This window comes from Sebastes fasciatus, chromosome 3 (genome assembly GCF_043250625.1).
Source record: "Sebastes fasciatus isolate fSebFas1 chromosome 3, fSebFas1.pri, whole genome shotgun sequence".
Taxonomy (NCBI): domain Eukaryota; kingdom Metazoa; phylum Chordata; class Actinopteri; order Perciformes; family Sebastidae; genus Sebastes; species Sebastes fasciatus.
The window spans coordinates 26,874,144-26,924,911 of NC_133797.1; the positions used below are offsets into that span (position 1 = coordinate 26,874,144).

Genomic DNA, 50,768 nt, shown 5'->3' on the forward strand with positions numbered 1-50,768 from the left:
TCAGGCCTCTAAAATCCTTCAAGTGAAACAATCTGAGAAGGAAAACTGCTCATGTCCACACCGAGGTCACGACCCGTGATGACACATATCTTCATTTTAAAGGAATAATTTGGACATTATGAGGAATACGCTTATTTGTTTTCTTGTCAAGACTTAGATGAGAAGATCACTCTCTATCCATTAAATATGAAGCTACAGCCAGCAACTGATTAGCTTAGCTTAGCACAAAGACTGGAAGCAGAGGGGACAGCTAGCCTGGCTCTATCCAACAGTCACAAGATCTGCCTACCAGCACCTCTAAGGTGCTAGGTTGGCTAGTCCGAAACAGAGTGAAATTTATACTTTTGGTTTATTTTATATTTAGTCTGGTTCGTTTTCACAGAGCACAAATTAAAGTGGACCAAAAAGAAAATAATTTATTGAGGGTCGTGTACTGCGTTCACAACGGGCTCAACAAACCGCACCAGAGTTCGATTAAAAAGGACTAAATGTTGGCTTATGAAAGCTCCCAACTCACAATCTAATATGTTATATCGTGTTTGTTTAATCTGTACAAAAACGACAAAAAAAGTGATAATTTGCAGGATGTTATGTGTCTGTCTGTTACTTGGCTGGGAATAGCAACTTAAATAGTCTGACACAAACCCCCCCCCATAAAACAATTATGATTTTTACACATTGTTTTTTGTAAATAAGTGAGATATAAAGATTTATTAATGGCCATTAAAGGTGCTGGTAGGCAGTTTTTGTTACCTTCGGACAGAGCTAGCTGTTGCCCCCTGCTTCCAGTCTTTATGCTAAGCGTCTACAACTGTATAGCCTACTGACTATCAATCCTCTCATCCATCTGTCGTGAATTAAAAGTATTTCCCAAAATGTCGAACTGTTACCTTTAAGGGGTCACAAGTGCAAACGGTTGGCTGCTGTCTCCCAAAGAGGGACCCACCCATTAAGTGTCTGAGAGCTCCTGTTTTGATCTTTGCACCCGTATGAGCACCAAAGTCAGGCTTAGACGGTTAGCTAAGCTTCTGAGAGTGCAACAGCAAATCTCTTTCCTTTACCCCGGTGTAGTGTGTTTGTGTTGCCCGTGTGTGTGTGAAGGAGGGGTACGGTCGAGCTTTGGGAGCGAAGCCAAAGAAGACGCTGTGAGAAACCCAACAGTCAGGGCTGGTTGGTAATCAAAGTCCTCCATCGGATCTCTGCCGGCTCACCTCAGGACGGTCGTCTGATCTCCAGCATGAAAAGACGGAGACACAGAGCAGAGGAGGGGAGGGAGGGAGGGGGAGACAGAAGAAGAGAGGGAGAGAAACAGTGAGAGATAGAGGGAGTGTTTGGAAAAGGGGGGAAAGGGATGAAGATCATTCCCACAACAGATAGCACTATCTCACAGGGTTTAAAGGGCCCCCTTTCTGTACACCTCCCCCTCCTCCTCCCTCCTCTCTCCTCCCTCCTCTCCCCCCCTCCTCTTACCAATAATGCCAAAACTTGGCAGCCAACCCAGAGCACATGAGCAACAGTTTCCCATCAGAGAGAGGCAGCCATCCTACTGCCTTGGCACCAGCGATGTCTGAAGAAAGACGGGCACTGTAAGGAGAGAGACAGACATGAATGGAGTCTGTTAGGAGAAAAGAAAACAGCACACATATCAATGCCTTTGGATTGTCTGGGAGTGAGAGCACATCACTGAAACTGACACAAAAAAAGACAATATTTGGTCTGATGAGGAGCAGAAAGGAAATATTTTCTAGACGTTTTTTTGTATTTTGCCCAGGCAGGCGAAAAAAAGTGACGTTACACTGAAAATATCAGATATGAAATTGGCTTTTTCACAGTCTTCTCTGCCCCCTGCTAAGGGATGAGGGCTTCACCTTTTTGCACTTGGCACAACCCTCCATGTGCTCACCAGCAATGCCATCAGATTATGCAAATCCATGGCGATGTCCCATTCAACACTACCTCCATTTAGAACTGAGATATTTGAGCCAAAAATGAATAGAGTGATAAAAGAAGCAGTGTTTTTAAAGGAGCGAGAGCAGGGTCAAAGACATCTCCGACAATAAATGAAAACATAATGAATACTGTACAGAATATCCCACTGTGGACCATCATTTCAGTCACTTGCTCTTTGTCTTCTTCTGTTGTTTTGTTAAGTTTTTCTCGTGTTAGAGCACGTCGGCCGCCGCAGCCGCAGACAATTTGAGAAATATGGAGGCAGCATGGGAACAGTCCAACAAGCGTGCAACAACACACTATAGAAAAAGAGTTAAAGAAACAAAAAAATTAACAAACAAAAAGAAACAAACTGGGACCAAACTCTTTGTTATTCATGGGAAAAAAAGAGCAAGCTTGTTAACTTGCACAATTAAGGCATCATTTGCCAAGAGAAAGTGCAGCTCTTTGTTTTTCGGGGGACAAAAGGTTGAGAGAGCGTGTTTTAAATGTGGCGCTGTGAGCTGCGTGAGGGTGGGTTTGGTTATCATGGTGTGCCACAACAAGGGGCACTTTTGTCACGAGCACAGACAGTGTGACATCGGAAAGTGCTCGAGATAAATCAGGTAATTTTGCATGGTAGTTAGACAAAGAGCGCCATACATTCCAGTTCCTGTGTGTGTTTATAAAGGGAGTAAAAAGGAGACTAATATAACAACAACACTGTGTGAGTAATTTCACAAGACGTCTCCAATAGAGTGGCATAATTTATGATTTAAGGCCTTTTTGTTAAAGACTAATGGCATTAAGTCGGAGAACATCAATAAATTATTCATATTTTGAAGAATATGTTAAATTAAAGAACCTTAATAAAGATATTTACCTAATTGTGCGTACATTTAGAAAAATCAACATCAGAAATTCAATTTCAAAATTGTTCTTGCAACATTTATGCTTTTGTTTTCAAGACTCTGACTCTCTTGTTTCTGGTTTCCTTATATACTGTAGCTACAGACCATTATCAGTCATGTGACTTATAGATATAAAACATTACATCATCTTTTTCAATATCAGTATCAGAATGAGACTTTATTCACCAAGTACAAGGGATTTGTTTTGTTGCAGGTGTCGATACGATAATAAAATATAAAAAAAAATAAGATAAAATAAAATAGCTAAAGAAGAAAGAGGAGAGATAAACAAAATACAACATTAACTGGGGGCACAAAGATTTTCAAAACAAATATATGATAAATATAAATCAAACATTATTACAACTAACTTTTCAAAATATTCTCTACCACATTCTTATAGTGGGGTCCGGGGATCCCCAGGGGTCAGTGGCACTCTGTCAGGGGGTCGGGGAAATAATTTGCAATAAATTATAAAATTGTGCTGGATCATTAAAAAGTGCATACTGTATCTACAGATGGGGACCATTTACACCAATAAAACCAGCACATTGTGTCCATTACTCCTACCCACGTTAGCTCTGGGCCAATAAAAACTCTGATATGATTGTGACACACAGCAATAAATTACTTTTAAGTTGAAGCACTTACTGAAAGTCAGCTTTAAATAAGTTAGCTTAAACGTCTGGATTTATTAGGACTATATGCTTGTTTTACTACTGTTCATTTCTGAGCACTTTTGAGATCAATTACTTGAAATGCAATTTGAATAAAATCACCCTCTGTTATTAACATTCCCCGCTGTGAGACTAATAAAGGATTATCTCATCTCATCTCATCTCATCTCATCTCAACATTCAAATTGAAATGTGTTTCTGTTTATCAATATCAAACAGGTCTGAAGTATTTAGAAAACAAATAGTTTCAATGGCATCTAAGTAGAACTGTAGATTTGGGTTTTTTCCACACTAAACTCGGTGCAATTACAGTTGAGTTCAACCAAAGGACACTTGGTGATTGTTGGAAAGAGTGACGACGACGGTTTAGGTGAGTTTTATTTTGTTTCTGTCCAGTTTGAATGAAGTGTTTTACGATGCTCCGCTATGTACAGCTGATCTCAACATAAACAAAAATACACGTGGATGATGGCGCAAGCTGCACAGAGAGGGGGGGGGGAATCGTACTCGAGCACCTTGGCGGAGGTCTGCGCTCTCCAAGTGCCATTCTAGTTCTATACTCTAATGCTTTTAGTTACACAATTAAACCTCTCTGGCTTAAACTGCCAAAATACAAACCCAGAACGTCTCCATCTTAACTTCAACCGTTTCATTGGAACTACTTTTTACCCAAGAAATAGTCCCGATGAAAATGGTTGACAGCATAATCTGTGAATAGTTCAGAATAACACAAACATTTCCACTGGAAAGAGATGCTTTTCAATTTAAAAAAAAAAAAAAAAAGACAATCAGCATTTCATTCACCTCCATTGAATCGGGACAGAAGCAGAAATCCTCAATGCTGGAAAATAACTAAATATATTTGCTCTAGTATAGTACTTTAAGTACAGTTTTGAGGTACTTAAATTTGATGCTACTTCGACTAGAGGGAAATATTGTACTTTTTACTCCGCTAGATTTCTTTGTCAGATGTGGAGGCAATTTCTGTAAAGAAGGACTCGAAAATCAAGAGAAAGTCTTTTAAAGGTTTAATAAACACTTGCAAGTGGGCAAACAACCATCAACATAAATGTTCAAGGCTAAGAGCCCAGAGGCTCTCCGTTTCGTGACATTTATACCCTTGCGTGCAGGCTCACAGTCGTATATCTCTCATTGTCTGTCTGACTGACACTTCCGTCCTTTTTAGGGTTACTTGTCCTCAAATAGGCTCTACAAGTTCGTTGACTAGGTGACCGACACCGAAACAGAAATAGGCCTTAAGGGCAATGAGTGTCACCTGTCATGACCTTAGGAATGTGCGCATGTTTGTATTTTTCCAACACATCAGATTAATACTTTTCACACAAAACATTTGATGATCTTATAAAATATGATGTCTTACTAAAGATGAAACCCACGCAACAGAGTGCAAAGCTGTTAGGCTTCACGTTGATGACATGAACTACAACACTGCTACTTTTAGTTTTACTTTAGTAAAGTAGTAAAAGCATAGAGCAGATTAAACCAAAACTTTCAGCATGGCTGGATACCATCAGAGTAATTGAAAAACAATGTGCTCTTTTGTAATTTGGGTGAACCTGTCCTTTAAATTATACAACAAGTGTTCATCAAAACAGTCTCTATGTTCCTGGTCAATCATAGTTTGAGTGAAATCCTGCAGGACGTTACTAGAAGCAGAGCAAAATGGAAATAAATCAATTATCCCATCGAGTAGTGAACTGCTCTCGTGTCTGTCGTCACTTCACTTTCTATTTCCCGGCATCACACACTTTACTCGCCTCTGGAGTGGAGCTCAAGATCTCCAGCAGCACTGGAATTCCCATCTTGGGATTCAATGAGGAGAGACATCCTTTCAGCTTCAATCACTCTCGTGCTTGTGAGGCTGCATTCACGTGTGAAGGTTTTCTTTGAGAAATCCTTTAGGTTGTACTGAGGCTGGTTTTATTCCTGCCAGGAATCTTTCTCAAACATAACGCTTCAGTGGCGAACGGAGAATATGAAAACCGACAACGTGAATCGGGAGAATGCAACATGAAGCTCTTTGGGGATGTGAAAGGCCGTGTGTGTGTGATGTGGTCAGACGGTCACAGCTGAGGCACCTGACAAACTTGACGCCCCGGTCGACTCTTTGCAGGGCGATAAAGAAAGGGTAAATAAAACCCAGAGGTCCTAATGTGCTCCCTGTGCGCTTGGCTGGACTCATGAGGGGCGAGCATGGTATGTTTGCCCTTTTGTCCGGCGAGATGACGGACGCTCCTCCGTATTTAGCTGTGTCCGGGGCCAGCGTAGGGCCAGCGAGGGGGGACCCCGGGGCACCACAGGTCACCCTCTGAGGTCACCATCTGAGTAACCAATCCAGAAAAATAAATAAAAGAGAAATGAGATTGGCAGCCAGTGAGGGTCGTAGACTTCATTTCAAGTGACTGCATGCGATCAAACTGAATGAGATCCAGCATATATATTTTCTCGTGTGAATGTTGATAGTGTGACTGAATGCTTTTAATTGAGCTGAAAGAGCTCCTTTTTTTAAAGGATAAATGACGATGAAGCAGAACCAAAGAAAGACGTCCACACACCAAGAGCACAGACACTGACAGACAATGGCAGCGATTTTCAAAATAAGAAACAATATTGTAAATTTGAAGAGTGTTTCTTTTTGGTTTCACAGTGTTTTAACAGTCTGATTGGTGATATGTCAGTGGTCATCGTGGTGGTGGGCGAAGCGGTCATACCCTCAGTGACCTCACCGTGACCTTCACAGCAGGGCACCCATGTCCGACACCAAGAACATGATGCAGCACAACACAGACTATGGAACAACAACCACATAAGGCAGTAAATCAGTTTGAAAAAAAGCAAGTCAGTCATCAAATGAGACGGACTGAGCTGCCTGAAAACCAGCGATTTTATGAAGTTTTAACATCAGCTGTTGGTAAATTGTGTTTAGTTATGTGTCTAGTTAGAAAAAAAGGCAACCAAAATAAGTGTAGTAGTTTTAAATTGGTGTTGAAAAGAAACTTTATTTTAGGTGTAGAAGAATTATAAAAGGCCTTATTTCAACCTACAAACAAAGAACCTCTAACAGTACATTGGATCCCTGTACACAGTAAAACAATACAAACTACAGAAATGTTCCCACATATATGTAGATAAACAGCACATCAGACTGGGGACATTGTGTTGACATGGACAGTATTAAAGGCCACCTGTGTATATTCTGAATTCTGATAATAATGAAAAGAGACATTATTTATTCTAATGTACACCCTGTTTTCTATCCCTGGTCACAGCATGTGGATCTAAGAGCAGTTTTTAGTTAAAGTTCAAGTGTCTTGGTGCGGTTTACCAAATTAAACAAGCTGCTTTTAACCTTTGCTTCATTCAAATGACCGGACTGCAAACATTGCAAGTGTCTGAACCTGTTAGACTGGTGTTGAACAAATAGAAAAGAGTTATCATTTCTATTACATAGTCTTTATCGGTTTTGTATATTGCTCCACCCCTTCTTCAAATAAAGTATTTTTTAAGTTAATTTTTTCGATACATAAAATTAAATAAAGTTTCTTTTCAAAAGCAATTTAAAACTACTACATTAATTCTGGTTGCCCCTTTTTCCAACTAGACACATAACAAAACACAATTTGCCAAGAGCTGATGTTAAAACTTCATAATGACAGTACTGACATTGTAGTATCCATCACAAAACCTAATGCAGATTAGATTAATTCATCCTCTGGTTTCAGTTGTCATAAATTTGAATTGACTGACTACTTTACAAAAGGTGATTGAGTTGTTTATGCTTATATTGTTCCCAGCAGTGATCACTTAAAACTATCTTCAGGTAAATGTATGAATTCATTCAAATAATTTTTTTTTTTTTCATATTTGAGTGGGGAAGTTCATTCATAACATTGGGAACGTTATGAGTAGTAGTATGACAAAATAATCTTAATATAACGTCTGCTTAATAGCTTTTTACCCAATCCCATGCTTTATTAGCAAACAATATATTATAATTGTAATATCCGTTCACTGAGACCGTGAGATGCAGATGAAAACTGTACAAAAAAATATATTAAGTGGAGTTAAGATTATTTTGACCCACTATTTTTCATATTGTTTCTATGACTTAGCTGCAGAATATTAGCCCAGCTGCCCCCTCTGAACTCCCGCTATCAGCACAGAGCCAACATACACACAAAGGAGTGGTTTTTTTATACTCAACATTAACACCCATTAGGAAAACAAACAAGGGCTCAAGAGTGCATTATTCAGACGTATCTGCTGCACTCAGAGTTGGCAGCTCTGCCCTACCAACATGCCAACATCGGGGGTGACTCTCAGGGTTCCCGAGGCGGGGCTGGGATCCATTCAAACTGCGATCAGACAAACTGTGAATATCTCAACAGACAGATACAATTTTACGTTGTTTGGTATCATACATTAATCTAGAAAATGCCTTCAATGTCACAAAAGTACATGATTTGTTTAGTAAAGACAATATAGCAAATTTCTGAATAATGGGGTAAAAATACTGTATATAAAGATAAATATATTATCATGTCACTATTTGCAGATACTCTCCCTCTGCTCTGTGTAATACATAAGACATTTAAACCATTACGTTATCAGTCTGACAGAGATAACAACATATGCTTGATTGCACAAACATATTATTACAGCTATCTGTGGACAAAACCCATTAATGAAGTAAATCCTAAAAAAAATCTGTATCATGATGAGTGGCTTGCTACGAGAATTACATTTTTGTTATCTCAACTCATGAAATCATCATAAAGTAAGAACAATTTCAAAACGTTTAAGTTAACGAGAGAGTGCCAAGAAGTTTTATGTTTTCATTCCAAAGTAGTGTTGGTAAAAAATGCACTACATGCATAAAGATGCACCCGTTTAAAATGTTATACCAACTGAACGCTGAGCTGAAATGCCTATGGAAACCCTGGTCTATAGGGTTTCGGTTGTGGAGTTTCAGACTGAGAAATAGGAGGATTAAAAACAGCCGCAGAACAAGCCAGCGTTTGTGAGGAGAAGACACCCACAGATAACTTTCTGAATGGCCGCTTACGCTTCTCCTTTTCTCTCCCCATCATAAGATAGGAGAGGAGGAGAAAAAGGACTAACAAGATGCACATTTTACATTGAAAACTGTTATTGTTCCCCTCCTAATCTGGCCCACCATCTGAGAGGAGGGCTGCGCTAAAGAGCGGGGGGCTTTAACGGGAGGACGAGAGCCAACTCTGCAGGGACAGGGGAGGAGAAGGGGAGAGAAAGGGGGGAGGCAGGGGGTTGGTCTTTGGCTTTAAGGAGGGGATCAGTTGGGAAGTGTAGAATGGATGTTTCTTTTTCTCTATGGGGGGAACTTTGTATTTGACTGTTGTTTGTATCTGTCTTTCAGGGGCCTGATCCCCGTGGGCCTGGACAGAGAGATGCCTCTATATGTGTTAGCATGTGTGGAGCAGTGAGTGTGTCTATATATGTGTGTGTGTGAGGCAGAGAGAGAGAGACTGATGGTGGGATCTACCCCTCTTCTTTCCTACAGCTGCAGCTCAGCGGATTAGCCGTCATCCACAAGGCAACATTACACAAGTAGCCTTTGAACAAAAGTCATGGATACTATTAATGATATGGTAATCCGTAATGGAGCTACCTCCCAGTAGTGATTATACTGACATGGGAAGAATGTCCAAGAGTCCTGGACGCAACTACCCAAACAACACTGTGGCTATTGTTGGCAGGCCTGGTCTGAGGCCTGCACCTACATCCACTGGCATCAGCCGACCAACAATCCCTTCCTCCTACACACACACACACACACACACACACACACAAACTGCCCCCTGCTTTCTTGACACCCTTCCCTCCACCCCGATCACCCTATGAATAAAAATGAAAACCCAAAAATGGATGGAGAGAAAGAGAGGGAGGGAAGGGGTGGGAGCGGAGGGGAGAAAAACAAAGTGTCTTGGCCAGGATCAGCCAGGGATTTCTCCCTATGTGGTTCCCACACACTGACTCGAGCTGGATCCCTCCTCTCTCCCTCTCTCTCTCTCTACGCAGTCCATCCTTTCTCCTCTCAGCCAGGGAAGACCACACAAACACTAAATGATTTCATGATTTAATCTGGGACAGTGGTGGAGAGGATGAGAGTTGAGTCAGTGCTCCGCTTTTCATTCCTGGGGGTGCTACGAGGCGCTGCGGTGGGTGTGTTGGGGTGGAGGTGGAGGGTGGAGGGTGGAGGGTGGAGGGGAGGCCACTGTTTGCCTGGGTAAATGCTCTCCGTTGGACAGGCTGGGTCACAGCGGGGGTGTTTAACTCTAAAAACTTGTCCCTTTTAAATACAATTACCAATTTCTCTGTTCACTGCAGCCACTAATCCACTCTGATGTTAGTCCAGTTACTGAGGTGAACACACAACTCAGGGCTCAACAATAAGAATTGGCAAGTAAAATGCCAGGTCGGGCTCGTAAATCTAGTCCTATTGGGCAAGTGGTAAAAAGAATTAAAAAGATAGTTTTTTCTGGAGTTGATGATAGAAGTAGCTAAGGACTGGAGTGAGCCATCTCGCTTCATTCTCGTCTCTATTGAGAGTTGCACATGCGCGGTATTGATCAGGAACTTGCGAGAAAATGACGGCAGGTAAAAACAAAGTTTATGAGCCGAAGAAAAAGCGAGAATTTCAATTATAAACAGGAGTTTAGTTGGGTGACATTATGATGTGGGCGAAACCAGATTAATTTACTTATTTAAAGAGTAAACATGACAATTAACTTTGGTCTTTGTCGTTATTTGATAACTACTTATAAATAAAACTATTTGTATAGGGCAAGTCAAAAATTAGTGGTGCAGTGGTTAGCACTGGCGCCTCACAGCAAAAGGGTTGAATCCGGCGTCTGTGTGGAGTTTGCATGTTCTCCCTGTGTTAGAGTGGGTTTTCACCGGGTTCTCCGGTTTCCCTCCCACAGTCCAAAGACATGCAGGTTAGGTTAATTGTTGACTCTAAATTGCCCGTAGGTGTGAATGTGAGTGTGAATGATTGTCTGTCTCTATGTGTCAGCCCTGCGATGGACTGGCAACCAGTCCAGGGTGTACCCCGCCTTCGCCCAATGTCAGCTGGGATCGGCTCCAGCCCCCTGACGGGATAACCGGTTCACAGATGGATATTTCTGACCCATTTGCACGACTGGGCAAGTGAAAAATATCATTAACATTGAACCTTCCCTGCAACTGTGCACAATGTGTGTATGAATTAATAATATAATGTAAAGAAATGATGTGCATAGCATTTTTGTGCAAAACCAACAGATTAGATTGTATGTAGCAACTCATACAGTCATGTTCCTCTTTAACTGCTCAAAGAACATACGTAACATAGTTTTAACAGCTCAATAATTCATGACTTTTTCTGACTTCATTAGAAATGCTTATAAACAGGATTTTGAAGTGATGACATGTTTCAGAATAAATTGCTGCTCAAGATCCCTAGCTGTAAAATATGGTGAAATACAATGAATATTTATATGCTTTATATCTGTGATTGGTTTGGTTACTTTTTACGCAGCACTACACCCCCCAAATCCCAAATAAATCTATTAGGAGTTTTTACAGTTCATAAGAGGTGGAGCAGCGAGTTAGGCCTTGAAATACAGGAACGTCCCTGTGTAAGTCTGTGACATGACATGTTGGCAAAGAAACTGTATGTATTTTTGGTCATGCATTGCCCACATGACATAGTTACATAAGAAGCTCAGTTTATGGTAAATCTATACTTTTCTACATATTGTGTTTTAGTAAGATCAGAAGTAAAGAAAGAAATATTTGAAGGTAAAAAAAGGTTGATATTGCAATTACTATTATTTTTTACCTCAAGCAACAGGTAGATAAGCCGGAGCTAACGAAACACAAAAGGTTAATGTAAAATGTAATCATTATGTATATTGCTATCATGCACAGAGTAATTAGGCATTAGTTTGTCGTACTGTAACTATGGTAACTATGGTGTCTGTACTGCATGTGTTTTATGTACTGATAAACACCTTTTACATTACATTTCTTTATGTGATTCATTTATGAATCTGTGCATTTATCATTTATTCGCTGTCTTTACCTCATTGTTCCTAAAAGAGGCTCAGAGAATATCCCAGCATGCATTAGGGGAAATAAGGTAAACACTGAGCTCAGGTCACTTGTCCACCACAGAGCTAACTCCTTATAACTAAGTATATTGTTAGTATGGGGAAGATTGTTCAGTTTAAAAAAAAAGTATCAAGAATAAGCAGGGTTAAAAGGTAAATACTGTATCTATGCCTAGATGGTGTTGACTGTTAAGGAGTTGAATGCAAGCAATTTAACGTTGCACTTCATTATGTTGGGTCAAGATCCAAAAACGTATAGTTTCACATTTCCCAAAATGCAAACAATAACATATTATTTAAGGCTTTGTCAGTCCCCTTGCGTCACTTTACAGTTACAGTAAACACGTGCTTAACGTTGTCAATTCAAACAAAAACACTTGCTTAGGTTTAGGCAACAAAACCACTTAGTCAGGTTCATGAAAAGACATCATGGTTGGGCTTAAAATGACTACGTTTGTGAAGTGAAAATGAAACCGCACGGAACACAAAAAGCGGCGTCCTGAATGAAATCTTTGTGTTTGTTGGACCCATTACTAATAAACTGACCTATGTGTGTAAAACTGGCAGAGTGACCCTTTGAATAAGATTTGTACAAACTGTTTCATGCTCTATGGGGGGACCCAGAGACTGAGTTAAAGTTAAATTAAACTTTGCAAAGGTGTTGACTCTAACATGCAGCAAAAATCATTTTGAATGAGACAAGATGCAAGTGTTGATAGCAGAGAGGCAGACAGGTCCAGTGTGAAGACATTCAGCAGCAAAAAGGTCACCATAACATGTGAGCCCCGCCCACTGAGATTAATCTGGCAGATATTATGCCTCCTAGATACCACACACACACACACACACACACACACACACACACACACACACACACACACAGACCAGACCAGACAAGATAAGACAAGACAGACAGACTTTCAAAATTAAAACCACAGTTCCCATAAACTGCAGGTTAAACTAAAGTGATTGATATTTGAGTTAATTGAAAAACCAATATTGAGAAATGCTGCTATAAATTCTGGCAGGATTTTTGTAAGTGTTGTGAATGAAGTGTGTTAATGTGTGTGTTTGTTTATGTGTGAAGGCGGTTATGCCTTCAACATTTTATAATAAAACGTTTCACCAGAAAAGGTTAAATTTTCTTGAGAAAATTCAAGTGTGGCCGCTTACGCTGAAAACTGTGCTTGCAAACACCACAAACAAATGTCTTAAATATGAATTGTTTGCCTGTGAGTTGCAGTGTGAGAGATGTAGTTAAAGTTGAAGCGCTTAAAGCAGTTGAAGTGTCTGTTGAATTTGAAGCACTGAAAGGGTTTCATGTGTCTGTTGAAGTGTCAAAGATGAAAGCAGTTTGATTATCAGTTAGCAATGACATTGAAATTGAAATATCAGAGTTAACTGACACGTCAGCTATCTCTGATATTTCAATGTCAAACTGAAGTGTTTAACCAGTGGGAAACCTCCGGGTCTAAGAAGTGAAGCCAATGCAGAAGTGCCTTAAACTTGCATTCTTTCTAATAGCCAGCAGGGGGCGACTCCTCTGGTTGCAAAAAGTCTGATTGTATAGAAGTCTATGAGAAAATGAGCCTACTTCTCACTTGATTTATTACCTCAGTAAACATTGTAAACATGAGTTTATGACCTCAATCGCTAGTTTCAAGTCTTCTTCAATACAGCATGGTGATCATTTAGTAAATTATGGTCCCACTTAGAGTCACATAGACCATAAAGCAGGGTATGCTTTGAACGGGAGCCCATCTACAACGCTGTATCCAGTTCTCTTCATACATCCATGATGCTAACGGTACCTGGTCCCGCCGGAGCTCTCTCCACCACCTCGTCCAGATATGGACACTTCTGGCTCCAAACAACCGAGATGTTGACCGCCAAAATGCCAAACGCAAGGCTTCAAAACAAGTCCACAACCGATGGGCGAGGTCACGGTGGCTACGTCCACTTCTTATATACAATCTATGGTTTAAAGAAGCGATTTGAAGCGGTTTGTTTCGAGAGGGCCTGTTAATTTATGCAAATTTAAAAACAACATTTAAAATACCACTTCTTAACCATTAGGCTGCCTCTGGATCAGTACTCTTTGTAACAGCTCTGTCCTTGCTTGACTGATATGTCAAAGTTGAGGACACGGAGGAAAGAAGAGAATGAAAATACCACACAGGCACTGACACAGGGATCAATCCGATTGGAATGATTTTGCATTTCTACGTTTTGAATAAAAATGAGTGCGCTAGACGGTGGAGCAGTTTGATTAGTGGGATCCTTAAGTCCCTCGAAGCCTTCACGGCCCATTCTCTCTTCCGTCACTGCGAAGAAGAAAAGTCCTCTTTCTCTCTTTTCAGAAGTCCCTTGGTACCCCGGCTTTTTCCTCACTGTTGGTATTACAAAATCCCCATTCAAAACAACCCTTGTCACCTGTCAACTAAGCCAGGCTGGTTTGCTAGGTCTTTATCCTCAGCACATACACTCACACGTACACAGAGGCTGACTCCCTGCCCCCACCTCCATTTATGCACATATCCCCTACATTCATAGAAAATACATAGACACAGACACAACCGCAAATCCCAACCGCACACACACACACACACACACACACACACGCCCACCCACTCACACATGCTCACACACTAAAACCACATGTCTGAGAGCTGTTACTATAGCAGTTTAAAATTCATTACCCTGTTCACTTTAACAAACGTCCACACTGGGATGGGCTGCTTTCAGCTGCGGCCCGAGACTTCACGTGCTGCAAGAAACGAGCCTGTTGCATCGCGGGCCAAATCTGCTGACAGAATAAGACAAATTCATACAATCAGGAAACGTTTAGACGTATATGGGGATTACAAGTAAAAGGTAAAATTAAAGTTTGAACTTGTATTGCAGTAGGTGCAGAACAGTTTGCATACTGACAATCTGTAAACTCCTCATAAACTTCCTGATGACCCAACAGCTCCAATACTTATGCAATATACAATACAATAAGACAAATACAATGTACAAAATGAGATGCCTGTTTTTTTTTTAAAGGGTTGAAGCAGCGGCCTTACTGGAATTATTAAGAAATATAAGTATAATACTGGTGTACATAATAGTTCGTAATAGTTTTTTTCTGTTATCTTATTAATCTTCTTGATTATACTTTTAAGATTTTATCTTATTCATATAATGTCATTTTAACCCCTATGTTTTATATGGTGATGCTATTATTCAGCTATGACACTCTAATCTCAGTGAGGCCCTAATAAAGTGATATAAACTATATTGTACGTTATTTACATTTTGCATTGAATAAAATACAGGACATATAGATTTTTTTAAAAACTTTAAAAAACTGCAAAATTAGGTGCCACTTCCTAATAAGCAATACTTTATAAAGTGTTGTTTTTGATGGTCAATTAATCACATATACATTTTTATTTACAGATCAGAAATAAGCCATTTATGACAATTTATTAACATGTACTCTTGCAGAATTGATGGTTTATTATGAGTAATGTAATTAGTAATAATTAATTCACTTTCTAATAAGCCTTCAAGTCTGCAGTTATAAATGCTACATCTTTAATTAAAGGTTATTATAACAGCTTACAGCTACATTATAGAGTGTTATAAACCATACATAAGGTGTTTATATACTGCTTGTAAATGTATATATGGGGGTAAAATGAATGGTTATGCCAACATTTGATAATTACCTTCATGTACAAAAACACAGATAATGACTTTGCATTACAGTTTGTTTGCAGAGATTGTAGTGGTTGATGATGTTTGCATTTTTACTCAAATAAGATAAAGTGGCATCTGTGTGTGCGCCTGTGTTGGGAGGAGCATTGCTGCATCCCAAACTGCCATGACGATGGGGCAGTGAACATTTCCGTTGTCGACCAGTGAAAGCTTGTGCAGCAGCTGTACAAACCTGAGCTTAAGTCCTGAGTTGCAGCTTCACTCTGGGGAGGGGGGAGAGGAAGGACGAGGGAGGAGAAACACGGTGGTGGAGGGGAGAGGGGGTGTTTAACTGATGGCCGTAGAGAAGCGTGAGGGTCACAGCAGAGGGTGGTCATCCGGCCCGGTCACTTAGCCAAGGCCCAGCGTGCCCCGAGCAGCCGTCGCTCATTAACCCGCTGACAGGAGCTCCGGACATCGAGGAGCTTCGCCCCACACAGAAAGGTCACGGGGTCAATCAGCCCTCTCTCCGGCCATCAAATCAAGATGGACGCACAAGCAGCGACTTATCCCCAAATCAAAGGGTCAGTGATGCATTGTCAGGCACACTAACAACACACACACACACACACACACACACACACACTGAGAAACACACATCAAAACAAATTGATTTATCAAAGGTGTTAAGGCTTTTTTAGACTAATCTACTTTAAGGTTTTCAGATCATCTTAAACCGTGTTTCAACAGAGACAAGAGGAGCATAAAGACATTACATTGGGCTCAGCGTGTGTGACATTGAGAAGATATTTGTGCTTTTAATTTATTTATTAGCAGAGGGTGTAAATGTGAAGGGTAGAATAGAATAGAAATGTATCCACTCACCTTTGGTGAAGTAAAAACAAAATGCTTTAATAAGCATTTTATCAGTGATGGTCAAATTATACAAACGGTAAATATTAAAAGTCTGTTTTGTATCTAACTTGGGAAACAGTAATGTGGGGCTGCAATATTAATTATTTTCATTAGCGAGTAATCACTTGATTTTTTTTTATTATTATTTAATAAATAGATGAATAAAGTTCCCTTCACTTCAAATTGCTGAACACACAATTCAAAACCCAAAGAACAATAATATTAAATAGAGAAAAGCAGCAGATCTTCACGTTTAAGAAAAATGTTTGATGTTTTTTGCTTGATAGATGATTTAAAAGATACAAAATGATTGTTGATTCCTTTCAGGCTTTCCTGTTGTAATTTGTAGCAGAGGCAGGCCATCTCGCCTGAAGCACCTCCACTAATCATAAATATTAATACACCTTTATGAAATAGCTGTTTCAAACAGCAAACGCAACATATATTTAATGTGAGCAGCTATTGTTTAAGCTGTTTAGGGCTGTCAAGATATCAGATTTTCACGATTATCGTAGCCAAAATAATTCACAATAACAATATTATTGCTATATCTATAGAAAATTTAAAAAAACAAAACTAAATAATGCTATCAGTCAGATTCATCTTTGTTCATTTTGCATCTTGTCTCTTTTTTGGCAAATTAATTACACTCATATTACGAGTGTAAGGAGGTGGAGAGAGTCTGTAACCATAACTGTATATATTAAATGATTTAAGAGGTGCTGGATTATTTTCATGACATCACCACATGTGTATTATTAACACAAAATCAATATTTAATTTTTAAATATCACGGTTGTCGTCAACACCGTTATAGATCATTTCACAGTTGTAAACATTTCGAATGTGTCCCAGTTTATTTCCTGTTACAGTGTATGTGAATGACATCAGCTGACAGGAAGTAAACATGGACCCAAGTGATCGCGACACCCCCTGAAGCCGTCATTCACTAAACTGATCCCATTAAGATCTGGTGGGTTTACCTCCTCGGCTGAACTATTTTCCTGGAGAACTCTGAATTTTCTGATGATCAACTGATCAATTAACTGACAAATTGTTTTCAGCTATGCATTATCATAAATCATCCTTGAAATAAATCATAATATTAAGGGCACACATTTTGGTTTTTGAGTGGAGTTTTATCACTTGAAGTAAGTTTCTTTCACATTGCACATTTTAAAATCCTTTATATCGATCACATAATCTATGTTAGCATCAGGCTTTTCTGTTTTGCTCCATATAGCTGCCAGTCTGGAGTAGGTTTCCTGTTTCACACCCACCTGGCACACCGGTCTGCAGGGGTGACCAAAACAACACAAACACCTCGCAATACATTGTTATCCGGAACAATTGTGCTGTAATAAATGTAACCAAAGCTTAGAATGATCAGTGATTGTTACGGCTGCCCTCTCTTAGTCGACTTATCTGTCGTTTTGGTCTTAGTCGACTAATATTTCTTTGGTTGATTAGTCATTTTGTATGTTTTTTTTTCATGCTGAATGACTTATTTCCAAGAATTCTATGAGCACATCTCTAGTAAACACAAGATTTAAAGCTTTTGTGTGAATCTTTGTGGAGAAACTCCGATTTACAGATATGTCTATTAAATCAACTAATTGATTAGTCGACTAAGAGGACAGCCCTAGTGTTTGTTGATAGTGTGTCAGAGAGGTATATTTATAATTCTATTCAAAAGATTTGTGAAGTACCATTACACCTTAATGATAACAGACATGAATTATATTTTTTGGGTGTTATAAAGACATGAATAAACTGCAAAACAGTGGGCCTATTTACAGCTCATAGAGCGTTCCTGTGTATAAGTGGGTGATGTCATCCTTATTTCTTCCTGTTTGAAAGTGTTTTACTCTGAATACAAGATGAACATAAAAGATGTTCTCTCCCCAAAGAGGAACAACCTCTCTACAACATAATGTGCATGATAAAACCAATACATTTACATACTAGCACTATTACACAATAGAGACACTATACGGGTTAAACTCTTGACAAGCTGTGTGACAAAGTCTTCCTCATTACCCACTCTAATTCCAGATGAGATTATTTCACAGCTAAAATGACCCCACTAATTTGGGACTAAGGGCTGTTAGGAGGGTTTGAAATCCGTTTTAAATGGACTTGAGGTTTGAAGAGGTTGTTGTCTTTCCGAGCAGAAGGAAGAATGGATGAATGAAGTCCACACACTTACGTGAGAGGGACCATCGTCTTGAGGGTGCTACAAATATATAACTCCTCTGAATTGATCAGCTCGTCTTGAGCGACCGCCGGTCCAAGTGGAATTCTTTTTATTGTGAGCGAGAGACGAGTGCTGCTATTTAAAGTTTTCTACACTTTGGTGTAAAGAAGACAAGGCAGAGGAAGGTAAAAGGGTGACTGAAACGTCACAGCAGAGAAATGAGAGTTTTTGTTCGGGCTTCACGTTGTGATGTGGGGGTTGTTACAAAATCCCATTTACATTTGTGCACCTGGTGCTAATACTTAGGATATATAGGATGTATTATGGAGCAATTATTATCACCTAATTTTGGATCATGGCTTCTTAAAACATCGTCATATTCAGAGCAGTGAACAATTTAAGCAAAGATTAATGTTCCCTCAACAGGCTGATTGATTTGATTAATTAAAAGAGAAGGCCAAAAACTAAACTAAAAAATGAGGGGGAAACTACAAATAAGAGTGGGAAGGTGAAATAACACTATGCAGAAATAATTAATGGAGATTTATCTGCATTTATCTTATCACACACACATACACAATCTCTCTGTCCTCTATTTGGACTAATCCTGGTCATACTCATCCTACAAGCCTTCCTAAACCCTGAAAATGGACTGTGAGCAAAGTTTACTTTGTGTAATTTATCCAATTTAGGGAAGTTAATCTGTGACGGGGCTGCGTGCACTGCTGCTTCTCAGTCCCAACATCACAGCCGAAGAATAAATAGAGTGACACTTCTGAACCCGGGAAACTACCAAACCGTAACAACAAAAGCAAAGGCAACACTTTAACTCTTTGCTATTGTATGTTGTAGTACATTATTTTCATACAAATAGTGTCCTAAATGAGATGTAATGCTGTGTTGACTGTTATTAAAAAGTAAAGTATACAAAAGGTTTAATAAGGGAAACAAAGTGTCTTTAATGTAAAGATATATAAGGTATATTTACCCTCTATATATTCTGAGGTGTTGGGCGTGGGTATGACCTCAAACTGGCTGAAGCAGGATTTGTCAGGGGATGATCTGTACAGAAACAGAATTGCACCAAAGATATATGAATTAGTAAAGAAACCCAAAAGTATTAGCTGTCAAATTCCCCCATATGTAGTACAACCCGGTAACTAATATAGTAAACACTCACAAAGAGTCTAAAAGAGTCAAATACATCAAAGTTAGACCAACAGTAAATTAACAGTTACTTCGGCCTCAGTCACTCCTGTGTTCACTACTCCCTACAAAATAGACACACACATAGTCTAATCTATAAAATGCAACGCATTGCATTGCGGGATTGTTAGCAGAAGGTAGTATACATGAACTGTGAACACTACTTTTTCGTTCCATAGTGGAATTTTTGAGAGCACTACATGGAGAATAAATCTCACACTCAGTCTCCCCTTTACAGACATGCCCACTTTATGATAACTTTATAATCACATGCAATTTTTTGAATGCAGTATAAATGTGTTATTTTTTTGCCTATTCTAAAATGATATGTTTGAATATTTCTGCGTACTGGAGTCACTAAACAGTCTTGAATTACATAAATTGTGTATCACTGTAAAGCTGAGACTCTTGTGGAGCCAATGAAAACAATTATATTCACATGTGTGTTGATGTTAATCCCCATAAAAGCCACTTCACTGTAGTGAGACCATGTTTTTTAAATTTGACCTCACTGCATAAAATGACCTGTGGTGACCTCTAGGATAATCACAGCCTCATGAAACTTTACAGCCACAAACGAGAGACCTAGAGCATTCAGAGGATGGATGGCTTTCCTGGGTAGATTGATGATAAAGGGGTTTCTGAGCAGTTTCCAGAAAAGAAGTGCTCGCCATCCAATCACAGAAAAACGCAATTCTTGCAGAAATCTCAAAATATCAAAAGCTTTTGATACCAAATCACAGCATGGCTTTTTCTGTGGTGTCTGAATGTGGTGTTTTGGAGAATTTTATTGATCATTTTTATCAATTCACGAGTCCAAATCTGTGTAACAAATGGTATCAACCCAAAAATGTATGGAGGTTTATGGTTTTTTACTTATGAGACATAATAGAGCATGGGGATGGACATGACATATTTCGATCATAATGTTCTAAACCCTTATACACTTTTACAATTAATTGCATCTCAAATTAATCTCCAGGTTCCCAGCTTTCACATGATGTAGACCACTTCTATGTGACATCTACTGTTGACCTGCTATCTCCCCTTAAAAAAAACCTGTACCCCCCTAAAAATGTCGAAAACGGGTCTATTGTAGGTCTCAGAGCGTTAAGACAGTGGTTTCCAAGGTGGAGTCTGGGGGCTCCCAGGGGTCCTTGAGGTGGTTCCAGGGGGTCCCCAGCAAAAAGGGATAATAATTAATTTTCACTACAATTCCATCCATAAGCAACACAATGACAGAACGTATTGGTCATGGATTTCATACACTTTCTGTTATAAAACATACAAGTCAAAATCCTATTGATCGGGGGCCCTAAAACAAAATCTTATCAAATGGTCCTCGATGTGAAAAAGTTTGGAAACCCCTTATTTAAGACAGCCTCTGAATGAGAGTGTAGTGTAGTTTATGTACACTACAACTAACATGTCTATCCATAAAATAAGTGAATTAAAATAAGTTCTTTGTTGCTTGTATGAATATGTATTCTCAAAGTCGTTGTTTGGTGTGCTGAAACCATGGCGGTACCACGGTGACCAATTTTGTTGTAAAGAAATATTCAGTAAAGTCATAAAACGGCCTATGATTTCAGATTTTCCAGTCATACTGGAGACTTACTGGTATGTTTAGATCAGCATACTCCCCTCTGTGCCCTGCCTGACTGTGCACATTTTTACTAGATATTTTCAGATGATAACCATACAAGGACATCTGTTGGTGAGTTGTCGTGTCACTCAGACGTGATCATAGTCAAACAGCAATAACTCCTCTCTCCAACCTCAGACTTCCTGCTCTTCAAACTCCTCTTTCCACCTCAGCACCAGATCTGCTCTCATATTCCTCCCAGTCCCATGCACCCCTCTTTCTCATGAACCCCGCTCCCTCAGCTTCTGTGTCTCTCACCCTCCACCCCCACTCCCGCCATGTCCATCCCTTCGTCCCCCACTGACTGTGTGTCTCCAGGTCTTCCTGATTGGTCATGGGGATTTCTCCCTGTTCTCCACAGCAGTGTGTTTATGTGTGTGTGTGATTGTCCACCTTGGCTGCTCTGCCATGGGCACTGCCCTGACTGCGGGTGAGAAACTTCAGCTGCATGATGCTGTTTTTTACTCACAGACTCACACACACATGTGCTTTTCACTCAGCCTCTTTCACGTGAATGAAAACAGGCCAACAGCCAATAATGGCACCAAATAGAAGAGGGGAAACACTTAAATAATCTCCTTCCCCCTGGAGAGCTCCGTCTCTAAGTCTGCTCGGGGATACTCAGTGTGCATCCCAGCCTGTTGGATTTGAGGCGAGAGGATGGTATTAACGTTTTGACTTTAAACAGGAGACTCATGGGACCGAGCATTGTGAGGGAATAAACAGCCAACGTGATCTTCTTTCAGGATGGAACTGAGCTTTTGTTGACACATAGCCCTGTTGTTCTGTGCTGGATAATGCTGCTTGTATTATTGTATCAGAAAAACATAACAGAGTTTACGTGAATATACTAAAACATCCTCCAAGTTTTTACATAATTACTGAGGTTTAGTGTAAATTATTTTGAAAAGGTAGGGCTGGCATTAGGGGTGTCGCTATATACCGATACTGACGATTTAAAAAATAAATATTGATATAATGTTAATAATACACATATGATAATATTGTGTAAATAATTCAGCGCCTCTTAAATCAATATTTTTTACAGTTATGGTTACAGGCTATCTCACCTCCCTACTCTCATATTTTGAGTGTAATTCAATGGCCAAAAAAATACTAAACACGCAATAAACAAAGTTAAAGATGAATTTGACTGATGGCATTGTTTTATTTTATTTTTTCAAACTTTCTATACATATCGCAGTAATATTGTTATCATGAATTCTCTTGGCCCCGATGATCGTGTAGAGAAAATTTGATATGTTGACAGCCGGTTTTATTCAATATTTTTTGTCAACAAATACAATGAAAACACCAAAAACTAGTAATGAGTTGATCCCATAACAAGTATTGTTTGTGTAGTCTATGTGCCATAGAGCACTTTCTGTGAAGAAATCTAAATTAAATTGTTATTTTTTAAAGTTTGGATTATTATTTAAGATATAAACAAGATAAGAGAACGATGAAGACCTGAACACAAGCTGTATTCACATAGAGCCTTCCGTCTCTGCTAAACAACCTCGTCCTGCATTAGAAAAGTACACAGTTAAAACAACTAAAGAGCTAATAGAACAATGACCAAGCGTCAGGAAGGAGAAAACACTGAATTTGTCAAAAAGAAAAGCCTATTAAGTATGTATGATTGTTAAAATATTAAAGAAAAACATACAGAGAATTGTATTAAAAGTTCCTAAAAATAACAGGAAAACTCATCTCTGATGTAATATTCACATGAAATGATCTGCTCAAAATGAATCCAAATCACTCTTTTAACACAAACTTCCTGCAGTTATTGCGTTCACTATTTGGGTTAATTGTACAGTTTACTGTTCTGTACTGTTATTGTTATGCATTGAATATAATATGAAATATCCATAAAATACATAATTTAGTCAGGGATCGTCACTTTACTCAATGATAGAAAAGGAAAAAGGTTGGGAACCACTGCCATAGAGCTCCACTGTTAGCTAAAAACTATTAAAAAAAAAACACCAACAGGTCACATGTTGCATTGGGCGACATGTTCCTTCAATATGATGATCAATCATAAATCATAAATCAATATTTATTTTCAGTCAGTCTCACATTCACCATCCTGCTGCCATAAATACTCACTAGAGCACCATATGTTTATTAATCCGCAGCGGAAAATAGTGCCCACCAAATACACTATTTTCTCCTTTGAGTAACGTTTGCTAAAAAACTGCTGTGACCAGCTGTTCTGGGAAATTAATCAGCCTTTTCAAAAAGTGAAACTATCAATTTGTGAGCCATTTATAAACATTTTGGTCTTCAGTAGTAACCAACGGGCTTAGTTAGACACACTAACACATTGTTGGTTTTGGTATTTACATGGGATTTGTTGACAATAAGAAAATTCAGCTTTAGTGATACAGCAGCTCACAGATAGCCAAATAAACAAACAAGAAACAAAAAGAAGATTTAGAATAAACGTTATAATGTACATTATCAAAGTCAAATAAATAAAAATAAAAAAATCATATAATAATAAGTAAATGTATGGTTCAAACTTTTATTGTAAGGCATTATACAAACCTGCATTGATGCAAACCTACTAAATGAACTAACCTCTCTGTATCTGAACACTATTATCTTTCTGAGTGTCTTATTTTTCACAATCATAACAAAATGACAGGTTTTCCAATTCATTGTTTGAATGAGTTTCTAGAAGAATGAAATCCTAACGGCCTGAATCTCATGCTGGAGTCAGAAGCAACCAGTGGTCCCATGCTGGTGAGTTTTGACCCTAATATCTGTGGTGTTAACCCTCATAATCTCCATTATCTTTGAGTCTCTACTGGTCTAAGATCTAAGGTCTGAGACGGTAGGGGACCAGAGGAATAAAAAGATGCTCGTCACAGTTGCTTCTCAACAGATAAAATCAGAGACTGTATTGGTGTTGGAGCTGTGCGTAACGGCTTTGCGTATGTGCATGTTTATGTGTGTGGCGGGGGGGGGGGTCTAACTGTCTGACACCTGCAGCTCTTCATACTCAAAATGCAAATCCAAGCCCACACCCCCTCCACGACCCCTCCTTCAATCTCTGAGATCCGAGGTTACTGAGCAACGACTTTTGCAAATCTAGATCAGATTTAAATAACAGTACAAAAAGAGTTTCGACAGCGGTAAACAAGGAATTAAGGTTCTATTTCTGGACATAATATGAGAAGCTATTTTTCTGATGTGTAAGACAACATCCTCTGCCAAGTCTCCTCCAACCATACAAATGATTACTAGATATTTATAAATGATAACTATAAATAAGCTGGTGAATTTTACAAAAAAAAAATGTTTTGGAAATAATAGTAGAGCCAAAATTTGCTGATAAAAAAATCGCCCTCAGTTTTTAATCATATGACTGTGATGACAATCCAGAGAATTTGAGAAGTAGTTTAATTTCAAAATAAGATTGACAGAGGTGTAAATAATAACTGTAAACTGAAACAATGACCAGGCAATCCCTGACAGCTCAGGATGGAGATGCTTTAGAGGAGAAAGATGTGAAAGTCTATGTGCTGTGAAACTGCAAAAAACGACGACTTCTGCACGCCAAAAAGCAGGTGCAAGCCCCTGCGTCAGCAAGCATCTGCCTAACTGAAGTGTTGGAGTGAATAAGATGCTGAATCCCTAACCAGCTCGGAGGTTGCAGCTGAGCCTGACCTTTGACCCGGCTGATGGGGGCTACTTAAGGATATTTCCCTGTGGGGGAACAAGTAAAGTGGTGCATTATTTGTATTGTTGTGAGTGGAGTGTGGAGTAAATGAGGAAAAGCACCTGTTTCACTGGGTACCACGTTAACACTCTATAGGGATGTTAGTGATGCCCTTTAATGTAACCAGGCTCTCTAGTGCCACCCACTGACTACACAGCACAACACAGCAGCATGGAGACGGGAACGTAGAACCACAACCAAAGAAAGCTTCAGATAAACAGTTATCACAGTTCACTCTGTAAGTTTACATCAATGCACAAAAACACTACAGATCAAATTGCATAAAAAGAAGTCTCAATGTTTTGTCCCCGTCCTGTCAGCAACAGTGTCTACAATCCCAGTTATATCTCATCTCCCTTGGAAAAATAATCTATAAAAACAAACTAGAATTATTTCATAAGAATCAGTGATACAAGATTACTGATACAAGAGAAACCCCAGGAATGTATACGCCTACAGCTTTTAGGTAGGCCTATTAGTTTTTCTAGAACATAATTAGTCACAATGCTAGTGCTATTTATAATAATGATATTATTCATTCAAATTTTATTTGAATCTCGAGGTATTAATGAGGGCATGCCCTCATATTCAATGATGTTCAGAGTACAATTAAAACACAATAAATATACACAAGAAAAACTAGAAAACAAACAACAGCGGAGTAGTTGGTAATCATGGTTTAAAATGACCTAGAGGTACAATTGTGTTAAGTTTTAATGCGTGTTGTAAAATGTTCCAAATTTGTGCAGCACAAACACCAAAAGCAGTTTCCCCAAAATTTTGTGTTTGCATGCAGCACTTCAAGAACTGTAGGACTAATTTAACAAGGACGTGATATATGAAGGCAAGTTGGGGCTTCATAAAGAAATAGAAACCAATGTTTTTTAATATTATTATTATTATCATTATTATTGAGGTTTTATCTGGTGTTACTAGTTTGAAACATCTTGAAACGTTGTAAATTTGCTTATGAATCAACACAGTCAAGCAGCGCCACCAAGTGGTCATGAGGTGGCACTTACAGATCTGAATAGAAGACTTCACTTATTTAATTGTATTTTAATTTTAGTTTGATTTAATATGTCTTTGAGATATTAAGTTTCCTTTTTTCGCTTACATTTTTTTTTTTTTTATGATTTTGAGAAGTATTTTGTTTGTAAAGAGGGTGAATTTTTGAATGCTTGTTATTATAATATAGCATGTAATTGAAAGCCTTAAGTTTTGTAATTATACTATGAATGAAACAGTCTTGGATCCAACCACACTGTTGGACTAGAAGCTGTAGTATCTTATATCCAACGTGTCTTCAGCCAACTTGGCTTCATTTTGGATCATACTGCTTTGGATCAGGTTGCATGTTCATGTCAGATCTGCGTACACGTGGCACTTGTGATGTCCCACTTGTCAAGTCACTCAGAATGATATTTCCAGTACGATATTTCACAATAAAATTGACTCAAACTTATGTTGTTGCTTTTTGGAGGTACTTGAGGCAACTTATTTTGAAAGGGAAATAGTCTTTTCCTCTCCTACATCAAGCTGACTTGACGTGGGTTTTTAACAGGTGCCAAAAGTGAATGTGCAGCAAAACTGTCAGTGAGCTGAGAGGAAAAGACCAGTCTAAAATGAAATAAAATAAAATAAAATAAAATAAAATAAAAGCAGGTTTGTGAGAGGTGATTCATCTGAATATTTTCTTTCCTTATTTTCCATTTAGTTCCTCATCCATCTGACTTCTGACCAGAATCAACAGGCTGTATTTCAACCTGAAGTGACATCATCACCCTTGGTTTTAGTGAAAACATGCTTTCATTTGTTTATTTAGTTGCCTAAAAGCATGTTTATGTGCAAAACTAATAAAATAAAAGAAAGTCTCTGAGCGTGAGTAGCCTATCTGTATTTGTCAGGGTCACACCACACCTATGCTGTGAAACATTAAACTGGTCTACTAGAATGACTGTAAAAAGTTCATCACAGTTGATCCCATTTAAGATAGACTACATAGAACTCCTGTTTTTATTTTAAGGCCTCTGGAAACTCAATACACCCACAAATATATACTTGGATTACAGATGAGCAAACTGGGGTTATCAGTACTTTACTATGATTACACTGTAAACAATTGCTGTTAATTTACAGCAGGATTTCAACAGTATTAACCTGTTATTGCTAAAAACAGTGCTTTACTGTTAATACAAAAGAAAACCTGTTAAATTACGCTCATAGGCCATTTTTTAACTGAACTATAATGCATTCTTAAAAAACATCACTTTACTGCTGATCAACTGTCTAAAGTATCATCAGGAACAGTTTCATGCAGTATTTTTTAATCCGGGGTCCTGATCTGCTCATGTGAGGCTTGTACATTGTACATGATTGTAAAATCAGTGAATTAGCTTTATCGTTCTTCACTCACATGTTGTTATGGTTTGCATTCTGTGCTTGTAGCCAGCTATAGACAGACATTTGGGGAAAAGTGTCAACAAGTCTATTTTATAGCCTTTTTCCTAACAAGTGCCTTTAATTGTATTTAGTGTGACTATTCCTATATGTCTGTAACCTGCTAAGTCTATTCATCTAGGTGAAAAATAATGTTTATTAAAATGTATGTAAAAACCTAAATAGTGCATTAAAACAAATCAGTAAGATAATGTAAAAGAAAGGTGGAAAAACAGCTATATAATGTACCTTTAAACAGTAAATTAACTGTAAAATACTGTGAAATTAATAAAGTTCAAACTGTATTTTTCATTAACAGTACAAAGCTGTGACAGTATAATAATGTTAATTTGACAGTAACATAATGGCAACCCTGCTGCCAGTTCTTTACTGTTATTTTACTGGGAAATTTTTAACAGTGTAGGATTTAGATTATATTCCTAATAAATCTACGTCTAATCAATAATCAATTGTTCTACTTTTTAACTTCGGAAGGATATGTGGTTTGTAAATAAACTTGGGATGCTGTTCATATATTTAATTTGAGATGTAAATAAATCTGTGATAGTTTATATATTATATTATATTATCATTCTATGATATATGAGTTAATCAAGGAGAAGTGAGAAAGGGGTATAGGGAAATATAAGTTTTACTTCTACCTACTCCTTTTTGGACACTATTACTCTTTTTGTTATTATTTTGTATCTGTTTTTATTTATTTTATGTTCGAAATAAAGTCTTTCATTCATTCATTCAATGTCACAAATGGTGTCCTTTAAATGTCCCTGGCTTGGCCTTGTCTTGATTTCAGAAACATGGCGCACGTATTGAACTTCAACCTCGGATATTTATTCAGCCTCGGTTCTCTGTTTGACAAAACTCAAATCCATCACTCAAACTTCTCGCGATACATTGCGCAGATATATAAAGAGAGATGAGGGAGCCTCGTTCACTTTGAGGGGCGTTGGTTTTCCTTGAGGACCTTTTGGAAGTGTCAGGGGTCTAATATCTGCACAAGACAGATCCAACCATGTCGGACGCGGTGGTTAGTTTCATGAAGGACTTTTTGGCCGGCGGTATCGCCGCTGCCATCTCCAAAACAGCTGTCGCTCCCATCGAGAGAGTCAAGTTGTTGCTGCAGGTAAAATAACTGAACCACCTGTTTGCCAGAAGCATGGCCACATGTTCATTGTTCTGTGCGTAAAGGTGTGCGTAAAAGTTGGGTTACTGATAAACAAAAACGCTAAAAATGTAAATCTGGAATAAGTTTTAATAGAAAAAAAGTCCAACTGTGTAAGTTCATATGGTCTGGTGTGTAAAGTCAAGTGGCACTTGAGAGATCTTGGGTCAACGTGGTCCCGTCTAATGTGGTTTTACGCACTGGACTTTGCACTGTTGCTGCTATGATGGAGATGGTGACAAAGCCTTGTGTCAATTAAAATGGCCATGATAGTGGTTTGTGCGCCACTGATGCGTTTTATTAAGTTAATTATTACTCCCATATAACAGATGACTGCAGTAATATTTTGTGAAACTGAAATGCTAAATTTAACTTGAACTATGTAATCTAATACACAGCTGATTCTCAAGTGACACGGGTGCGTATGTGTAGACATCTTAGGCCTACAACTACACACATGGTGTAAATGGTGACTAAAATTATGTAAATAGAAATTATTCAAATTAAAATATGAAACAATATATTATATTGTCAATGTGATGGAAAATGAGGCATGGCAAAGTTCATTGGCACAAAAGTTTTACAAGAGAATTAACCTCATTTTGAGATGTCTTTTTTTATGTGCTTTCATTGTCTTTAGGTCCAGCATGCCAGCAAACAGATCACTGTAGACATGCAGTACAAGGGAATCATGGACTGTGTGAGGAGGATCCCAAAAGAACAGGGCTTTGTGTCCTTCTGGAGAGGCAACCTGGCCAACGTGATCCGTTACTTCCCCACCCAAGCCCTCAACTTCGCCTTCAAAGACAAGTACAAGAAAATCTTCCTCGGTGGCGTGGATCAAAAAACACAATTCTGGCGCTACTTCGCTGGTAACCTCGCATCCGGAGGTGCCGCCGGTGCGACTTCGCTCTGCTTCGTCTACCCTCTCGACTTTGCCAGGACGAGGCTCGCTGCCGACATCGGAAAGGGCGCGACCGAGAGAGAGTTCAACGGTCTTGGACACTGCCTCTCCAAGATCTACAAAACCGATGGCCTCAAGGGTCTTTACCTCGGATTCAACGTGTCAGTGCAGGGCATCATCATCTACAGAGCGGCCTACTTTGGATGCTTCGACACAGCTAAAGGTGCGCACATGTGGTCCACCTAACATGTATCATGTCTTTAATGTGTATTTCTTGACGAGAGCGAGTGACTCAACTCCTCCCTCACACAGGTATGCTGCCAGATCCCAAGAACACGCACATCTTCGTGACCTGGATGATCGCCCAGACAGTCACCGCTGCTGCTGGCATCATGTCATACCCCTTCGACACCGTCAGGCGTCGTATGATGATGCAGTCTGGACGCAAAGGAGGTGAGCGTCACTCATGCTTGTGGATTAGTGGCCTGATGGTATTAGATTCCCTTGGCGCAATTGCGCATGTTACGCATGTATCCATGGGCGTTATGGCTCACTATCCCTGTCTCCATTTCCACAGCTGACATCATGTACTCGGGCACAATGGACTGCTGGAGGAAGATCATCAAGGACGAGGGAGGAAAAGCCTTCTTCAAGGGTGCCTGGTCCAACGTGATCAGAGGCATGGGTGGTGCCTTCGTGTTGGTGCTGTACGACGAGATCAAGAAGTACACATAATAAACTTTCTAATCTCCCATTCTCCAAGGAAACCCTTCACTTTGTTTAAGTCTTAATTCTTGTGATAGAGTGGTGTATTACAATGTGGGCATGTACAGGTAGGTATACAGTATCTGACCTGGGTTAACATGCCTCCTCACAAATCTGTATATATCCCATCCACGACGCACATATAGTCTTACAGTGTGTTAAAGTCAAGCCGGTGTTTCACTGATGTTGTGATGATGCAGGAGATGACGTCACTACCCGTCACACGTCAGAGTCAGTTTGGTAAAGCAGTTGCTGAGGCCCATGTGTTGTTATGTTGTGACCACTCTGACACATGTGTCTCACCTCACTCATTATTTTATTAACAATAAAGATTTATTAGTCTAATAGTGTACTATTTTGATGCACGTTCTGTTGTCATGGCAACCCGTCTTCTGCAGTTAAAAACGCCTCCATCACAGCAGACCTTTTGACTTATAGTAGGACAAAAAAAATGTCTGTCACTAATGTCATGAACAATACTCAAGTGTCTCACTATGAGCCATGACAGTGTGACAGTGAGCCAGCATGCACAATACCAGGGAGCTGAAACTGAAGCAGCTAAACGGAATACAGCCATCATTCATTCATTCATTCATTGGAAAGTGACATCCAGTAACTACACCCTGATTGTGGCACAATTCTGTTCATACATGCGATTTCACAAATTTTGTTCTGACATCACCTGCATGTCTGTAAAGAACCTTTTTAATAATGTGCAAAATATTAAAAATCACGAGTATCACAGAAATATATATTGAGTGTGTACAACCACTCCTCTAACTAAGAAACCTATTGTTTGTATCAATTGTGGTATGTGCTCTATTGGTACAAGTAAGTTAACTCCTGGAACAGGCAGCTTTATTTTATAAGGAACAGAAAATACACAACACCAAATCACCAAATAATATTTCAAATAGTTTGTTTAATTCTTTAAAAACACATTTCTCTAGTGCATCATAAACTGTACAAATATGAGAAACAAACCAAGTGCAGGTTTAATGGAAATGTCACAAACATTATATATATATACACATATGAGGGACGTTTCCATTAAGTATAGGACATATTTCTTACAAAAATACAGCTAGCTAACTGTCATGAAGAGTTACTGCGGTAAGAAGAAGAAGAAGCCACAAATGAACTATTCAAATGCATGACAATAGCTCGGAGCTCAGAGCACCATTTGCTATATTTCAGCATCAAAGAGTGGAAAAATGTCCATCTTCTTTTTAATTGATAAGCACGACAACACATATCACTGAATAGTTGATTAAGTCAACTAAATGTATGATGAACCCATGCATGTAAATAAAGATGCTTGAGGCGTAGTACCTTGGAATTTTATGATGAATGGATACCAACTGATATCACTAAAGGTAAAATGCTAAAATGTGTTCTCAGCACCAGGCTGTTTCTTTTGACCTGGGTACGCGTGTTTTGCTGGAGTCAGTGTTGGTGGAAACTGCTCTGGAGCTGTGGAGGGCAGAACTGGCCGGCCTGGGATCTGCTGGTGTGAACGACAGAGAGATGTTTTCTGATTACAGATTAACAGTTACATAATCAAATCAGAAACTTAATGTGCCTTTTGAATTTTTAGTCCAAATTTCTGGTGAGAAATTATATATAACTAACATTTAATATTTGAACATTTCAACCATAACAAACAGGTAAAGTACAGGTAAACACACACAAGCACAATGGTGTTTATCAGAGTTCATAAAGCAACTGGTTCCACTGCTGAGAAAGTTTACAAAATTTGACAAAATATAATTAAAACAAATATAATTAAAACTCTTCAACCAGCAAATGACTTCAAATGCACATTAAAAAGGTTTAATATGACAAGGGGAACCTCAGCAAATCAGTCATTACTGATGCATAAAACAATGGGTGATTCTTACCAGTATCAGTCATCCACAGCTGCTTTTTACTGTCTGAAAGTCTTCTTCTGTTAATTAAATCTCTGCAGCCATCTGAAAGGCAGCAGCTCAGACATGAGCGATTAAATCTGCAGCCTTCAATTTGAGAGGAGCAATCGCAGAGCAGTGCCACATGCTGATCCTCTTTGTTTACCTTGATTAAATCATCACATGTAAACAACAGCAGGGCTACTACAAAATAACCGCACACACTTCTGCTGGTGTCAGACCGCTCAGTGAGCGTTGGGAGCACACAGGTGCTTTTTATGGTGTGCAGCTACCTCACAAGTGGGTTAAAGTGATAATCCACATGCCCTGGGCCCCGTGGTTTAGTCCTACGTACAGTATGAAATACGCAAGTGTATGAAGAGATGGCCATATTATGAGCAAAAAGGCACATCCTTGTTAATTAAACATCTTCTAATCTGTTTGGCTTGTATGAGCAGGTACTCAATCACCATGTTGTTATACTGTTTTTAGGACATATAACTCATTTTTAACAGCAGAAGCTGGCAGATCTAGACACAGGTTACGTACCTGAGGGTGTCTTGCTGGTGGACCTCTCTCTCTTGGTGGTGGTGGAGATGGAGACGGGGTATGAAGGAGCTCCCACGTGTCCAACCTGTCGCTGGTAGTCGTCTAGTTGTTCCGAGCGCTTCAGGCCAGATGTAGGCTTGACGGACTCCAGCCTCTTCAGGAAAGCCTGAAAGAAACACAATGACATATTTTACCTGGTAAGTCTAAACATACTGTAAATAAAGGCCAATTGTCTAAATCTATCAGATTAAACATGTGATCCAGATATCAGTCAGCCTCACCTTGGGAAGATGTGTTTCTCGGGGAAGTTATTCATCATTGTTAATGTGAAGGTGCTTCTTAATATATGCTCTTAAATCCCTCAGTGCCTCTGAGTGTGTAAAAAACAAAGTGCAGAAGGAGTTTTATGTGAATAATAGAGCTTTTTCTAGCATTTGATCCATTGAGCCATTTAATGTAAGTTGCCCACATTTGTACTGGCTTTTGACCCAAAACATACAAAACACCATAAAACATTTATGAAAACTTTATATCTTTCACAAAATCAACAAATAATTTGACTCAGAGTCCCCATTTTACAGATCCCAATTCAATCATGAAAATAGAAACATATCTGGTACTTCAAAGCAAACACAACCAAACAGCATGAGGCAAAACAGTGTAGGCAAGTGGCTGAATGTCATACATGCAGTCACACTCCCACATGCATGCTGTGCAGAAAATCCCTCAGTGAGCAAAAACTCCACATGAAGCAATGCAACTAGCAAAAAGCTCAACAGTCAAGAGTTTTTCTAAAGTCCACCAGAGGACTGGTCATCTACTGCAGTTCCAATATATGAATCATTTAAGAATTTATCATTTTTTAAAGATTAACTGTGTAATTGACCAATTTTGAAGTTGTACTTGTGCAGGACAAACGGGGAGTCTCTCACATGTGTGATGTGTGGGGTGGATACACTCATCACACGGTAGATTCAATTACTTCACTCTAAGAATAGAGAAGGCGAAGAGCACCCCGACAACGTAGAGAGATGGACGCGAGAGAGAGAACAGTCTGTCCTGAAAATGACTGGAAAACATTCCCTGATAAAAATATCAATCAGCATTAGTTACAAACGTGAAAAAGAAAATAATGCAAGTTTTCTGTTTTCACGTTGTAATTTCCTGAATCATTTTTAACGGCTGCTTTTTGTCAGCTTCTATCACAAAGAGGTCAAGCAGAGGTAATATATGGGGTGAGAGGTTAGAGCTGCAGACGCTGAACGGTCTCATAATGTCACTCTGTGGTGCTGCTAGCCTGCCACCTGCTGCCATCTGTCCAAGTCCATCCGTGTCTGCTTTCAGGGGAGCCACTCTTAGTCTGACACTAACTCAACCCAACTAACTAGTATCCTTAAAGCAGCAGTGGGTAGAAATGGAGCAAATATGATTAAAAAGTTATTTTATAAAACGGTCACTATATTGTATCCTGACTGTAGTGTATGAGACAGGTAATCTGAAAAAAATCATGTGCCTCTGTGTCCTCCGGTGCTCCTAATGGCATTTGCATGATTTCACAGACCGGAGGAAAACAACCAATCAGAGCCGAGCTGGAGTCTGCCGTCCAGCTATAGATATTGACCCACAAACCTATAGCAAACTTTCTGTCATATTAGGGCTGGGTGATATGGCTAAGATCTTCTATCACGATATAGCATGGTAAAGCCTTTTTTTGTATACTACTGTGTGAATTAAATACTTGACAAATGAAAAGTATTTTCTCATTTTCAGAACTTGGGTGCAGAATGAACATAACAGTTTTAAGTGAAATTATAGAGATAAAAGAAATGAATACAAGTCTAGCCTATATTGCGATAAAAAGGATATAGAAAATATATACTGTAGACATTTTTATATCGTTTTGACAATATAATATGCCCAGCCCTATGTCATATCCAACTTTATTTTAAAAGGCACTGAACAATGTATCTTGAAAAGCAAAAAGCAAATAAAAACTGAAGAATTAGAGTGAAAAGAATACCTACTGTATATTTATACTAAGGTTTAGTGTTTATATTAAATTGAGTATCGATCCACACAGGAGGCAAAACTCACCAGGTTCTCCCTCTCGATGCGATGCTGTTCCCGTTGTCTGTTGAGTGCGCTGTGAGTGAGGCGGATATGAGGCGACTTGCTGGCCATAGGGGTTTTCTTCCTCGATGTACTTCCTGGTCTGGTCCCTGGAGAATGGTGCGACAGCTCCCGAAGAAGACGCTGGTTCTCATGATCTATGCGTCGGACCTCATCGTTGGTGAACGAGTAGTTCTTCCTGTTTCTACCTCCGGGATAGCAGAAGACCAGTTTGCTTCCAAGCTGACTCTCTGAATTGAAGGAGCCTGATTGGTGAAAAGGACATTTATTACAGTTTCTTAATCTGCCTTTTAAAAGAGAGTTACTGTGTTATATGCAATGTTTAAATGGTTCTTTGACTCAAGAGTGAACCAAGTTGTTTGTTTATAGAAAAAAAAAAAAAAAACTTGAGCTGTGTTTTAGCAAAGGAACCTTTTTAGTGGCAGTTTTTATTTGTTGAGTTTGAGACAGAGGACAAAGTTCTTTGTTTGCAATGTTATATGTAAGAAGTTATAATCTTGTCTGACAAATGTTTCACCACTGCAAAGGTATTTCTGGTATCTTATAAGTCCATGTGGACGAGGCACTTGTATGTGTACGACACAATACATATTTACATCAAGATCTAATTACACTCTAATCTAAACTAGCAGTTAGAGTATAAATCACCAACCTTCACTAGGTTTATTTTTTCTGACTATCCTTCAAGTTGTTTTTTTTCTTGTAAAGTAATAAATACTTTAACTCTTCAGTCTTTGAAACTCCTTCACATCAAACTATTTGAGAAAGAATATTCCCTCTTTCTGTGAAACTGCTCAAAACTCATGTCCACACTAAGACCTTAACTTGTGATGAGCTGTCACAAGTAGATATTGCCTAATTTTAAGCATTAAAAAAAGGTTGGGAACATGGGGACATTACAGAAAGTATCCTAACTGCTTGTCCTATCTTAACTTAAGTTTCAAAGATAGGAAAAATACTATCTTCCTATTACAGAAACAAATTCCTAAACTCGTGGCTGTGTCAAAATATCAACGGCTCTCACTTGTCACTAGCTCGCTTGCTATCATGGACAAAATTACGGCCACTAAATTTGAGCTACAAGGAGTCTGAGGCACTAATTGTGTCAATGGAGGAGAGGAAATACCACCTTTTTAATTAAATAAATGTAAATATATGTAAAATGTTAAACCAATCATTATATTTCGGTGTTCATGTTATTCCCCATCTTCATTGTCATTGCCATACAGGCCTAACAACAGTGCTGCTGCTATTTTTGGCAGTTATTTTAAAGTTAGGACAACCTAACTTAGGATTCCTAACTTGGGAAATCCCTAAATTCTGTAATAGCTAAATTCCTATCCTCCTTCTGTAATACCAAAAATCTTAAATGTCATCCTAAACTGAGTTATAGGATTTCAGGCTAAGGAAGTTTCTGTAATGAGGCCCCATCGGTTTAAAACAAAGAGTATAGTAAACATTACTGACAGATAAGAAAGGCACACATTTACTCACACTCGTCTACATTCTGATCTGAGTCTTGATGCAAGACGCTAAGGCCACTGGAGGGCACACTCTCCTGCTGCTGCTGCCCTTTAAGGCTTCCTTCTTCGGCCTCTGTGTGGTTCAGGTCCAACGACTGGAGAGGGCTGATGTCAGGAGAGGAGAGGGGGCTCACATCTGTCACTGTATCCTCTGACTCCTCTGTACCGCCAACAGGCACATCCCGAGATCCTGCTCGGGTCCTACTCACTCCAGGGGATGAAGAAGGCTTGTTGGGCTGGGGAAGGGCGGGGGAATCCAAACTGCTTCTCCTATTGCTGCTGCTAAAGGAGCTCTCTGAGTCTGCGTCTACGCTGCTCTCCGTTGAAGTGGGGGATGGACTTCGGATGCACCTTACCAGTTTTTTAGGAGATTGTTTATTTCTCCCTTTTGTGTGTTTGGATGGCAATGCCTCTTCTTCAGACTCATTTGGACTCTGGCTGGACACATCCTTATAATATTCCTCCCCAACCTTATCCAAAAATGACATAAATCTTCCATTGGGCCTTTTAGACTGCAAATTAGAGTCTTCCTCACGATCACCGCTATTATTGATGACTTTATCTGATGTAACAGATGATACGCTGGAAGCCCTGCTCCTTCCTTCTTCTTCCTTTGATTGACAGCTTTTCTCTTCCATTTCTGCTCTGCTGCTACTGTTGTCGTCGACTGGCTTCAGGTGTTTTTTTGTCCCATCAGTCCTCGGGGACCAGCCACCTTTTGTATTTTCAGTCTGTTTTGCTTGTAGCCTCTCATGTGCTGCTGCGTTCTCCTTTTCAGCCTTCCAGCCTTTCTTCATCTTTTCCCCTTCTTCTCTGCTGCTACCATCACTGTCGAAAAATGAATGATCCACTTCACCTTCTAGTTCATCGGGGTTGAACATGGTAGTCTTACCCAACACACAACCTGCAAAGTAGTGTTAAATTAGAGATGTTAGATTATTGCCATCGTGCCGGTGGTTTTTCATGTTTTAACCATTTTATTACAAATTACAATGTTTGAGACTTGTGGTCTCTTTGGGTGCGTAGCCCAGAAAGCAATCACGTCCTGTTCAGTATATTCACTTTAATGCCCTCAGACCGGCGCTACAAAGCACCCCCTAGGAATACAAATCGCTACTTGAAGTCCTTCATTCCTTCTGCTATCAGGCTGCTAAATGTTGATAGTAGCCTTTTTGAATCAATGCCTTATTTTGTTCTTAAACCACAATAGTCGGTTCACACCATGTCTGTTTTTCTTCACATGGCTGGTAAACCTATACATTCATTGAATGTAAAATGTAAGTGCAATGTATAAAAATATTTTTATTATTGTTTACTTATTTATTCTATTACTATGTGAATTTGTATTCTTCGCCTGGTCCTCCTGTGAGTCAGTATACACAGGTCCACACAAGGTGCCAGTACGCATCTCTGCCCATGGACTGAGTTATTTATTTATTCACTTATCTATTGTCTCTGACATATTGGTGACTGCTGCTGTCTGTGTGTCTGTGAGTTTGTGTATGGTCTGGGTAGACTGTAAAACTGAATTGCCTAACTATGTTACTATATTTTATGACACTGTGGTGGCATCAGCCATTTTTTATGGAGTGGTCTGCTGGGGCAGCAGCATCTCGGCTGCGGACAGGAAGAGACTAAGACAGAGTGATCAGGAAGGCCGGCTCTGTCCTGGGATATACCCTTGACACAGCTGAGGTGGTGGGAGAGAGAATGATGGCTAAGCTGTCATCCATGATGGAGAATGACTCCCACCCCATGCAGGACACCATCTCAGCACTGGAGAGCTCCTTCAGCGACAGGCTGCTCCACCCAAAGTGTGTGAAGGAGCGCTATCGCAGGTCCTTCCTTCCTGCAGCTGTCAGACTCCACAACCAGCACTGCTCCCAGTAGACCACTTACAAACCAAAAACTGATAATAACCTGATATTTGCAGGTGGAATTTTATTTCATTCTCAATGTGCAATATCATTTTCCACTTGTGCAATTTTGTTAATAGTCTGTTTATTGTCAATACTGTGTATACTGCTCCTATGTTTATACTTCCTTCTATTTAAATGGTTCATATTTTGTTTAGCTCTTTTTTTTAACTGTGTTAGCTGATTCATCTTGTTTTTTGCACTATCCCCTTTGCTGCTGTATACTGCAAATTCCCCCACTGCGGGACTAATAAAGGAATATCTTATCTTATGCTGCTGTGTTTAAGAGATTTAATGCATTTTTTAAACCACTCCACTGCATCCATTGGGTTTCATTTAGTTCCATACAACATAAAAATCACCCTAAGCTTAAGTTAGATAGTGTAATCCATCCAAAAAAAGGAGGACAGTCTGCAGGACAGATAATAATGCACACAGTGCACTTTCATAGACTAAGCTACTGGAGTTACCCTGCACTATACTCAGTTTTAACAGTTTTCTTCATCTCCTTGTATTTTTATATCTGGTATATTTTTTTGTATTTTGTACTTTCACTATTGCCTTTTTACTAACATGTTTTGCACTATGGAACTGTGATGCTGGAAACTTGAATTTCCCTCGAGATCAATAGAGTTACTATCTATCTATCTATCTATCTATCTATCGCACATGATTTGTTGTTAATGACCTAAAACCAGCAAACACATTAGCATAGTCCTTCCATGGAGTGTTTTTATTCACAAGGTTTTCAATAACAACATTTACAATCAAATTTAGTGTGCCATTTGGACAGACAAGCTATGGTAACAGTACTAAAGACACCCAATAAACCATGAAGGCCACGTGTTTTCAACCTGGAACACATGACGTTAGTTACCGTTACTCAGCTTGATCGCTAATTCAAAGTATGCTAGCTAACTTATTCCAACTACGTATAGTTGAGCTAGCTAGCTACCTTTAGATGTATGACAACAACGACATCTTACCTGGCAAAGGGTCGCCCGATAAACAGTGTTTCACGTTACAGTTGCATTTAGTTCTTCTTTAGAGACGATGTTCCGTTGAGAAGACGAATAAATGAAACGCAGAGCTGCATTTAAAAACAATCCTCGTTAGCGGGCAACAACAACATCCACCAGCTGGCTGCTGTCGGCATGGTGCCTGGTAACTAGGCAACGTCACTTCCTGGCAACGGTTGCTCTGGTGCAGAGCTCTCTCTGCAGTAGTCTCGTGCGTCAACAAACGTTACAGAAATATTCCTATTGATTATATTATACAATATACACAATATATAAACAACAATATATTGTGTTGTTTATATATGAATTTCATTCATTCTTTTTTTATATTTTTAGTAATTCTTTATATATATAGTATATATATATATATATATATAAAAATAAATATATAAATATATATATACAGTATATATATATATATAAATAAATATATAAATATATATATATATATATATATATGTATATACAGTATATACCCACACACACATATACTGTATACAGTATATGTATACAGTATATATATGTACTGCATTTATATATATATATATATATATATATATATATATATATATATATATATATATATATATTAATATAAACTATTAAAACATATCAATAATCAGAAAAAACAGCAAATCCCTTGTATGTGGAATGTCTACTGTGCAATAAACCTTATTCTTAATCAGATTCAGAATATAGTGAGTTTGGTGAATCCGCTGAACTATTATAGTGTGTTTTTGTTCATATCTTTTTCTCTACCAAGTGAATTTGATTTACTATTTTTTATATTTTGACTAATTCTAGGGTGACAGACATCTTCATATTAATAAAATCTGGCTGCTGAGCAGCTTGTCAGAAAACTGCCGTGATTTGTCTTTTTCAGCTAAAGGTTTGAACTTCTTCAACATATCAAGAATCAGAACTAGTAGAGGAATAGACAAGAGGTCATTTAGTTTTTCTTTGGGGATCTATTATGCCAAAGTAACTGCTCCCCCTAGTGCATACCCATTAACAAGAAAGGGGATTATCTGAAGGCGCGTCCCCTGACATTATAATTTGTCACGGGTTTTCTCTTAATAACATTGTTAGACCTAGAAGTGACACACACTAATGAAATGCCAATGTCCTAGGACAATAGGACGTGGGTGAATCTATCGTATAAACCTGTGTCTGGTCACTGTCATAGAATTTGCATGCCTATGCAGGATGGGTGGAGATGGGGATTGAATGGGGGTTATTTCTGTGGCAGTCTCATACTTACACAATCAGCCCATGGAGAAGAAATCACAAAGAGTGACAATAAGTATCTGCAAAATGAAATGAACCGTCTGGTCTAAGCTTTACAGATTGTTTTTAGAAAATTCTATATTTTACTATGCTTACTGGTGAGAAGAGAAAAGCACGCATTTGACTCTGACTGGTTGTGAAAACTCAATTACAGGGAGTGATTGTTTTCCAATAATGGGCTGTGTCAGACAGGCTGCATTCAGGCGCAGCTTCTTCTCTACACAAATAGTTCTCAGAGTAGGACCAAGGGCGCCTGGGGGTCCTTTAAATGTTTCCAGGGGGTCCACAGCTAAATGAGGATTAGTGTAATTTCACTATAATTGACTCACTAGCAAATATATATATATTACAGAATGCATAAGAATGAGAATAGATTTCTATTTACACATTAATATAAAACAATACTCCTTCAATGTAGGTGTCCATAAAAAAACAAAAACACAGACATTTGTCCAATGGATGTTTGGGTCTTGTGTTATTTGGTTGTCTGTAATAGGGCTGCAACTAACTATTTTCTTGTTGCCTATAAAATGTCAGAAAATAGTGGGAAAAGGCACATTATAATCTCCCGGAGCCCAAGGCGATGTCTCCAATTTTCTCGTTTCATCTGACCAACAGTCTAAAACCCAAAAGATATTCAATTTATATATGGCAAAGGAATATATCAAATCCTCATATTTTGAGAAGCTTGAATCAGAGAATATTTGGCGTTTTCTTTTTACTTAAAAAAATGGCCAAACGATGAATAGATTATTAAAATATTTGCAGATTAATTTAAAGTTGATCAGCTAATCTATTAATCAACAAATCATTTCAGCTCTAGTCAGTAAGTAAAAAAAAAAAAACGAACAAAATATACTGGACAGTTTAATTATTTGTAAAATCAGCCATTTGTCTACCGGTAACATAAAGCAATGATAAATCTCTGCTGATGAATTGTATTTCTGAATGAAATGAGCCTATCTAGTATACATATTTCACCAGCCTTTGTCTTATTAAATAATGAAAAGTACATACATTACATGATATAATAAGTTTATCTTTTAAACATCAAATTACATCCATCTGTAGTTGTGCCTTTGTTGCCATGATAATACTTTATGTAGGAATTGACCAAAAGCGTAAAAGTAAATTAAAAGAAATTTAACATCATTACAGAAATTACTGAATTTTGCAATTCTGGACACATTTCTATAAAACAAAGAGATTATAGTGTCACTCCAAAAGTTTGCGAATGCTTTACCAATGTCAGATGATGTCCGTCTGAAAGGCTGAGCTCAGATTACCTTTGGCCTCTGAGGCAGACACAGATTATAATACGCAGTTTGATCCCAAAAATCTGGTCCTTTCCAGCCACACCAGCCCTGAGAAAGATAACATACATATTACATTCATTCAACACAGCACAGTATGTGAAAATGTTTACACTACAGAGAGAGATGCAGCCGGTGTAGATGCTTGTAACAGTTACCTTGTCTGTGATAACCTGTAAGTCCTCTGCTCCTGTGTAATGTGGATCGAGGATGAGATAGCGGATCTGCCCGGTGGTCTCGCTCCACGCCACACCTAGAATGGTGTGAGCTAAAACTCCCCCTCCTGCAAAACAGGAAACAGTAACGTGAAAAAATAGCTTGAATTCATCTTAGGAAAACCTTTACCAAGATTTTACCGAAGCTTTCTGTCATAGGGAATTAAAATGATTATGATTAAGATTAAGATTAAGTTTTAGGTATTATTATTGTCTTAGGTGAAGAGATTGTGTACTATTGTATAAGGAATCCCTAAACAGACATGATTCAAATATTTTTTTAATGCTGTTATCTTAAGAAAACTAGCTTTGTTATCTTGAGATAATTAGATAATTAACTCGTTATCACGAGTAAACAAAAGGTTGTTTTCTTTAATTAATCAAACGGCCCATATTGAGCTCACAGTGATGGACTTGGTGACGTTAGCGGAAGGATACAAGTGTGACTACAACCAGTTTTCAAAATAACACATTAACAAAGGTATATATAAAATACATATATGGAAATAAGATTAAATGGATTACATTCACAAGCAGTGCAAAACATTTTATCTGTGTCCCTTATAAATTAAAAAGAAAATACAAATAAACTTCACCAAGTCCATCAGTGTCAGCCGTGGATGTAAACATACAGTCAGCTCGATCTGGGCCGTTTGAATGCATTTACCGTCGGCTGATTTGACCCATTTTTACATTTTAAGTAATGGAAGAAAACAACCCTTTGTTTTCTCGTGATAGCGAGTTAATTATCTTATTATCGCGAGATAACAAAGCTCATTTTCTCGAGTTAACCACATAATTAACTTGTGATCTCGAGATAACAAAGCTCATTTTCTCGAGTTAACCACATAATTAACTTGTGATCTCGAGATAACGGTATTAAAGAAATGTTTGAATCATGTCCGTTTAGGGCTTCAGTAATTATATGACAATATATACACAAATGATGTTAAGGTATTAAAGATTGTGCAAGCTGTTTGAGTTTAATTAAAGGCCTAAATGCTTGTAGCATAGTTTGGGAACAGTTCTGAAATAGTTCAGACATGCAGTTTACCTATCATGATGGGAGTCCCTTCAGTAAGGAAATGGTTGGCCAGTTCTCTGCCTTTGGATGCCAGCTCCGAACCTTGACTAAAGAGTACAAACATGTATCATCAGATGAATCCAAATACATGCAGTACATCATCACACAAAGTGCTATCCACAGGCGTCTCACAACACACCTCACAAACATGATCTTGGAAGTGACTCCAAGCAGCTGATTCAGAACAACCTGAACCTCAATGGATCCGATCCACTGGCGTGATCCAACAAAGGACGCCTGTTTGTCTCCAACATCCGCTAAGGCCTGGAAAGGGGAGAGCCCATTAAAAACAGACATTTGGACATTTCTATCGTATTGTGGAGTCATATTTACAGGACCAACTGCTGTACCTGCTGGATCTCCTTGTGAGTGGGCACGGCTCGCTCTACGTAGCCTTGCTGCTGGAACCAGGAGCAGATGGTCTGGAGGGAGCGATAAGCGCAGCCCCAGCCGTTGTCGTCCATGTGGTCCTGCATGTAGTGGTGATAGCTGTAGATCCCCTGGACCGAGTACACCTTGAGAAAAGACACACACATGAGAGAAGAAGACAAGGTTACGATTCCGCGCAGAATAGGTCTACGTCGAGATAGAGTGTGACAGACTTCAATTTGGTGATTGGTCGCACCTTTCCATTGTCCAGGGTGGGATGTGTGAGGACCAGATGAGGGTTTCGGAGGTAACCATCTTTGTAGGGCTCATTGGGAAAGTGGTAAGCATTGGCTCTTCTAAAATAGGGCCAGTCATCTGGTAGCTCTAACTGTTGATGCAGTTCCTATAAGATAGAGATTTTGTGTACAATAAAAATGAAAAAAATATATGTTAAAAGACAACATAAATCAGGAGTTAAAGGGTTACTTCGGTATTTTTCAACCCCATTTTCCAATGTTTTTGTGTCTAAGTGACTGATAGGGACAACAATTTGTGAAATTGGTCCAGCATTGAGGGAGAGCGCTGTAACCGACAGCAGCGAAATGCTGCGAAAGTGAGCAGCATTAGTGTAACGTTACGTCCACTGAAAGTGCTTGTTTTTGCCATTGACAAGCTCAGATTGTTATTATAAGTGTTTGACAACATTATGGAAATGACCCTACAGAGAAGTAAGCATATTATATATTACCTTTCCTTACCTTTAAACATATTACCTTTCTCTTGATCGGGTCTGTTTGTTATTGTGTCGAAGTCCCGCTCAAGGAGAAGTGTCGTTGTGAAATCTGAATATTCGTATACTCTGACTCAAATAAATATGCTTGGCTGTCGAATTCAAAGACCTCATACACATTGTGGAAATCATTTAAATATTCAGCCATGACATCGAAAAATCTTTTAGATAACACTAAGCTTCGCTTTTTGTACTCCAACATAACAAACTCTGCCCGGCTGGCTCTCACGTTTCCACCATGGATGTATTCCACTATTCCACCGTTGTCCTCCGGCAACGCGTCGCCTCGCCAGATTTCAGAACGAGACTTCTCCTTGAGCGAGACTCTTTTCACAATATTGTCAGACACTTATAATAACAATCGGAGCCTGTCAAGGCCAAAACAAGCACTTTTAGTCGACCTAAAATGACGGTGCCAGGTTGCCCCAATAGCAACATATTGCAGCCCAGCGCTCTCCCTCAATACTGGACCAATTTCAGAAATTGTTGTCGCTATTAGTCAGTTAGACACAAACACATTAATGGGAAAATAGCACCCAGGTTGAAAAATACCAAAGTTGCCCTCAAAGCAAAGACAATGCTATACTTTTAATTAAGGCAGTGTTTTATACAAGTACAATGAGTTGGATCCACTGCCTGTTGGATAAACAGAGTAAACATCTCTATGCTGTATGTTGTTGGAGTGATTAAGATATTAAAATCAGGGGAACTACAAGTTACCTTACTGTTTGTTTGGGATTTTAAAGACTCTCAGTCTGTGGTTCTTACCGTACGTTGTGCCTCTAATTGGCTGTCAGGCACTCCTGCTGGGTAAACCACAGTCACCAGTCCTTTAGGCTCTGGGAGGAGGAAGTGGAGCGCTTCAGGTACCAGCAGCGTGGTCCCCTTCATGTGTTGCAGGGTCACTTTCTCCATCTCACACAGCTGATGAGTCAGCGCCTCCAACAGGCGCTCACAGGCACTGCATGGCCAGGAGAAAAATCTTTCACAGTGAGCAAAACTATTCATGGCTGTGGCTGGTGGTGAGTTCAAGTTTACCAACACTGACGCAGTGAGGTTTCAGAGTTTGGTCAGTAATATTTTTAAGGTGAGACTTACTCTTTGATAGTGTCACTGCCGGTGGTACGGACAACGCAGTCCATGGGAAGAGTTGTAGACATGAAGTGGGATTTCTTGACTGTTCTGCTGAGGATCGGGGCTGAAAGAGGGCCCGTCTTTGTCGCCTCCATCATCAGGCGAAGGTTAATGACACTCTGAATGACAAGGGTGAATTTATATTCAAGCACAAGCACACAGACACCATAAGGACAATAAGCACATTCTGAAAACGTTCACAATTAATGAACCAATCCATTTACAAAACAGATGATGAACAGCTTGAGATGTCTCGCTGATCTCTCGGCTACAACGAAAATCAGACTGCGGTTTCCTCAAACCTGCCAACGATTCATTTATCTTCTCAGTTGTTCTTGCAAGTTCTTGTATTTTCCGCCTTGATGTGTCTGATAGTGGCGCTCAATATTATATTCCTTGAGCACTGAAAGGTGCTATGAACACACCGAGCACACTGGCTTCCCATTCTGTGAAGAAATAGGAACTATTTTTTTCCCTGTTGAAAGGGTGTTTTTGGTGGGGAGTATTGTTATCCGATGAGAGGCTCGCACTGTAAAGGACAGAGGGTGTCGTATCCTGTACAGATTGTAAAGCCCCCTGAGGCAAATTTGTGATTTTGGGCTATACAAATAAAACTGACTTGACTTGACTTAGGTTACATCTACAATACAAAATACTGCTGAGATGCTGTGGCAGATACCAGTGTTGTAGTAAAGACCACCTAAATCAAGACCAAGTCATGACCAAGACTAGAGCGTATCGAGACAAGACCGAGACTTTGAGGGGTTGAGACCAAGTCAAGTCAAGACCGGACCAGTGTGAGTCCCACACTGCATGACACACTTACGATAAAATCTGGAACATGCAAACCACTGTGGCAGTCCTCATATTGATCTGAAAGATCCACATTCCCATAAAACATCCACAGAAAACAAATGATGATTCCTCTTTATTGCCAAATATATACTATGTGTGTATGTATAAGTGAACCATGTGAAATGTCTCGATAATATAACCAAAAGGCATTGGAGAGGTGAATGTTATGTGTGGGAATTTTCCTTTGTTTTCTATGAGGAATCACAGTAATGATGTTAACAAATCAATCAGACAATAAAACAGGCAGTTTAGTGATATTCCCACAGTTGTGGTCTTGACCTGTCTTGAAATAAAATCCACAGTCCCTTTTTATCTGAGACTGAGACCTTCAAAAAGTGGTCTTGAGACCGGTCTCGAGAACTACAACACTGGCAGATACCTAGTGGTTTGCAGTGTTTCGTGACTTCCCCTATTAGTACAGTTAATGTTGCAAAAACACAACTTCCAACCATCTCCATAATCAAAACTTGTACATACCGCTGCTGAACTTTTTTTGCTTTTCTTTTTTGCAGATCTCTTGCCGGCGCTCTCTTGTTCATCAGTCCTGAAATAAATGAAAACCTTAATTACAATTCAGACAAACAAACAAACAAAAAGAGGAGGATTCCATATAAGAAAGGAAAGATTTTAATAAGTGAACTTACTGAATCCATTGATGTATATCTTCACACAGCATGTGTGGAGTTACTTCTTCAGGTGTTGTATTAAAACCTTTGTTTGGCCAAATAATAACAGGACTGTCGCTCACTGTTAGAACACAGGACTCGGATTTCACCTGAGAGCGAAGCGTCTCAAATGTTCTCGAGATGAATTTGTGATTGAGCAGCGCTGAAAGAACACAGACAGACAATATTAGTCCTTTAACATTACTACACTGTTTACACAGTACATTTTTTACCCTGCTGGTATTGTATTATTCTTGCTGCCATATGTATTTTTGCATGCATTTATCTTTTAGTCAATTTTAAAACACATAATAAAACCGGTGCACATCCTTTTATGTGACAGTGCACTTTAAAAACATGTATTAATCTTTATCTAATAAACACAACTAGAATCTTACCAGGATTTAATTTTGGAACAAAAGGGTAGGGTGAATATTCCTGTAATTTTTCATATTGCAATATTTATAGCAGAAAAAAAATATTGCAATATCAGTTTTGTGCAGCCCGAATTTGTACATTAGCAGGAATGTAGCACAGCATGAAAGCATGTTTATTTGAATGTGAAAGTGCAATAAAAATATGTTTATATGTCCCTAAAATCAATAAATAATCGTGATATCAATATTCGTCAAAATAATCGTGATTATCATTTTAGCCAGAGTTGTGCAGTGAAATACAATTTGCCAAAACTATAATCTAGTAGTATTTTTATATGGAATAAACTTGCTTTGGTGTCGAAATGTGTTCAGGGTTGACATTGCACTGTGGGATTTTGGACTGTTAACCTCAGCATTACTAAAAGCCTGGCTATGGTCCTGCAGGTAGTTTTATGGTCCTGCAGGTAGTGTTATGGTCCTGCAGGTAGTTTTATGGTCCTGCAGGTAGTGCTATGGTCCTGCAGGTAGTTTTATGGTCCTGCAGGTAGTGCTATGGTCCTGCAGGTAGTGCTATGGTCCTGCAGGTAGTGGTATGGTCCTACAGGTAGTGGTATGGTCCTGCAGGTAGTTTTATGGTCCTGCAGGTAGTGCTATGGTCCTGCAGGTAGTTTTATGGTCCTGCAGGTAGTGCTATGGTCCTGCAGGTAGTTTTATGGTCCTGCAGGTAGTGCTATGGTCCTGCAGGTAGTGCTATGGTCCTACAGGTAGTGCTATGGTCCTGCAGGTAGTGCTATGGTCCTGCAGGTAGTGCTATGGTCCTGCAGGTAGTGCTATGGTCCTACAGGTAGTGCTATGGTCATGCAGTTAGTGCTATGGAAGTTACATATCAGGGTTGTGGAGGCTTAGGTGGAGATAAATGATACAGCATCTAGGAAGGACACAGCAGCAAGGAAAATGAACCATGTGGCACTGAAACCAGTCTAGTACGATTAAACTGTGGCTGGGACCACATTAAAACCTTATATTATCCAACTTAAATATTAAAATATATTGTAGTGAATACCATCTGTGCTGTCCAGCTGACATTTGAACTGCAGTGGGCCTCTGACACGAAGGATGGTCCCTGTGTCGGAGGACTGGGAGTCTGTAACAACCTGTGAAAACAAACACAAGAAGAGAGTAAATAACCTGACAGAGGACCAGAGTTATTCACCTTAAAGCAGGTTTTATTGACTGCCAACAAGGAAGCGATTGGCAGTAAACATATCTACTACATGCACGTCTCGTTTAGCTGATTTATCAGTATATTTACCATCGTGGAGTTCAGTGTAATAATGTAAAATCAAGCTGCTCCTCCGGAGGCTGACATGTCAGAGGAAGTATTCAACGTGTCTCTGGCTGCGGCTTCCTATTGGTCCACACTGACCCCGCCCACTTATGTTGCATTCACGGTAACTCGTAATTTGAGGATTTTACAGGACAACAGTGTAATTAGACGGTGGTTGCAAACCACTTTTTGGCTGTTAAAGGTCCCATATTATGCTCATTTTCAGGTTCATACTTGTATTTTGTGTTTCTACTAGAACATGTTTACATGCTGTAATGTTAAAAAAAAGACATTATTTTCCTCATACTGTCAGCCTGAATATATCTGTATTCACCCTCTCTCTGAAACGCTCCGTTTTAGTGCAGTTCAATGGAATTGCAACAGAATTGCGTCGCTAGGCAACAGATGGGTTCCATGTTTACTTCCTGTCAGCTGATGTTATTTACATACTCTGCAACAGGAAATAAACTGGGACACATTTAGAATGTGTACGTTTAAAACTGTGTAATGGTCTAAATATTGTATATTTGTGACATCACTAAGGGACAAACGGCTTGTTTCAAAGGTGCAATTTCTGAATACGGGCTGTGCGTGTTTCTACGTATATTGAGCGTTTTGATAGTTTAACAGTATTTATAGAGCACTTAAACCTGCTTTATAATGTAAAAGTCATGAAAATCTCACTTTTTACAATATGGGACCTTTAAAGGATTTTTAAAAGGCCCGAGGAGGTCAAGTATTCACTATTTCACAAGAAATATAGCAAAAATTACTGTATTTTTTTTACATAATTTGGTGTAATGGGCTGAAAACCACTGGTCTACAGTTGCATTTAGTGGAGGAAGAAGTATTAAGAACTTTTTCTTAAGTAAAAGTAGCAATACCTAAATTCAAAAATACTCTGTTACAAGTAAAACTCATTCATTCTCAATATTACTGAAGTAAAAATTTAAGCATCATCAAGAAAATGTATAAATGTAAAAGAACTCACTGAATAAAAACTGAATATAAACTAAATAAATTCAGACTACATGAGCAAACAACAGAGAGACTTTTTTTAGTCCTCTCTTTCTCTTCTTTTGTAATAGTTTAATACTGTAATAGGATTTTAAGAGACCAGGGATCTAAATAAACAATGGCAGAATGTCAAGCACTTGGAAGTAGGAATAGGTTAGGCCTACATTTGGGGCAAAATAATAATAAATACTACTTATTTAAACAGGCTCTATGGTTTAAAAAATGCTCCAGTCAATCATACTGCTCACTGCTAATGAGTGCACTATAGAATCTCCTGTAGTGATGCTGTTTGTACAGTATTAAGTGTCTCTGATGCTGGTTCTGCTCTACTACGATTGAGTGAAGCATCTGATTATTCCAGCATCACTGCCCATGTCACCCAACTCGGAAACACGCGTCAACATTCTTATATTTTGATCTTTTTGTTCTATGTTTTTTTTTTATTTCAAGGATAAATAAAGCAATTCAAGGATAAAGAATGCAAGGAGAGTGCAAAGAGTCACAAGTAACACAACATATATAAACCCCATCTCTTGGTGCAATGCCTGTTTGCCTCAGGCTATTACTGTACATGGCAGCCATGCATGCTGAGCGGACACAGGGTTAGAGATACTGTATTTATGCATGTCGAAGTGGGAGTTTTCTAACTATTATAGCTAGCAGCAAATATCCCCAAACTCTTTGAACTTAACAATAAATAATACAATCATCATCAAAGGCTGCACTTGCTGTTTGCAAAACAAAGGACCAAATTTAAGCATATGAATTATGGGTAAACTATATATGACTATTTGTAGAAGACCTGCTGAAACGGATTCACATTACAGCCCCGTTACACTTAATATGTTCAAACTTATTAACTATCCTTCTTCATTATTAGAATGTCAAATAAAGCACGTGAAGCCCGGAAGCAGAGTTGAAAATGAGGTCAGTTTTATGTCAGTCGTGTT

At 38.9% G+C, this 50,768-nt stretch overlaps 3 protein-coding genes and 1 long non-coding RNA gene across 9 annotated transcripts; 1 reads left to right on the forward strand and 3 right to left on the reverse strand.

Moving 5' to 3' along the window:
• Positions 1 to 316: 316 nt before the first annotated feature.
• Positions 317 to 17,181, reverse strand: LOC141764613 (uncharacterized). 2 transcript variants are annotated; one of them, XR_012593284.1, is made up of 5 exons: positions 16,240 to 17,181; positions 15,608 to 15,962; positions 14,370 to 14,473; positions 1,471 to 1,584; positions 317 to 1,225 (listed from the first exon to the last, which is right to left on the reverse strand). It is a non-coding gene; the product is annotated as an uncharacterized LOC141764613 (long non-coding RNA). The 2 variants fall into 2 exon arrangements; XR_012593283.1 differs by having other exon boundaries at positions 15,608 to 17,181.
• A 285-nt stretch (positions 17,182 to 17,466) lies between these two features.
• cfap97 (cilia and flagella associated protein 97) lies at positions 17,467 to 39,551 on the reverse strand. Of its 5 annotated transcripts, XR_012593281.1 has the most exons (7): positions 39,353 to 39,549; positions 36,422 to 37,354; positions 34,892 to 35,172; positions 32,798 to 32,963; positions 19,455 to 19,528; positions 18,067 to 18,118; positions 17,467 to 17,562 (listed from the first exon to the last, which is right to left on the reverse strand). XR_012593281.1 is itself a non-coding variant. In XM_074629934.1 (5 exons), the coding sequence occupies exons 2-5, from the start codon at positions 37,329 to 37,331 to the stop codon at positions 19,458 to 19,460; spliced, it is 1,428 nt and encodes a 475-aa protein (XP_074486035.1). In that variant the 5' UTR covers positions 37,332 to 37,354; positions 39,353 to 39,549; the 3' UTR covers positions 19,454 to 19,457. The 5 variants fall into 5 exon arrangements, 3 of the variants coding, with proteins under 3 accessions (XP_074486035.1, XP_074486033.1, XP_074486034.1); XM_074629934.1 differs by lacking the exons at positions 17,467 to 17,562; positions 18,067 to 18,118 and having other exon boundaries at positions 19,454 to 19,528; XM_074629932.1 differs by lacking the exons at positions 17,467 to 17,562; positions 18,067 to 18,118; positions 19,455 to 19,528 and adding an exon at positions 31,244 to 31,848 and having other exon boundaries at positions 39,353 to 39,548.
• slc25a4 (solute carrier family 25 member 4) lies at positions 28,448 to 30,686 on the forward strand. Its single transcript, XM_074629935.1, has 4 exons — positions 28,448 to 28,633; positions 29,313 to 29,799; positions 29,889 to 30,029; positions 30,154 to 30,686. The coding sequence occupies exons 1-4, from the start codon at positions 28,523 to 28,525 to the stop codon at positions 30,309 to 30,311; spliced, it is 897 nt and encodes a 298-aa protein (XP_074486036.1). The 5' UTR covers positions 28,448 to 28,522; the 3' UTR covers positions 30,312 to 30,686.
• A 1,975-nt stretch (positions 39,552 to 41,526) lies between the features above and the next one.
• On the reverse strand, positions 41,527 to 48,904 carry ufsp2 (ufm1-specific peptidase 2). Its single transcript, XM_074629936.1, has 12 exons — positions 48,787 to 48,904; positions 48,538 to 48,628; positions 47,077 to 47,260; positions 46,910 to 46,976; positions 45,542 to 45,696; positions 45,212 to 45,404; positions 43,910 to 44,056; positions 43,635 to 43,799; positions 43,424 to 43,548; positions 43,255 to 43,331; positions 42,144 to 42,268; positions 41,527 to 42,036 (listed from the first exon to the last, which is right to left on the reverse strand). The coding sequence occupies exons 1-12, from the start codon at positions 48,787 to 48,789 to the stop codon at positions 41,950 to 41,952; spliced, it is 1,419 nt and encodes a 472-aa protein (XP_074486037.1). The 5' UTR covers positions 48,790 to 48,904; the 3' UTR covers positions 41,527 to 41,949.
• Positions 48,905 to 50,768: the final 1,864 nt, after the last annotated feature.

Bases quoted from the DNA above. Each gene is read 5' to 3' on its own strand.
- slc25a4 (XM_074629935.1), top strand. From the start codon at position 28,523: ATGTCGGACGCGGTGGTTAGTTTCATGAAGGACTTTTTGGCCGGCGGT. The intron at 28,634-29,312 runs GTAAAATAACTG...CATTGTCTTTAG, and splicing joins GAGTCAAGTTGTTGCTGCAG to GTCCAGCATGCCAGCAAACA. The intron at 29,800-29,888 runs GTGCGCACATGT...TCCCTCACACAG, and splicing joins ATGCTTCGACACAGCTAAAG to GTATGCTGCCAGATCCCAAG.
- cfap97 (XM_074629932.1), bottom strand. From the start codon at position 37,331: ATGTTCAACCCCGATGAACTAGAAGGTGAAGTGGATCATTCATTTTTC. The intron at 35,173-36,421 runs GTGAGTAAATGT...TTCACCAATCAG, and splicing joins AGATCAGAATGTAGACGAGT to GCTCCTTCAATTCAGAGAGT. The intron at 32,964-34,891 runs GTGAGTTTTGCC...TGTTTCTTTCAG, and splicing joins GCATCGAGAGGGAGAACCTG to GCTTTCCTGAAGAGGCTGGA.
- ufsp2 (XM_074629936.1), bottom strand. The intron at 43,549-43,634 runs GTACAGCAGTTG...TCCCCTTTCCAG, and splicing joins CTCACAAGGAGATCCAGCAG to GCCTTAGCGGATGTTGGAGA. The intron at 42,037-42,143 runs GTAACTGTTACA...TATCTTTCTCAG, and splicing joins TACAGGTTATCACAGACAAG to GGCTGGTGTGGCTGGAAAGG.